This window comes from Heteronotia binoei, chromosome 3 (genome assembly GCF_032191835.1).
Source record: "Heteronotia binoei isolate CCM8104 ecotype False Entrance Well chromosome 3, APGP_CSIRO_Hbin_v1, whole genome shotgun sequence".
Classification (NCBI taxonomy): domain Eukaryota; kingdom Metazoa; phylum Chordata; class Lepidosauria; order Squamata; family Gekkonidae; genus Heteronotia; species Heteronotia binoei.
This window is the reverse complement of record NC_083225.1, coordinates 167,445,292-167,517,380: the sequence shown is the minus strand read 5'-3', so window position 1 is coordinate 167,517,380 and position 72,089 is coordinate 167,445,292. Positions and strand designations below refer to the sequence as shown.

The 72,089-nt window shown below is 45.3% G+C and overlaps 1 protein-coding gene across 1 annotated transcript; it reads right to left on the bottom strand.

Annotated features, from left to right (window-relative positions):
- Positions 1-33,977: 33,977 nt before the first annotated feature.
- SLC35F2 (solute carrier family 35 member F2) lies at positions 33,978-69,309 on the bottom strand. Its single transcript, XM_060235180.1, has 8 exons — positions 69,095-69,309; positions 57,284-57,459; positions 54,831-54,958; positions 50,245-50,404; positions 46,394-46,550; positions 43,827-43,879; positions 42,529-42,683; positions 33,978-34,587 (listed from the first exon to the last, which is right to left on the bottom strand). The coding sequence occupies exons 1-8, from the start codon at positions 69,217-69,219 to the stop codon at positions 34,342-34,344; spliced, it is 1,200 nt and encodes a 399-aa protein (XP_060091163.1). The 5' UTR covers positions 69,220-69,309; the 3' UTR covers positions 33,978-34,341.
- Between the last annotated feature and the right edge of the window lie 2,780 nt (positions 69,310-72,089).

Below are 72,089 nucleotides of genomic sequence, written 5' to 3'. Positions count from 1 at the left end.
AGGTGTTTTGGGGAGAGGCACTAGATGCTATACTGAAAATTTGGCACCTCTACCTCAAAAAACAGGCCCCCCAGAGCCCCCGATACCTGCGGATCAATTTCCCATCATTCCCTATGGGAATCGTTCATGGAGGTGCATAATGGCTGTGGGGGTGGATCCTGCGCTGGGACCTGGGGACTGGGAAGCCTACCTGGATGTCAGAAGTGCCAGAGATCTCCAGCTACCACATAGAGAATGGCAACCCTCCTGGACTTCTGCCAGGGCCAGAATCACTAAGATCACCCCAGTCTGTGAATGGGCAGAAATAAACCACACCCTTACAGAATTTTGGGATAACCTCAGAACACACCATACTGAGGGAAGTTGCGACATGGTCACATAGTAGGGTTGCCAGCCTCCAGGAGGGACTTGGAGATCTCCTGCTTTTACAACTAATCTCCAGCTGGCAGAGATCAGTTCCCCTGGAGAAAATGGCTGCTTTGAAGGTGGACTCTAAGGCATTGTACCATGCTGAGAGCCCTCCCCAAACCCCACGCTCTCCTGCAAAGTTTCCAGGTATTTTCCAACACAGACCTAGCAACCCTATCGCATAGTGAGAGAGACTGTCCTTCAAATGGGAGAACCGGGTTTGATTCCCCACTCCTCCACCTGCACCTGCTGGAACGGCCTTGGGTCAGCCATAGGTCTGGCAGAGGTTGTCCTTGAAAGGGCAGCTGCTGTGAGAGCTCTCTCCAGCCCCACCCACCTCACAGGGTGTCTGTTATGGGGGAGGAAGGTAAAGGAGATTGTGAGCCGCTCTGAGACTCTTCGTGGAGGGCGGGATATAAATCCAATATCTTCTTCTTCTTCAAATATGTAGGCCTCAGATTGTCTCAGATATAGACAGAATATGATTATCACTTAAGAGCTGGCCAAAGAAGCCAGTTCAATCATTTTTGATACATAGTTTCTTGAATGATGTTCTCAAGTGAAGTGTTATTATTTCGCATTGGGAAGTGTCATCTGGCCAGGAAGGATGCTGACTAGCAAACAGGGTTGCCAGTAGGCCTGAGGAAAAACTTCTTGTCCTTTTAATAGAGGCTTAATGTGTGGAAAGAGACAGCTGGAGCTTTTCAGGGCCTAGAGATAAATAACATTATCAGGTAAATTACATCCTGCTAAGCCTCTGTTAATGGGACAGGGCCCTTTTTTTCATCTAAGAGGTTGACAACTCTCCTGGCACGAGATTTTGGGGAGCACTGATTGCTTTTGGGGTTAGTAAGGCCGCTTTATAGAATAGCTGGGTGGTTGCCTGTTCCCTGGCTAGACTTATCAACAGAGTTACAGAAAAAATGTCCTGTCCCTTTAGTTTACCTCCAAGCCATGAAAAGCTTCAGCTGCCCATTTCTACACATTATACCTCTATTAAAGGCAGGACTATCAGTTTCCTGCCTGCCTTTGGCTGGTAATATTTACCTCAGCTGCATCCATCATGACGAGAGAGAATTATTTCCTTGCTGGAGAGAGAAAGGGTGCTTCAGCTCAGCCTGGAGTCACAGAACAGAGTCACAGCATAGATGGGTCTTAGCTGGACATTCACGCAGCACCTGCTGAGCAGGATTAAAGAAGTTCCAGGAGCTTAACTGAACTTCTTCATCTCAACAGATGATTGTCTCTGTCGATTTTAATGCAGCCGTGAACTCAGAGCCATAAACCTCAGGCATGTGCAATCAAAACACGTCTTTATGCTCGGATTACAGCCGCCTTTCTTTGGGGCGTCAGAAGGGAAGAGAGCCTGTAAACCCATTTTTAAACACAGATGAAGTTGATTGATGGCAATTTATACTGGTTTGCAGCACTCAGCTGTCTCAGAACTTGGGTGTTGTTTATAAATGTATTGCACTGGAACAAAAAATGGTGGTGGATTTGACAATGGAGGACTTTGGGGTCCCAGAACAATAGCACTATATTTGCTAACATTTAGTTTCTGGAAGTGTATGCTCTACTTTTGCAGTGGGGATCTCCCCACCGCTTTGACCTCCTATCTAAGCCTTCTTACAGTCCCTGGGCACAGCCTCACTTTGATGTTAGGCAAACTGAATGTCCTGCTGACTGCAGAGGTTGCTTCACCAAATCTCCATATTCTGACTGCTAATTCTACTGTAAGCCCTGACTTGCTCAGGCTAGCCCAATCTTGTTAGATCTCAGACGCTAAGCGGGGTTGACCCTGGATAGTATTTGAATTGGTGACCACCAAGGAATACCAGGGTCATAAAGCAGGGGAGGCAATGGCAAACCACCTCTAAATGTCTTGCCTTGAAAACCCCATGGAGTCACCATAAGTCAGCTGTGACTTCCACATTCCAATGCTGCTGTGGAGTAATAGAGGCCATAGATCACCTCAGTGGAAGCCACTCAGAGACCTCTGGACTTCACGTGTCCTGAGTAAATATCAGTTGACTGTTGAATCCTGCATTACCTCTTTTTTGCTGGCAAACACCAGTCCAGAAATAATTTGTTCTATTACCAAATTTCTAGCATTTGTGGTTTCTCTATGCTGTTACAGAGGTGCATTTGAATTTACCATGTTGTGTTTTAATGTTCACTGTTTTGTGTTTTAGCTTGTATTTGGTCAGAGGAATGTAACAATAAAAGGAACAGAACTTCATTTGCTAACATTGAGTTGGTAGCAGCACTCCTATGCCATTAAATACTATGTGACAGAAAAAGTTTTTGCAGACAAAGCTTCAGAATGTTTCCAGAAAGCACTCCAAAGAAGATTTATATTGGTAGTGGAAAATGCCCTCAAGTAGCAGCCAATTTATGGCAACCCCTTAGGCAAGAGATGAGCAGAGGAAGTTTGCCATTGTCTTCCTCAGAGGATCATTATCACTCACCTGCAAAGCCTGCTGGGCACGAGCTTGTTAAAAGTATGAGAGGCTTTCCACAAGAAAGCTGGCGATTTTACCTTGGGCAGACCACTGATGGAGGGATTATACATCAGAGTAGCCTCAGCAGCTGGATATTTTTTTTAAAAAGAAAACAGACCCTTCAAAGGTTCATAGTTCCTTAACCCTTTGAAGGGTCTGTTTTCTTTTAAAAATATATCCAGCTGCTGAGGCTACAGTTTGAACCCCCAAACCAGTGCTGGATGTGGAACACTTCTTAAACTTCCCCCTCAAGTACGTAATTTCTCCTCAAGTCATTATGCTGTTAAAAACCCAACAGCTTCAAGTTGAGATAAAAATAGGCAGGAAGCAGCAAATATAATCAGGAAAACAGCATGAGGGGAAAGGGTTAGGAAGCCCCACCCTCACACATTGGCTTTTGGCTTCAAATTGCATCCTCAGCTGCTGTTAAAAATGAGAGGGGGATAATGTATTGTACCATGGAACTACACAGAGCACTTAGTTCTTAATCTGTTGTATCTCACAGGATGGTTGTGTTGGAGATATTGCTGTATTGGGGATTTGTTGGGACAGATATTGAGATAAAGACTTGTTCTTTTCTGCTTCAACTTGCTTAAAGAATGTAGACATTTCCACTAAGAAGATACCTTACAGGAAGAATGGCAATTCATTTATGGCTTCATAACCTCATCACTGGATCAAAGGGCTCAGTTAGTTCTCAGATTTTTATCTCGAATCTTGTTAAGGCTGTTGGACTGTTTTTGATACAGTTCAAGAACCACAGAATTATTTTTACCTCACTGATTTCACATGGAGATTATTCCTTTGTGGATACACTCAACCATAGGGGCATGATGGCTGGCATGTCCCACAGCAGAGTTCTCAAGTCCTTTCATTGATGTATCAAATGTTACCACACCAGGGCACATTTCACAAGGCATAAGTCACCATGCAAGATTGACTTTATCACCAAAATGTCCCCATACTCCATTATTGCCAGTGAACATCTTCCTAAAGATGGCGCTGAAGTAAATAATGTCTATGGCACACTTCTCTCTCTTTCCCTTTCCTCACATCCTTCTCAAGCCCATCTTTTACACTTGATTTATCCCCTTAACCCCGCATTCCCAGTTTTAACCAAGTTTTGAGTATATATAAATGTGTTGTCCCTACAGTCTTCCTTGTGTCTCCCTCCCTCTGTCCCCCTCACACACACACTGTGTTTTAGATCGTAAACTCATTAGGGACAGAGTCACATCTATTTTTGCTCACATAATCTTGTGAAGTGTCATGTATACAGTACTGATTGTGATGTATGAAGAATAAAATGGAATGAAGAGAATTCTTAGTCCCTCATTAAACTATGGAGCTTTCGGGAAGAATTCTTAGCACCTCAACAAATTATAGATCTTTCAGAAAGCCATGACATATAATGTGTTATAAAAACAAATAGAAGTACAGAGTAAAACACAGCATCCATGGCTACTGTCCAAAAGTTACTGATATTAGTGATGGATGCACTAAATGTAATACTTAAATTCCTTTCACCTATCAGTTGTGCCAGGCACATTCAGCTATCTGCCATGAAAACAGCTGTCAATGCAAACAGTTCGGCCAGCCAGTGACATAATCCCCCCCTTAGCAACGGGGTGGGGGGCAGAGGAGGACTTAACAGGTAGTTGGGGGGGGGCACCACCAACACACTGATGCCACTTGCTGTGTACACCAGAAATTACATCAGCACATTGCTGGCAATACTAGGGACTGACTGACATTTGAGGAAAACCCTATGGTTTTGCACAAATGCCAGAATGTCCCCACCACCCCCTGGCAACACACAGTTTTCACTTCTGGGTGCGTGGGGAGTGACATAAGTACACCAGAATCCTGCTGATGTCCTCCTGGCTTTTACATCATTTCCCCTGCTGCCAACCAGTTGAGATGTGGCAGGGAATGACTGCTGGTAGCCAGGGATCCGCAACCCCAGCAGGGGCCAGGCATCCCTTAGGGCACCCAAATGGACCTCATCATCATCATCATCATTTTATTTATATCCTGCCCTCCCCGCTGGAGCAGGCTCAGGGAGGCTAACAACATAAATCAATACATTAAATTATACAATGATATTTAAAACAAAGACTAATTTAACAATTTAATTAAAATTCTAAAATTGATAAAATTAATATGCTGGTGCTATTACAATAGATGGTAAGTTTACTTAGCAGTCTCTCTCTTTAGTCGGTGAAGGCCATCCGAAAAAGGATGGTCTTGCAGGCCCTGCGGAACTGTTCAAAATCCCACAGGGCCCGCATATCTTCCGGAAGCTGGTTCCTAGGCTTCCCAACCCCCCCGCTTTGGCGGGAGACTTCTGGGTTCACAGCTTCATCCCCCGGTCTCCAGAAATCAGGAAGCGGGGGGGAGGGGGGGAGGGGGGGAGAACATACCTGTAGAGTTCATGTTAGTGAAGAGATCCTGAGCAGTTTGTAAATGTCTGCCCCTTTAAGGCTGGGCAGGAAGGAGGAAACAGGAAGGGCTTCGGAGAACGGCCCCTCCCTTTCTTTGCTTTCGTTTTCACAGCAGGCAGAGGGAAGAAGACCCAGTAAGTATTTGTGTGTGAGAGAGAGGGAGGGGGCAGGGAGAGGGGATTCCCTGGTATGGAGGCCCTCCCCCCCTTTAGAAAGCGTGTGTGGGGGAGGGAAATGTCTACTAGGCACTCTATTATTCCCTATGGAGAACAATTCCCATAGGGAATAATAGGGAATTGATCTGTGGGTATTGGGGGCTCTGGGGGGGCTATTTTTTGAGGTAGAGGCACCAAATTTTTAGTATAGCATCTAGTGCCTCTCCCCAAAATACCCGCCAAGTTTCAAAACGATTGGACCAGAGGTTCCAATTCTATGAGCCCCAAAAGATGGTGCCCCTATCCTTAATTATTTCCTATGGAAGAAAGGCATTTAAAAAGGTGAGCTGTCCCTTTAAATGTGATGGCCAGAACTCCCTTGGAGTTCAATTATGCTTGTCACATCCTTGTTCCTGGCTCCACCCCCAATGTCTCCTGGCTCCACCCCCAAAGTCTCCTGGCTCCGCCCCCAAAGTCCCCAGATTTTTCTTTAATTGGACTTGGCAACCCTACTGGTTCCATAGTTGTGGAGCCACAACAGAGAAGGCCCGGGCACGGGTACTCTGTAGTTTTACCTCTTTCAGCCCGGGGATAGTCAGCAGGTTCTTCCCTGCTGACCTCAGTACTCTCTGGGGTTCATATGGGGAGAGACGGTCCCTAAGGTAGACAGGTCCTCGGCCATATAGACCTGGGTGCATGACAAAGCAATTGTACAAATATATTCCTTCAGCCTATATGTGATCAGCTAAAAACGATGCTCACAAATCTGTTCTTTGTCTTTTTCAGAAATTACCCCATGTATGCTCTTTGCAGTACCTTGGATGAAGAATGGAAAACATGTTCATGTAGTATTTTTTTTTAAATCACTGATTGAACTGAGGGAGACTTAAACAAGTCTACTAAAGCAGTCCACTAAAGTTGCTGGTCTATGCAGCTGCATGTACTGCAGGGATTGCCAACAGTTTTTAAAACGCAAACTTTTCGTTTGTCCCCATCCCAGCATGTTATCCAGTTTTCTACTGCCACAAAAACAGAACACGGGCAGCATGTGATTGCAATAAAAAAGGCCAATGCTATGCTGGGAATTATTAGGAAGGGAACTGAAAACAAATCAGCCAGTATCATAATGCCCTAGTATGAATCGATGGCGTGGCCTCATTTGGGATACTGTGTACAGTTCTGATCACCACACCTCAGAAGACTAGCCGCCTTGCCGATGTGGGGATTCAGGGATCTGCCTTACAGTGGCTGACCTCTTTTCTCCAAGATCGGGGACAAAGGGTGGTGATCAGGGAGGAAGCATCCCAGAGGCACTCTCTTAGTTGTGGGGTGCCACAGGGAGCGGTCCATCCCCGATGCTATTTAATATCTATATGCGCCCCCTTGCCCAGATTGTCAGGAGGTACGGACTGGGTTGTCATCAATATGCGGATGACACCCAGCTCTATCTACTGATGGGCGGCCAGTCCAACTGTACCCCAGAAAATCTAGACCTGGCTCTACAAGCCATGGCATCTTGGCTCAGGCTGAGTCGGCTGAAACTGAATCCGACGAAGACGGAGGTTCTTTACCTGAGTCGGGGTGGTCCAAGGGGAGAGATCCATCTGCCGACTCTTGACGGGGTGCCACTAATACTGGTCCCTAAGGTCAAGAGCTTAGGCGTGCTCCTTGAGTCCTCCCTTACAATGGAGGCCCAGGTAGCAGCCACTGTTAGATCTGCCTTTTTTCATCTTCGGCGGGTGCGGCAGCTGGCTCCTTTCCTGGAGCACAACGATTTAGCGATGGTAATCCATGCCACGATCACCTCAAGAATAGATCACTGTAATGCTCTCTACATGGGGCTACCCTTGACGCTAACCCGGAGACTATAGCTAGTGCAGAATGCTGTGGCACAGCTGTTAATGAGGCTGCCACGATGGGAGCACATTCAGCCAGTGCTGAAAGAGCTGCACTGGCTACCTGTTGTGTTCTGAGTTCGCTTCAAGGTGTTGGTATTGATCTTTAAAGCCCTTTATGGTCAGGGACCTGCCTATCTATGGGACCACCTTTCTCCATACATTCCCCAGAGAGCACTGCGTTCAGGGGCAAAAAACTTACTGTCCGCCCCCGGACCAAAAGAAGCCAGGTTATGTGTGACAAGATCTAGGGCTTTTTCGGTGGCAGCTCCAGAACTTTGGAATACCCTTCCGGAAGCCATAAGGGCCCTGTGGGATCTGTCTGCATTCCGCAGGGCCTGTAAGAATTGTTCAAGCAGGCTTTTGATGCTTGACAGAAAGAGGGCTGCCACTGGACATCACATAGAATGCTGGTGATCACTGTTCAGAATTCAATGCCGCCTATATTGTACGGATGCAGCACTATAGAATGGTTTTAAAAATTGTAACATGTTTTTAAAAATTGAAATATGTAAATTATGGTTTTATATGTTTTATTGGTTTAACTGTATTGACATGATGTTGTGAGCCGCCCTGAGTCCGCTTGCGGAGAGGGCGGGATATAAGTCGAACGTAATAAATAAATAAATAGATAGATAGATATTATAGCATTGGAAAATGTCCAGAAAAGGGCAACTAGAATGATTAAAGTGTTCAAACACTTCCCCTATGAAGAAAGGTTAAAACGCTTAGGGCTCTTTAGCTTAAAGAAATGTCTACTGAGGGCTGACATGATAGAGGTTTACAAGATGCCAACATTTACATGATGCCAACATCATGGGGTAGAGAAAAAGGTACTTTTCACCCTTTCTCACAATACAAGAACTCATGGGCACTCAATGAAATTGCTGAGCAGTCAGGTTAGAACGGATAAAAGGAAGTACTTCTTCACCCAAAGGGTGATTAACTTGTGGAATTCACTGCCACAGAAGGTGGTGGTGGCTACAAGCCTAGACAGTTTCAAGAGGGGAATGGATAAGCATATGGAGCAGAGGTCCACAGCTTATTGTTGGGACGCTCTGTCTGGGGCAGTGATGCTCTATATTCTGGGTGCTTGCGGGGAGCAAACCTGGGAGGGCATCTAGTGTCCTGGCCCCACTGATGGACCTCCTGATGGCACCTGGTTTTTTTGGCCACTGTGTGACAAAGAATGTTGGACTGGGTGGGCCATTGACCTGATCCAACATGGCTTCTCTTATGTTCTTATGGACTAAGAAGAGCATAGGCTTCTCAGTCCCCAGGTCCCAGCGGGGGATCCTCCATTTTTACAGGGTTCCCCCCACCCCCAGCCAGCTGGCCAGCGGGGGAAGCCCCGCCCCCACAGTACCTTTAGAGCTCGGCAGGTTTAGAAACCTGCAACAGGTCCCTTTTTAAAATGTGTGCCTTTAAAGCTGAGCAGGAAGCAGGAAGCGCTTCATGGAAAAGGGTCAGTAACAGTTTCATCAGAGAACAGCCCCTTTGTTTTGCTTTCATTTTCAGAGCAAGTAAAGTTGTGCAGGAACTAGATCCAGTAAGTGTTTGTGTGTGAGAGAGAGCAGGGGATTCCCTAGTTTGGAGGCCCTCCCCCCACCCTAGAAAGCGGGGTGGGGGGAGGAAATGTCTACTGGGCACTCTATTATTCCCTATGGAGAATGATTCCCATAGGAAATAATGGGGAATTGATCTGCGGGTATTGGGGGCTCTGGGGGGCTCTGTTTTTTGAGGTAGAGGCACCAAATTTTTAATATAGCATCTAGTGCCTCTCCCCAAAATGGCCCCCAAGTTTTGAAACAATTGGACCAGGGAGTCCAATTTTATGAGTCCCAAAAGAAGGTGCCCCTATCCTTTATTATTTCCTATGGAAGGAAGGCATTGAAAAGGTGGGCTGTCCCTTTAAATGTGATGGCCAGAACTCCCTTGGAGTTTAATTATGCTTGTCACACCCTTGTTCTTGGCTCCACCTCCAATGTCTCCTGGCTCCACCCCCAAAGTCCCCAGATAATGAGGGGAAATCCTATTAAATTTTTGAAAAATGTTTTTAAAAACCCCAGAACATTAGAGTAGATATTTCCACAATCCTTTTCCTGGGTCTTCTTGGGGTTGCACAAACTACTCTGCAAACTACCAGCAATTCACAAACTACCTATTGGAGGCCTCTAGTCTATAGCTTCAGTAATTCCAGCAAACTATCAGGAATTCAGCCAGCAAACTACCAGTAATTCACAAGCTATCTATTGGAGGCCCCTAGTCTACAGCTTCAGTAGGAAACCTCATGGAACCCAACATAGTATGGAAGAGCACAAATGTTTCTATGCTTAATGAATATCTTCTTAATGCCCCCTGCTGGCTTCAGGGCTTCACACAGTTATGCTTAGCAATGCGGTATCGGACACAGCTCGAGCAAACTTCAAGCAAACACATACCGGATAAAGAAGATTTATTTACAGCTATTACTGGGGAAGCTTAAGTGCTGCAGACAATCTTTGATAAGTAAAAGGTCTCCACGGATACAAAACTGCATGAAAGAGACATCTTGGGATTTCTCTGGAAGTCTGAATACCCTGAAGAAGTGTCATAAATAATGGAACAAGTCGTGGTTAAATATTCATGTGGGTTGTTTATAGTTCCTGGTTTGTTTACTTGTATTTCAAAACTCTTGATTGTGGGTCAACACTGTTCTTGGTTCTGATGCTGGCTCTTTCAAAATGGGTGCAGTGGGATTTAGGGAAGGGGTGGAGCTAAAATGTATGTATGCCAGATATAGATGGGCCATAGGTCACAACACATGCTTCACTACCATCTTTTTTGCTAAGAAGGGAGAAGAGATGGAACTCCCCCCACTGTGTTACCAGTGGGCTTCCAACTCCAGGAAGAGAGAGACAGAAACATACATCTCTGGTGGCCTGATATATCCACTGAGGGTATGTGTTCACAGCTCCAGTCAAATAGTGAGTACAAGGGGCAGTAAAAAAGGGGAGCAGTGGGATAGATTAGGCTCTTCTCAACATACACACATACCCGGGGCTTTTTTTTGTAGCAGGGACTCCTTTGCATATTAGGTCACACACCCCTGATGTAGCCAATCCTCCTGGAGCTTACAGTAGACCCTGTACTAAGAGCCCTGTAAGCTCTTGGAGGGGTGTGTGGCCTAATAGGCAAAGGAGTTCCTGCTACCAAAAAAGCCCTGCACATGCCCTCTGTTTCCCTTCCCTTCCTAAACACTTGGCCAGCAGTACTGTAGCAGGGCTGAAGTGGTATGCAGATATATCAGGGCAAGTGAGTTTGAGAATCCCCCCTCTAAGCTCCTTGCCTGGTAAGATAAAGCCTCAGAAAGTGTTGCATTGACTGCACACAGGACCAGCATCAGTATGCCCTGAGGTGGAACAGCTGCCTGGGCCCATGGATTCTAGTGGGGCTCAATGCTGCTGACTCCCTATTCATGCACTCCTCTGATGCCTGCATTCACACTTTCCCAATGCCTGCTTTTGAGTACTTTGTCATCTGTGCTACCAGTTGCATATGCCACCTCGCATTGCTGGAGAAGGGCATGCATCGACATTCCTGGTGGCCATGACAGTGGTGCTCCTAGCTGTGCCCACTAACATGGGCAACTGTGACTGCAGGTGGTGGGAGAGCTTGCAGGGTGGCAGAGGAAGGATGCCCAGGCATGTGGGTGGGCACTTTCTGTCCAGGGCCCCCCAAAATCTATAACTGGCCCTTGGCTGTACATACCCAATAGAAGGGCAGGGATTCCTCTTTAGTAATTTGCTGGTTTTAGCAACTTTAGCAAAACAAAACAAAAAAGGACCCATGCATGAATTCCAATGGGTAAGGTTTGAATTAGGCTACTATTTTCAATATACTAAATACAGTTTAAAAACAAACAACCTAACCCCCTAAAATAATCTTCACTAACCTCTTTTTTTTCCCCCAATAGCCCAAATTCCACTCTTGGCCACCGGAGACAAAAATGGACAGCACCAGTTCCGAGATTTAATATTCACATCACATTTACCCTTGATAAAACTCTCGTTTGAGTCATTACCTCTTTCTGTTAGTTACACGTTACATATTTTGCAGCGCTGTTCATAAATCTCTTAAGATTCGTGCTCTTCCATTAGACTGTTCTGCTTCAGGATTAATGTTCACAGCCTACAGAAAGCTTCATATAGATAGAGAAAATTTAGTGGCATCTGGAGACACCCGATGCTGGAGGAGAATCACACTGTACCCAAGGTTGCTGTCAAGTCCTGCAGCAACACTTCACTTGAGAACGGCAGATGCTTCTGTTACTCACTGCAGTGGGCTTGTTTATGGACTAGTTTATTTAATAGGGCTGCAGCATCTAATAAATAGATGGTGCAGTCCTGTGCTTTTGGAGACACTGAACTGGTGGCTGCTGTTTTGTTTTTTTTCTTTTTCTGCCATCAAGTCACAGCTGACTTATGGTGACCTCTTAGGGTTTTCCAGCAAGAGATGTTCAGAGGTGATCTGCTGCAGCCTGCCTCTACAGAGTGACTCTGGACTTCCTTGGTGGTCTCTCATCCAAGTATGAACCAGGGCTGACCCTGCTTCGCTTCTGAGATCTGCTTACAGTGATGTAATTTCAGTGGCAGTGCATCTTCCGACATTCTACTACTGTGATTTGATTTATATCCCGCTCTCCCCGCCGAAGCAGGCTCAGGGCTTACAACATAAAATCCCACAAACAATTAAATTAATAAGTATTAAAATTACACATTCAGTAACAAAACAGATATTCAATGATTAAAACAGTTAATGCTATTCCGGTGGCGATGGCCTTCTTCCACTTCTCTTACATACCGGTGCCGAGTCAATTAAATGCCAGCCGGAAGAGGGCAGTCTTGCAGGCCCTGCGGAACTGCACAAGGTTCCGCAAGGTCCTCACTTCATCTGGCAGTTGGTTCCACCAGCAGGGGGCTATAATTGAGAAGACCCTGTATCTGGTTGATTTCAATCAGGCCTCCTTTGGCCCAGGGATTACTAATAGCCAGTTTGGTGTAGTGGTTAAGTGCTCAGACTCTTATCTGGGAGAACCGGGTTTGATTTCCCACTCCTCCACTTGCAGCTGCTGGAATGGCCTTGGGTCAGCCATAGCTCTGGCAGAGGTTGTCCTTGAAAGGGCAGCTGCTGTGAGAGCCCTCTCCAGCCCCACCCACCTCACAGGGTGTCTGTTGTGGGGGAGCAAGGTAAAAGAGATTGTGAGCCGCTCTGAGACTCTTCGGAGTGGAGGGCAGGATATAAATCCAATATCATCTTCTTCTAAATAGATTTTGTGATCCCACTCTGAGTACTCTCTGGGGAACATGTGGGGAGAGACGGTCCCTAAGGTAGGCAGGTCCTAGGCCACATAGGGCTTTAAAGGTAATAACCAGCACCTTGTAACGAATCCGGTATACTACTGGCAGCCAGTGCAGTTCCCGCAGTCCCGGCTGAATGTTCTCCCACCTGGGGAGCCCCAATAACAGCCGGGCGGCCACATTCTGCACTAGCTGCAGCTTCCAGGTTCAGCACAAGGGCAGCCCCATTACAGTTGTCCAGCCTCGAGGTGATCGTTGCATGAATCACTGTTGCCAGGTTGCCACGCTCCAGCAAGGGGACCAACTGCCTTGCCCGCCTAAAATGGAAAAACACGGATTCAGCAGTGGCTGCTATCTAGGCCTTCATTGTCAAGGCAGGCTCCAGTAGCACCCCAAGCTCTTGACCTTGTGTGCCATTGCCAGTGGCGCACCGTCAAATGCCGGTAGGGGAATTTCCCTTCCCAGACCGCCACAACTCAAGCAAAGGACCTCTGTCTTCACTGGATTGAGCTTCAATCTACTCAGCCTAAGCCATCCAGCCATTGCTTGTAGCGCCAGGTCCAAATTTTCTGGGACCCAGTCAGCCCGGCCATCCATCAGTAGATAGAGCTGGGTATCATCAGCGGTCTGGTGACTACCCAATCCCTACCTCCAGGCAATCTGGGCAAGGGGGTGCATGTAGATGTTGAACAACATTGGGGAGAGCCCCCTGAGGCACCCTGCAGTTTAAAATTGTATTCCCAATAGCAGGGCCTTTTTTGAGCCGGAACGCACCAGGATGCTGTTCTGGCTCAAAATTAAAAAAAAAAAAAAAAGCAGTTCTGGAACCCCTGAACAAGACTCCCAACTCAGGCACCAAGAAGGCAGCAGAGTGCCCACAAATCTGCCTACCTGGAGCTTCACAAAGCCATTCTTTGACCCGCTGAGGCCCAGCCACTTGCCCTTTGTTGGCTGTGGAGGGGCGGCGCAGCCTCCTATCAAGCAGGGAAGCACCTGGCACTGGCTTGGCTGGAGGCCCCGGCAGACCCACCTGCCCACCTGTCTGGGGCCAAGTCTGCCGCCACCGTGGCATGCCCACAGAATGCTAATCAGGTTGTGGGGTGACCAGGGACAAGGGGAGTCACTGAGCCTCTGCTGCTGCTCCCTCCCTCCCTTCTTGTCAGAACAATCAGCCAGGCAGGGAAGGGTGTATACACAGGCAGCAGCACTACAGTTTCAGCCAGCTGGCTGTTGCTGCTCCCCTGGCCAAAGCCACAGCCAGAATCAGACAGCCTCTCACCACATGCTGCCTCCTTCCCTCCTGGACTGGGCTCGGCCAGCAGGGCAGATGTCATTGTACCAAGACAAGAAGAACATCCCTCAGATCAGTGAGAGGAGGGCTCCTGGCCTGGTGCTCTCAGAGGCTTCCGGGCTGGCTGAGGGTGAAGGTGGGCTGCAGGGAAGAGCTGGAGGCACTGGATGCAACAGAGGTCAGGGTGGCCAGGCTGGGACTCCTCAAAGAGTTGCCAACTCCAGGTTGAGAAATTCCAGATTTGGAGGTGGAGCCTTGGGAGGGCAGGTTTTGGTGAGAAGGATCTTGGTGAAGTATAAGCCCTTGGGGTCCACCCTCCAAAGCAGACTCCCCCTCCCCCTGAGGAACTGATCTCTGTAATTTGAAGAGCAGCTGTAATTCTGAGAGATCTCCAGGTCCCACCTGAAGTTTGGTAACTATAACCGGGGATGGGTACTCAACAGAGGCTGTAGACCAGAGAAATTTTTCCTCTGAAGTTTTGTTTTTACCTGGATTTGCTTGTCTGAATGCCAACATGGGCTTCCCTGGCAGTTTTCCTGCAACCTCAGACCTCCAGGAATACAAAGATCTTAGACCTTCAACTGCCAAGAACCTTAGAAACTATCCTGGATGGCTTCCCTGTGCAGAATTATACAAGGATATTTAACACAATCCTCTGCTTTCCCTGGTACCTTCCTTCTCTTTTCCCCAAACTTCCCTATTGGATTAGATGTGGCATATAAAAGTGTGTGTGCTTTAAGGTGGGAAGGGAGGCTGGCTGAACTTGGGTATGTCAGTGGTTGGAAGCACAAGCCAGGGCCTGGTTCACATGTCCCTGTTCATCGGCACCACAGCAAATGCTTGCCTTACACGTGTGAACAGCGATCGCTGATCTGGAACCTGTGGGCCCCTCACCTTCCGCTGACTGGTCATCAAGTGTAGACAAATTAAGTGATAAAAATGCCCATGTGAAACAGCCCTGGAAGGAAAGTTTACTGAGATTGAATAACCAACTGATTGTCTCCAAGGAGGACCTCCACCAATTAGTCTGGCCAAATTGTTCTGTGGATCCAAAAGCCTATTTCACATATACAGAAACCACTCCCCTCACTCACTTTAAATAAGTGTCCCGCATGTCAGACTCAAGGTGGTCTATGCTCAGCCCTGAAGACATTTTGTTCATAAAGCCAAGATGAGAACATTTATTGTTATATTGTTTATACTTCCGGTGATGTCAAGGGGTGTGGCCTAATATGCTAATAGCAAAGAAACTCTGAACTCTGCAACAATGTGTATGTATGTGTGTATGTATGTGGAGCAGGGAAGATTGAGAAAACGTTGCTGAGGAGAATGGATGTGTTTGGCCTGAACGTTATACCATGCAGAACGAACGCTGTGATAGTATAAGTAAAGGTAAAAAAAAAAATTCTTAAAATAGCCCACAACTTTTTCACTTCTTCACATTCCAGTAGAGGTACAATGCACTGATAAATTCCTCCCCCCGCTTTCAGCCACATACAAAATTCAGAGTTTGCAGTTTGTTCATGCTTTGCCTATGCAGTTTTGCCTTAGAGCAAGACATGACACTATCCTTAACAAATTGGCCTTTTGCTTTGAAAACATACATCAGATGCTTCTGGAAATCATGCCAAGAAACTGCCATGCATCCTTCCCTTCAGGGCCTGTCAGGCTGAACAACATCCATAGGTCTTTCACAGAAGATGGAAAGCTAAGGGAGAATGCAGATATTTGGAAAACTATTATTCAATTTTGAAGTTATGCTGGACGCAAGGAAGATGGGGAGGAGAAGTACTCTCCCAGAGAGCATTATGCTCTATAGATCAACATCTACTGCTGTGATCCCCAGCCTGAAGGAAGTCTGTCTAGCCTCACTGGTGGTGGAACCGTCTCCTGAGTGAGATCCAGGCCCCGTAGGACTTGATGCAGTTCTGCCTAAGGTTGCCAGCCTCCAAGTAGAGCCTGGAGATCTCCCACTTTTACAACTGATCTCCAGCTGGCAGAGATAAGCTCCCCTGAAGAAAATGGCTGCTTTGAAATGTGGACTCTATGGCATTGTACCATGCTGAGGCCCCTCCCCTCCCCTACCCAAACCCCAACCTCTCCAAGTATTTTCCAACACAGACCTGGCAACCCTAGTTCCACCAGGCCTATTGTTGAGGCGGTGGGAATCCCAAATTGTATCAGCCTCCCCCTGCTCTGTGTGGTTTCATCTGATTTCCCTGGAAATACAAAAACATTTATTGTAACAATAATCATTTTCATTATGCTGTATTATTATAATGTTTTGTATATGGTCTCGTTCTTTGCCTTACTAAACTTTACAGTAACCCTATAAAATAGTCCACTTTTATTATTTCAAAATTTATTTTGAAACAACCTGGCTCAGTACATTTCATGATATAATAACAATAACAACAAACATTATAAAATTCATCAGCTTAACAAAATCAAAGCACATTTAGATGACATCTTGGAGATCTGTGATCAGATCTCCTATTTCTTTAAATTTCTATAAATATGATTGCTCTTTGACCATAAAAAATGTTGATAATGATTATAATGATTAAATTTCAATAAATAGCAACCATAGGCAGGGAGGGAGAATTGGATCATGATCATGATGTTGTGAGAGATGAAGTTAATTCCTCTCCCTTTCCCATGAATTTACTAGTGTATATTCCTACATTTGTTTTATGTTTATCATTATTTTACATTACTTTTATTTTACATGAGGAAAATGGAACTGTGTCCGTGTGTGTTAAATAATTATTAAGAACATAAAACTTAAGAGAAGCCATGTTGGATCAGGCCAGTGGCCCATCCAGTCCAACACTGTGTCACACAGTGGCAAAAAAAAACAGGTGCCATCAGAAGGTTCACCAGTGGGGCCAGGACACTAGAAGCCCTCCCACAGTTGCCCCCCAGCACCAAGAATACAGAGCATCACTGCCCCAGACATAAGAGAAGCCATGTTGGATCAGGCCATTTGCCCATCCAGTCCAACACTGTGTCACACACTGGCCAAAAAAACCAGGTGCCATCAGGAGGTCCATCAGTGGGGCCAGGGAACTAGAAGCCCTTCCATTGTTGCTCCCCCCAAACACCAAGAATACGAAGTATCACTGCCGCAGACAGAGAGTTCCAACAATAAGCTGTGGCTAATAGCCACTGATGGACCTCTGCTCCATATGTTCAGTAGCTTGCCATGGCTGTCCTTTATAGAAACTTAAGGAGAAAAAGGGTTCAGTTACAGATCTCTAGCATCTTACCTAGATAAACCAAACACACACACAAATCCCTAAACAGCATGAGCTGTATAAAAAAACCCAATGAATTGCAGACTTATCAACAGTGAAAACCTTTTTAAAAGCAAATAAGTATTAAGCACATAAATGAAAAATTACAGAAGTAGAGAAAAGAAAAACAATTATGAACAGCAATCTGCAAATTGGGAATAGTTTTCCAAAAGTGAATTGAGGCTCCTAATTGTAAGAGCCCTGTGGCGCAAAGTGGTAAAGATGCAGTACTGCAATCCAAACTCTCTGCTCACAACCTGAGTTCAATCCCGGCGGAAGCTGGGCTCAGGTAGCTGGCTCAAGGTTGGCTCAGCCTTCCATCCTTCTGAGGTTGGTAAAATTAGTACCCAGCTTGCTGGGGGTAAAGAGTAGATGACTGGGGAAGGCAATGGTAAACCACCCCGTAAAAAAGTCTGCCATGAAAATGTCGTGATGTGACGTCACCCCAGAGTCGGAAACTACTGGTGCTTGCACAGTGGACTACCTTTGCCTTTTTGAAATGTAAGTAGACATCCATTTAGACCATCTTCTGTCCTTCAGACCTCCACAGTCTGTTAATTTAGTCAATTTCATTCATCATTTGCCACACTTTTCTAACTCATTCCTTGGCAGCATGCCAGTTTTGAGCTATAATTATTTTTGCATCTATCAATGTGACAGCAATCATAGCATATCTTTGTTTACAAGATACATATGGTAAAAGTCCTAGTGATACGATTTTAGGGTTTTTTGGTACTAAAATAATGGTCATATTTCTGTACTGAAAATCTGCCACTACTCCTGACACGTTTGGTGCAATAAAAATATTTTAAAATCATTCCTTTTGCTATGATAACTTAGTAGAAATTCCTACGGAGGAGAATCTATAATGTGGGCACCACTACTAAGAAGGGCCAGCTCCTCTTCTCCATCTAACTTCACACATAGCCGCCCTGGGCCTGTTACAGGGAGGGTGGGGTATACATCTAAATAAATAAATAAATGTTCTTTTTTTCAGATGATGTGGCAACTGTCACCTCGTGATACAGTCTTATGCCACTTTGGAGCACATGTGACTACGTGGCTATTAATCCTTCGGATCATTCCCATCTGACAAGCATTTCCATGGAAGGAAGGACATCAAAATTACCCTCCTCCCACAACTGGCTCCATCTCTGAAGTTGCTTCAGAAGTGCAGGATCCCTCCATAGGGAGTGGTTACCTGCAGATATAAGGTTTTGCCCAAGTTCAATCAAGAGGCTCCTTAGGTTGGTTTTTTTTTTAATGATGAGGCTTGAAGCAAACATTAATGTCATGCATTTGCAAGACCAGGTCTTGCCAGACTGAAATGAATCAAAAGTTATCAGGCAATTATAGGTTACAAGCTAACAGCTCCCCTTTTCCCCATGCCTGCCAAAAAGTCTCTTGAATTAATATAAAGTCCATTCTCAGGCCTCAGTGTTACTTCCCGTCAAGGTCATATTCCAAGTACTCTTCCCTTTTCAGTTGGTCCATATCTGCATTGCTCAGGGAGACCAGATTAGAGCTGTCTCCCCACAGTCCCTTTCCACTTTCAAGCCTAGCACATCCCACTACATAGAAAATACCAAATGCTTCAAGAAAATCAATAGGCATTAATAATGATGATTAAACTTATAATATGTGGTTAGTAAATCATGAAGGCTAAAATACAGTGAAATAATAGTAAACCGTTGATGATCAAGGATAACAATACCAGCAGTGAAAACAGCAGTTAGACACCAAAGCCATAACTGTCGGGCTTGTTCCTGGCAGCAGATGCACGTGAAGGGGTCTTAATTGTGAGTGGCCTTCGGTCTCTAGGTATCAAGATGGTAGAAGATGCCATGTTTTGATTGTTTATACAGTTTACTTTGAACACCACATCTGAAGAGGAGTGCTGTGTAACCCAAAACTCACTCAAAACACATTTTTAACTTCTGCTGGTACAACAAAAGTTTGTATCTCATGATATGCTCATGACTGACTACTGCTAAGTAAACCAAAATTGTCGCCTGGTAGCATCACCATTCCACAATAGGATTAGATTAACACAAAGAACCTGCAAACTCCATTATTGCTTGACTCGAGTCCCAAGAGACCAACAAGATTTTGACTCTCTTCATGCTCCGAAAACCTTGTTGGTCTTGAAGATACTATTGGACTTAAATTTAGTTGTTCTGCTGCAGACCACCACGGCTACTCTCATAAGCTGTCTCCCTTATCACTTAAATCAAGATGGGTAGCCATGTCAGTCTGTCTGTAGCAGTAAGAAAGAGCAGATCCAGGTGGGCAGCCGCGTTGGTTTGCAGCAATAGTCGGAGTCCAGTGACACTTTTAAGACCAACAAAGTTTTATTCAGAATATTAAGCTTTCTATGCATGCATACTTCTTCAGACAATGGAATGGGGTACAGTGAGCAGTGCTACATATAGCTGGTGGGCAGTGGTTAAGAATGCAAAGTGGTACAAAGTCAGAATCAGTGAAATTAACAAATTGAAAGAACATTTGGTCTGGGTTGCATTAGAAAACAGCGAGAGTCCAGTAGCACCTTAAAGACTACAAAAATTGTGGTAGGGTATGAGCTTTCCTGAGTCACTGCCCACTTCTTCAGATACCATATCACGACCTATCATGACCCAGGAAAGCTCATACTCTACCACAAATGTTCTCAGTCTTTAAGGTGCTATTGGACTCTTACTCTTTTCTACTTCCAACATCACTTGCCGATTTTGAAATGTTTGAGGCAAAGGAACTCATAGGAAAGATGCTGACTGTCTGATTCTGAGCACATTAATGTCAAGTTCAGATAGTGCCTACTTTACACAAGTTGTGTTTTTTCCTCTCTTTACAATAAAAAGTAAAATTTTACGCTGTTCATCTCTTTTTTCTCCAGCCTTTTCATCTGCTCGGGATTTCTGCTTTTTCTGTAGTGTTTTTCCCCATAACACCATTGATTAGACCTAAGTAGGATTCTAAATAGGATTCAGTTTAGGATTGTTTTGTTTTTCCTGTTTTGCTGTATCCGCTCCCATGTTTTTAACTATAACCAACACAATAAGCAATCAAGTAAAGGGTTCCCCTCTATATATCTCCATACCAAAAAAAACCCTTTCCCAATTTAATGTGTCAAGTTACTGTTAAGTCCACAAGAAAGAAAGAGCAATACTAAAAAGAGGCAAACATCCCCCACCCCTTCCCCTACTGTCAGATTCCTGCTACCCCTGGCCATTTCATCCCACACAAGTACCTATCATCACTCACATTCACACACATCTCTAGTTCTACTACTCTAAATTTGGTCTTCTCAAGGTTAGATTGCTATAATGCTTTTGTGTGAGGAGGGTGGGGTAGGGGGACACACTATCTTTGAAGGTCACTTGGAAACTTCAGCTGGTCCAAAACGCTACCATAAGATTGTTAACGGGAACATGTCACAATGAGGGCATTAGGCTGTGTGAGCTTTAGGTTAGCGTTCCAGACTGTTGCTAAGCTCAATTCAATATACAGGTTTTCAGCTTTATGAAGCCCTAAATGGCTTAGGCCAGGGTATCTTCTCCGTGGCTGTTCACCTTCACTGGGAACCCCCAGTCTTCAGAGGAGAAGTGGGTGTTGATCAGAGATAGTGTTTTCTCTGCAATAGCACAACTTATTTTATTTATTTATTATGTTATAAGTGAACAACTTCTCTAGAATGCCTTCCCAGGGCTGGCTTACCGTACTTTTATGACCCAAATGGCTTCTTCCTGTGTCATCCTCATGGCTTCCAAGTCTTGTGAGGGGAAAGTGAAGGGAAACATCTCCTCCCAGGCAGCCCACAGTGGTTTGAGGCAGAGAAGTATGCAGAGGGTTTTCAAGGCAAGACACATTCAGAAGTGGTTTGCCACTGCCTGCCTCTATGTCAGACTCCTGGTATTCCTTGGAGGTGTACCATTCAAATACTGGCCAGGGCCCACCCTGCTTAGCTTCCAAGATCTGATGAGATCAGATTAGCCTGAGCTCTCCTTGTCAAGGATGCAGAGTTACTCCCCCATGTCACTGTCCCCCACTCCTGATTCCAAAGCATGGGTCTGGCAGGAGGTGACAAATGATGCTATAGTGGTTGTCTCTGTCCATGATGTGCCAGCACCCTTGTCAAAATTCTGGGCCTAGTCCAGAGAAGCCTGCCTAGGAGTTACTACAGAAAGCCTACATCTCCCAGGATCCCTTCTGTCCTTCTGATTGGGTGGCAATTTTTTTGAAGGAAAGTAGCCCAGAGGGGTGGGACCTGGGAGGAAAGCATAAAAGGGCTAAGCACAGATAGGGTGTGTTTTTTCCTGTAGAGGATGCAGGCAGGTGGGTTTTCTCTCCGGAATGCTGAGCTGGAGGCAGGCTGTAGTTTGGAGAGTTTGCAACTGGGAAGAGATCCCTCACCCAAAGGAGGTGGTGAGTTCTGGTATTAGTAGCAAGGAATGTCTAGTTAGTTGTGTAAGGGCTCCTATTTATTTGCACCAACCTTTACTGTTTTCCCATAGCAGTAAATATTTATCACTCACTTATTGTTTTAGAGTATTAATAATAAACTTCTTTTTGTTGTTATCCTGCCTGGGTCCTCTCATCAAGTTTGTCAAGGTTAAGAGGTATTTACTAATAAGGAAGACAAGGGTGGGTGGGTGCTCTGGGCCCTCCCATGTAGACCCTTACCAGGGTGGTGGCAGCCAGTACCAGGCCCTCCTAGGCCCTGCTGTGTGACAGCCCTCGTCAGGTTGGTGCCCTAAACAGCCACTTGAGTCACATGGGCATTTAATCAGCTCTGTGCCCTCCTGAGACATGTTCAGCTGGCTCCCTCCACATTCACATGTATGCCACAGATGAAGAAAGGGCTTGGATCCTATAGATGAAATCTGCGTACACTAGATAATCAAAGCCATGGAGCATTCGTCCTCATTGGCTAATACTTCCAGATGCTCAAGGGTGGATTGGAAACCTTTGCTCTTGTGCAAAAGGTAATGGAGGAGGAAGTGCACTCCATGGAACAGACTATCTAGTGCATATGGAACTTGTTCAGAGAATCCAAGTGAGTGTTATTTTGTTCTGCCTTTGGTTGTATTTTGCACAGGGGGTTGTTTCACTTTAAATTTCCTGTTATAACTTTTATTGATTTGCGCTGACAACAGGTCAGTTTTAATACTGTGATTTGTTCAAGGATTATTTTATTACAATTTCAGTTGTTTTTCTTTCAAAAAAACTGGGATATAAATATGGTAATAAATATTGCACCAGTTAAAACATCCCTGTAAGGGAGGTCAATAATACTTTTGCCCCCACGTTGCAGAGGCAAGACCAAGACAGAGTGGTTTCCTGGAGGTCACTTGCAAGTATGATAAGGTCTGCTCTGTTGACCTTCCAAGCAGAGATGGAAAAGTGACATCCCAGGGATGAATAGTGTTTACGTTGATGGCAGCCCATAGAGTAATAGCAAAGTGTTGGAAATCGACAGAATTTTTAACATATTACTGGAATTCCAAGCTATGGCAAAATGCTATGGCAGAAAAATTGACATATTTATTTATTTATTTTTCGCATTTATATCCCACCCTCCCCTCCGAAACAGGCTCAGGGCGGCTAACAACAACATTAAATCCACAATAAACAATAAAACCATACAATAAAAACAATTAAAGTAAGATCAATTAAAATTAACAATTGCACTTTAAATATTGAACAAATTTTTAAAACAGTTTTGGTGCTAAGTTCCATACCATGATGTTAAGCAGCTCTGTACTTTAGTTGAAGGCCAGACGAAAAAGTGTTGTTTTACAAGACTTGCGGAATTGGGCAAGGTCCGGCAAGGCTCTAACATCATCAGGGAGTTGGTTCCACCAGTGGGGGGCCGCAATAGAGAAGGCTCGTTCTCTGGTAGCCTTCAGTCTTGCCTCCCTCGGCCCAGGGATTTCTAATAGGTTTTGTGATCCGGATCTCAGTACCCTCTGGGGAATATATGGGGAGAGATGGTCCCTAAGGTAGAAAGGACCTCGGCCATATAGGGCTTTAAAGGTAATAACCAGCACCTTGTAGCGAATCTGGAATACTATTGGCAGCCAATGCAGTCTCCACAGCCCCGGCTGCACATGATCCCGAATAGAGAGACCCAGTAACAGCCTGTCTGGGGCATTCTGCACTAGCTGCAGCTTCCAGATTCAAGACACGGGCAGCCCCATGTAGAGGGCATTACAGTAGCCTGGTCTCGAGGTGACCGTAGCATGATTCACTGTTGCTAAGTCGCTATGCTCTAGGAAGGGTGCCAGCTGTTGTGCCCACCTAAGATGGAAAAAGGCGGATCTCGCAGTGGCTGCTATCTAGGCCTCCATAGCCATTGTGGGTTCCAGTAGCACCCCCAAGCTCTTGACTTTAGGCGCTGATATCAGTGGCACCCCATCAAAGGCTGGTAAAGGGATTTCCCTTCCCAGGCCACTACAGCTCAGACAAAGGACTTCTGTCTTGTTGAGTTCAGCTTCAGACAACTCAGCCTGAGCCACCCCGCCATGGCTTGTAACGCCGGGGCCAGTTTTTCTGGGGCGGAAGCAGGCCGGCCATCCATCAGCAGATAAAGCTGAGTGTCATCTGCATACTGATGGCAACCCAGCCCGAATCTCCTGACAATCTGGGCAAGGGGGCGCATGTAGATATTAAACAACATTGGGGAAAGCACCGCCCCCTGAGGCAACCCACAATTAAGCGGATGCCTCTGGGACGATTGTCCCCCGATCGCCACCCTTTGTCCCCGATCACAGAGAAAGGAGGAAAGCCATTGTAAGGCTAACCTCTGAATCCCCGCATCGGCGAGGCGGTGGACCAGCAACTGATGGTCGACCATGTTGAACGCCGCCAACTGGTCCAACAACAACAGCACTGCTGACCCGCCTCGATCCAGTTGTCGCTGGAGATCATCTACTAAGGCGACCAGCACCATCTCCGTCCCATGGCCTGGGCAAACTGAGAGTAGTCAAAAGTAAATTCAAAATGTCAGATTATTATGAAACATGGTATGATTTTACTTCATATATGGATCAGAAAGTCACTCAACATCTATCCAAGCCCTTCCTTAAGCTATGGAAAAGGAATTAAGTGTAAGATATGCAACCCCGTGCCAATAAAGAGTTCCTCTCTTAGCTAAATCTTATAAGGTCAACTGAAAAATTAAATATTAACCCTCTGTCAGTAACATGATTCAACATGGTTTATTTTTGTATTTTATGTGTTTTGGGTTTTTTCTTTCTTTGTTTTTTGTAACCTGTGACCTGTTTCGAAATTTGTAATGTAGAAGTGTTCATTTCTTTCTTTGTTTTTCTTTATTGTTTGAAAATTTAATAAAAATTATTTTTAAAACACATATTTATTTCTGAACATTTCTGCTCCTCCAGAAACAGCTTGGAGTGGCCAATTGCACTGTACTGTACTATTTGAATACCCAGAAAGTAACTTAACGAACAGGGTTGCACTGCTTAAAAACAATTACATGATAGATGAAAAATCAACTCACTTGTTCATGGTAGGTGAATGTGTCACAGATCAAACAGCCTTTGTGCTACAATATTTTCACACATATGTGTTATTTTTTTACAACATTATAAAAGTGGCTTAAAGTAAAGTTCTGGGGGTGGAATCCTGGCATCCCAAGAAACATCAGAAAGAGTCATTTTTCTTGAATTTGTTGCTCTAAAACAGGGGTTGGGAACCTCCAGCCCGCGGGCCATTTACAGCCCGCAAGACCCCTCGGACTGGCCCATGCCGGCCTCCCCGGGCCCAGCTGGCTGGTGGGGATCATTGGGCCAGGCCGTGCTACATAGGGGCTTCCTTGGGGCTGGTTGGCTGGCGGGGGTTGCTGGACTGGGTCGCACTGCATAGCGGCCTCCCTGGGGCCGGCTGACTGGTGGGGATCACTGGGCTAGGCCGTGCTGCGTAACTGCCTCCCCTCATTGCTGCAGGGCCTAGAAGAGTCACTGTTTAAGTTCCAGTAAGTTTTCCCCTCATTTCCTTATTTCCCTTTCTTTCTGTTTCTTCCCCCCTTTTTTGTTTCCCTTTCTCTCCCCCTTACTTTATTTCCCTTTCTTCCCCCCTTACTTTATTTCCCTTTATTCCCATTTCTTCCTGTTTCTTTCTTTTCCTTTTTCCCATTTCTTCCCCACATTTCATTATTTTGTTTTCTTCCCTCTCATTTCTTTATTTCCCTTTATTTCTCTCTCTCTGGAGTCTGAGTGGTGGGTGTTGTGAAGGATGGCTGGTGGGGTATGTGGGTACCTTGGGTCTGGTGGGAGCAGCTGTAGTTTCTGCATGAAGGGAGGGAGAGAGGGGTGGCAGGGGTGGGGGGGTGGGAGCCAGCTACCACCAGTTCAACTTGCATTTGATTATCCCAGATGGTGTGGCCTAATATGCTAATATTTGGGGTGTGGCCTAATATGCTAATGAGTTCCTGCTGGCCCATGAATTATGTTATAAATTTCTAAATGGCCCTTGGCAGAAAAAAGGTTCCCCACCCCTGCTCTAAAACACGCCCCCCCCCCCCGTCTCCTGATCTCAACAAAATATTACAGTGAAGAAGCACACAAATGGTGATTCAAAACCCTTCTGTGAAGATCTGATGGTGTACACATCACTAATTGTTCAAGAGCAGGCACTTGCAAAAGTAGTAGTATGAAAGCAAAGATTTAGAAGACCAGTGATAACAGCAAATGTTGACTTTGCAAGATGAAGGATGAAGCAGTCAACTGCATGGTCAGTGCCTGCAGTAAAACTGCTCAAACTGACTATAAAGAACGTCACAATAGAGTTGCAGCTATGTTGCATTGGAATCTGCAAGAAGAATGGCTTGCCATCAGCCAGAAATTCATGAGAGCACAAACCAGGCAAAATCATAAGAAATGATGAAACAAAGATTGTTGGGGACTTTCAGTTACAAATAGATAAACACCTGAAGTATAACTCCCCTGAAATCAGAGTTGTAGACAAAATGAGAAATAGGGTTTGGATCATTAACACTGCATTCCCAGGAGACAGCCGAATAGAAAAGAAAGAACAGGAGAAGATCACAATATCAAGACCTACAAACGGAGTTAGAGCATCTCTGGGAGAAGGAGGTTACCATTGTGCCAGTTGTTGTTGGTGTCCTTGGAGCAGTTCCGAGATGTCTCAAGAAACCCCAGACATTCTGGACATGGAACAAATAACACCAGCTCAGCTCCAGAAGACAGTGTTTTTTGGAACAGAAAGAATCCTGTGAAGATACATTTCCCAAGAACTTTGCTATATCTTGGATTGCAGAACGTCATCTACCAGTCAAATATTTGACTGACAATAATAACAATAACAACAATAACAATACTAACAGCAACAAAAATTCCTTTTATTAGAAATAACCCAAGAGCTTTACCAAAGCTCTGTTTTAATGAGAAGAGGCCATTTCAACAGAGCAGGTCAGACATTCAATTAAATCTAGTGCAGCTGTAATTCTTTTACTTAAGATAGCACTAATCTTCCTAATGGCTTCAAATGTGTGCAGCGCTTAGCAGAACCATGGCCTCTGAAAATTGCACAGTAAAATAAAGTTCTTTTTATAAATTGAATCATAAATTACTAGAGCTCATTTAAAAAACAGAATCAGTCAGTTTTGTTGCAAAATCCCATGGGATCAGTCAGTGGCTTTGCTTCTACGCTTTCTTAGAACAAAGAGCAGAGAAAGAGGTTTAGAAGTCATGAACTTCCGTAAGATAGTTATATGAACTCTCTCTGTGTGGCTGGAAATGGACAAAGCTTTCTGTTAATAGATTTTTTTCCTGCTTTAGTCTGTGGTCTTGTTAAGCACATCTCTGTGTACACAGAATTCACGTGCATTTAGGATTCCCCCAGTGCCTACAACAAATCTTTCAGTCGGGCCACCAGTCTTCACTCAGTAATGCTGTGAGCAGCCCCTATCCTAAGACCCCCACTTTGACATGGCACAGGCATGATGCCAGTGGGGCTTAGGGTTGCTTACTTCCTGGTGGTGGATGAAGACAACCAAAATCAGTTCCCCTGGCTGTTTTGAAGGGCTGATTCTATGGCATTATACCAGGGGTGGTCAAACAGTGGCTTGGGAGCCACATGTTGCTCTTTCACACATATTGTGTGGCTTTTGAAGCCCCCACTGCCCTGTTGGCCAGCTTGGAGAAGGCATTTCTCTCTTTAAATCACTTCTCTAAGCTAAGCCAGCTGGCAGTTTGGAGAATGCATTTAAAATTGCTTTCTTTCTACCCCTCCTCCCTACCCCATCTATTTGCTTGTCTTCCTTCATTCCTTGTGGCTTTCAAACATCTGACTTTCATGTCTTTTGGCTCTCAGACATCTGTCGTTTATTCTGTGTGGCTCTTATGCTAAGCAAGTTTGGCTGCTCCTGCAATATATCCTGTTGAGGTGTCTCCCTTCCCCAGGCTCCACCCACAACATCTCCCATCCAGAGCTGGAAACCCAAGACTGTCATCGGCATATCTCCAAACATGTGGGCACATCTTCAGAATATGCCATCTTGGCTCAGGGATGCACTTACATAACTCGTAGTCCTCATCATAGGGTTTGAGATAGAGCTGTTATCCTTTGGTTCAAGTTCCTCATAGATATTTGCCTATTTCCCTTGGATTAAGGAGAGACGAACAGGTCTCATGGTCTTGTCTAAGAACTAAAAAAAGGTAAAAGTAGTCCCCTGTGCAAGCACCAGTCGTTTTCGACTCAGGGGTGACATTGCTTTCACAACGTTTTCACGGCAGACTTTTTACGGGGTAGTTTGCCATTGCCTTCCCCAGTCATCTACATCTAAGAACTAAGCGATACCACCAATAGAAATATGTGATGCTGGTCAGGACCACTTCAGCAAGCAAGGTGGCAGCAGTGACACATTTGTAAGTTCCCTCAAATAAATAACAAGCATGTCAAGGGTAAGTATTCCAGTGTAGCCTTCTCCATGATATGATTCTTTGTGTGGGTGGGTGTATATGTACATATGAGGTAATACTCAGTAATGTCATTCCCTTACTTGCAAGTGTGAATGGGAAAGTCTGGCTAGAAAAAGCTGCTTTCGTTCAATAAAGAGAGCCAGTTTGGTGTAGTGGTTGAGTGCGTGGACTCTTACTTGGGAGAACCAGGTTTGATTCCCTACTCCTCCACTTGCACCTGCTGGAATGGCCTTGGGTCAGCCATAGTTCTTGCAGAGCTGTCCTTGAAAGGGCAGCTTCTGTAAGAGCTTTCTCAGCCTCACCCAGCTCACAGGGTGTCTGTTGTGGGGGAGGAAGATAAAGGAGATTGTGAGCTGCTCTGAGATTCAGGGTGGAAGGTGGAATATAAATCCAATGTCGTCGTCTTCTTAAAGTGGCTTGATTTATACATACCTTTCTGGCTTGGTTGTTGCTTCCACATGGTTTGGTTCCCCCACTGCACTAGTAACATCTGTACTGAGAACCATGTGGCTAAATTAGAACACACATTTCTCGTCTCTGCTGTTTTCTGGTAGGTCTACAAAACACAAATTCGCCTACTTGAGATCTTAACCATGATATCCTCCTGGCCATTTTGGAGGAGAAACGGTACCACAAATGACCCCATAAACTAGGTCCATTAATTGCATGGAAATGTCTTCCCGCATCAATGGCTGAGCCACCTTCTCATATTTTAATATTTTACCTAAATTGCACAATTCTTTTTATGTGTCGTGTGTCCTTTGTTCAATAACTTGTCTGTGTGTGTGAGAAAGAGAACCTGCATCCCCTTCCACACAGAATTGCAAACAGCAGCAAGATTATTTGTTCCTGGTCGCGAAGGACACTGTTAAGAGCAGACAGCTCTACGAGTGCCATCTAGTGACCACAAGATGCCCCTACACAATGTGTAAAGCCTCTTTACAATTAGTCCCCGCCTCCCAGTATAAAGGAACCAAAGCCAGTTTTCAGACAACCAGGAGAAGGGTTTCCATGGCAGAGATCAGAGCACAGATTAATGTGTTATCAGGATTTCTCCCAGATCCTTCCTGATATTGGCAGAAGTACTGGAAATCATGAGAAGAACTGAAGATCTCAGAGCATTTGCAGAGTGCCTTTATTTCAGTTAACTTTTATCTGATCTTGGAGGGAAGCAGGCAGGTGCCTGGTCTTTGTAAAATTATGATCTTGAATTGCAGAAAGCTGGAAATCTGAGGCAAGATTGAACAAGGCAATTAATTTTAATTTGATTTAATTTTTAGGTTTATATCCCGCCCTTTCCCACAAGCTGGCTCAGTTAGGGTGGGAGGGGAGAAATGAGCCAAGTCTCAGCATCAGCTTGCCAACTGGATATCCCCTCCCCTCCCAGGCAAGAGCCCTAAGGCGCAGAGTGGTAAAGCTGCAGTACTGCAGTCGGAGCCCTCTGCTCACCACCTGAGTTTGATCCCAGCGGAAGCTGGTTCAGGTAACCAGCTCCAGGTTGACTCAGCCTTCCATCCTTCCGATGTCGGTAAAATGAGTACCCAGCTTGCTGGGGGGGGGGGGGGAAGTGTAGATGACTGGCGAAGGCAATGGCAAACCACCCTGTAAAAAGTCTGCCGTGAAAACGTTGTGAAAGCAACGTCACCTGAGAGTCGAAAATGACTGGTGCTTGCACAGGAGACTACCTTTACCTTTTACCCCTTCAAGGTGCAGTCAGGCACATATATTTGAAGGGGGGGACAAGGTCCAAGTGCTTCCTTATTTTCTTCAGTTGATAGATAACAGGGATTTAACTCTCCTTGTACACACCATCTCTGGGGATTAGAAGAAGGGATTATTGTTATTGGTTCCACAGCTGATGTTTTAGAGAAAGGAATTAGGCAGCTTTGTACCTCCTGGTCCACTGGAGGAAAAAGTATCTTTTTTCTCTCTCTCTAGATCAGCAAATCCTTTCTGGCAATGAGAAAAGAGAATGAAAAAGTGAAGGAGGGGGAGTTGCTATTTGGGAATCCTACCAACACAGGGGAAAAAGGCGGGGAGAGCGGGAGAGACTTCTTCCAGATTGCACAGAACAAGACTCTGCCAGGGAAAAAATGGGCTGAATAAATTGAAATCCTGTGCACAGTCCCCACAGAATAAATCCCACTGAGTGCAGCAGGGCTCATTTCTGTGCACAAGATCACTCTCCACAAACCACAAATGCTTTGACTCACACTCTCAGGAATTTCACATACGGTAAGAACAGCCCTCGCTAGGCCTGATCCAACAGAGCTTGCTTGGAAACTAAGCAAGGTTGGCCCTGTTTCGTATTTGGACTGGAGACCTCTGAGGAAGTCCAGGGTTGCCATGCAGAGGCAGGCAAACCACCTCTGCTCCTCGGTTGCCTTGAAAACCCCATGAGGGGTTGATGTAAATTGGCTGCAGCTTGACAACACTTAAGAATACAATGAGGCCACAAAGGGGACCCCCACCCATTGATCGGTGGACACAAAACCCTTCTGTGCTCTCTCTCTACCCCCTCTTCAGCCACCAGAGTGGAACCACAGACTTTGATAGGTTGCTTCTCCATACCTTCGTTTGGAAACTTCATATCATTCCCAATGAGGCAGCCAAGACTGCTGAATTAATTAAGAATATTTCCTGCCAATTTTAAAATAACACCCTTGTTTGTCAATTTGTTTCTGGCCTCAAGATACAGTGAGGTGACTGGATCCTACAGTGAAAGAGTTCATGGCTTGAAACCATTATACCTATGAATTTTATTAAAATATCAAATGTAATGGAATGCAAATTCACTTGCCTGTCTGCCTAAAAGAAAACGTACAGTAACAGATACTTGGACCTAAAGAACTATGGCCCTAGATCTTTATAAATTCAACAGGTAAAGTCCACCGAATATGCACTTATTTAATGGCTTTTCAAGAAAATTGCTTCATAAAGCCTACGTTATTTCCTTGTTTGAACATTTTGAATTTTGAATATTCAAGCAACTCCTTTTTACATTTATGGGGGGAGAAAAAGCGTAACCAAGTGAAACTTCTTGCCCAAAAGAAAACTCAAAGTGGGAAGAAAAAGCTGTTGTAATGTGGTCCTAAGCATATTTGGAAGTTAAACCCCTTTCAGTTCAAAAGCCGCTTAATACATAGCAAAGGACCATAAGACTGAAGCTCTGAAAAGCCAGAAAAGTGGCTGGCATCAGCCTGACTTAATGGAGGATAGACTGTCAGACAGCAGCCTCAGTATTTAGGTGGAACAGTTGACATTCTCTGATTTTATGCTAATTGTTTGTTTTCAGCAGCTAAGGATATGGTCTAAGGACAACTGCAATGCTGTGCTAGAGGATAGCCCATTCTTAGTGACCACTTTTAATCACTGCTAAAAAACAGTAATGATAACAATTTTTAAAAGTATAGCACAGAGAACAGGGCATATAAAAAGGCCTAATGTAATCGCTGCAACTGACAGCCTAACAGAGGGAGAGCCAGTTTGGTGCAGTGGTTAAGTGTGCGGACTCTTATCTGGGAGAACCGGGTTTGATTCCCCATTCCTCCACTTGGAGCTGCTGGAATGGCCTTGGGTCAGCCATAGCTCTCGCAGAGGTTGTCCTTGAAAGGCAGCTTCTCTGAGAGCTCTCTCAGCCCCACATACCTCACAGGGTGTCTGTTGGGGGGGGGGCGGGGAGAGATGTAAAGAAGACTTACTGTTCTGAGATTCAGAGTGGATGGCAGGATATAAATCCAATGTCATCATCTTCTTCTCATTCTGTGGGTCACAATGCAAAAATTGCCCAGATCTAGATGACCACATGCCCTATTAAGCAGGGGTCTATTTATGGATCTACACATGCAAACAGCGGTTGGGGTGTAGGCTATATAAGGATACATGGGCAGGACTTTGGGAATGCACATTGTACTTCTATCCCAGCTGTCAGCTCTGCTAATGAGAAATGGGAGGGGCAAACTCAACCTAGGCACCCCTTCCTCTTTTCCCTCCTATATTCAAAACAGATAAGCAATGTCTGAATCGGTGATGGAAGGGAGGGGGGTTAACACACAGCCTTCTGCTCAGTCTTAAATATCGCTTGAACTCAAAGATCATTGGAATGTGAGAAAGCCACCAATACTAAGGCTCAATCTCCTTTAAACCTCCCCCTACCCAACAGACACCCTGTGAGGTAGGTGTGGCTGAGAGAGCGCTCAGAGAAGGGCAGCTCTGCGAGAGCTATGGCTGACCCAAGGCCATTCCAGTAGATGCAAGTGGAGGAATGGACAATCTGTAAACTCACAGCATTTGGGGCACAAAACCACAACCCCCTTTAGGTCCAGTTAATTTTTTTTTTTTTTTTGTGGGACGGAAAAGCAGAACGGGCTGTTCTACGCTCTGATCAGAAGAATATCTTCCTGGCGCTGCAGCTTAGTGGCAACTGGGAATTAGGCAAACAGCAACACATGCATGCAATTCTCCATCTAGCTTGGGATCCTGGCATAGATGCTTGCTTGGGCATGTTTACTGTCCTCAGCTGGATTGGAGATACCAATGTTTATTATACCCTTTTGCAGGGGTGGCCAACGGTAGCTCTCCAGATGTTTTTTTGCCTACAACTCCCATCAGCCCCAGCCATTGGCCATGCTGGCTGGGGCTGATGGGAGTTGTAGGGAAAAACATCTGGAGAGCTACCATTGGGCACCCCTGCCCTATTAATGTTCTGGACTACAACAGGCATTTGGAGTGCATAGCCAGGTTTTTAAGGACTTTTCCTGTATTAGCAAGTCTGATCTTCAAGACAACAGATTTAAATAAATCCAAGAATTGTTATTATTGTCACTTTATTTATAGTCCATTTTTCTTTCTGAGACTCAAAACAGATTACAGGATACTTGTATTACATGCTGTGGTTGCAGACTTCCCTTTGGCATCTGACTGGCCACTGCTGGAAACAGGATGCTGGACAGGATGGGCCACTGGTCTCATCCAGCATGGCTACTCTCATGTCCATCTGTTCTCTATCAGTGCAGTACACAACTTCAAAAAAAAAATCCACATTGTACATCAGTGGAACTCTCTACCACTAGAAGCTGCATGGTCCAACTTCACAGAATCACAGAGTCGGAAGGGACTTCCAGAGTTATCTAGTCCAACCCCCTGGCACAATGCTGGAAACTCACAAATATCTGAAGGAGACAATTTAAGGAAGACAAGATCTATCAAGAGCTCAAAACATCCTTTAATTCAGTAGCAGCATGAAGTCGCTTTTCATAGCATCACTGCTTTCTGAGATGCCTGACATCATCGTAACTGAATGCTGAGTATACTGGCCTGCCCAGTGTTGCGCACTTATACTTATTGCATTTTATGTATAATCCACTTAACCTGCAAAGGCAGGATACGCTGATCAATTTCAAATTAAAATATAATTTCTAGTCCTCATGAGGGCAATGCCTAGAGGAATGCAGAAAACCAGAGGCAGTTATGTAGGGCTTACTGTGGTCTAGAATTGAGGACTCGGCACAGCAGCTCACACACTCTCGCTTTGCACTGCTCAGACTCTCGCCCTACTGACCATCAAATTTCATCCACGGTATTTTATTTGCCTGTATTTCTCCTCTCTCCCCTTCTTCTCCAGCCATTTGTCAACCAGATTCCCCCCCACCCCCCCTCCTACAGTCCTTAAAAATGGGAGAACTTCCTCAAAATAAGCCATTAATTTATTTGGAATCAATTTGTTGGTTTAAAAAAAAAGTCAGCTGTGTTCCTACTAAAAAGATTTATTAGACTGTTTTCCCCCTCTCAGCTGCCGTGTCTATTAGTCATTCCTCGGATGGCTCAAAGTCCAGATTTTCCGGCTTTTGGCTTTTTCTGGGAATGTAACTTAATGCAGATTATTCAACTGAAGGATCTCAACCTGACTCTTCTGCAGTGAAATCCCAAATCTTGACATGAGCACAGAATCCCCAACAGGTCTCTCTCCAGTTCTAGCACAGTCCGATGTCCATTCTCTCTCGTTTGCTGATATTTTCAAGGACAGTCTCACACCTCCAAGGGCTCTCTGCTTCACAAGACTGACAGTTCAGTAGCCAGCATCTCCCCTGACCCACTTTCTTCGTTACGCCGTGCAGGTGGGACGGCTGCTGCATCCAGATGGTTCTCCTCAATTTTCAAGGCAAGGTTGTCAAACCCAGTACTGGCTGTGAGTGGCAAGCTGGTCGAGGCAGCCTCTGCGGTGCGCGTTGGTGTTGAGCAATAAAGGACGAATCCGACCATGATGACCGCAAAGGAGAGCAGATACAGCACTGAAAACTGACAGATGCAAAAACAGAGTTTAAGAACACGAAAAATAATTAAGTGCTGTCAAGTTGCAACAGACTCACAGCAACCCCTTGAAGCTCCTACTTTGAGGCTCCTAGCTATTTCACCCTGTGTAGCTACTACCTGCTTTGAGAAAGGCGGAGGGGGGAAGAGCTTCTATCATACAAATGTCATGGGGAAAACGACTTAAAATAAACTTTGTCTGACTCCACAGTCCCCGTCCAATAATCCCCATCACCACCCACGGCTGCTTTTAAGACTTATAAAAAAACAACAGAGGCTTCACCATAACGTAAAGTTCAATCTTAAACCATAGCCTGGATCCTTTTCCAATAAATGCACTGTTTAAATTGTCTGGTGGAGACAGGGAGGTTTTCTCCAGTGACGCCACAATCTGACATCTTTATTTAAGGAACATGCAGGCCTCTTTTGAACTGGTGCTCCCACAACAGTGTACAATATAAATTACAAAACTCTCAGGATCCTTAAGTTAAAAAAAAAAAGGGGGAGCAAATTCTTAAGAATACACACACCACTGCCAAGCACAATGCCTCAAGTCTCCACACCACTCCTGTTTCCACAAACTCATCAGAAAGAGGCGGTGCATCATAACAAAATTATTCGCTTTAGAGTGCTTGAAACCACTAACAGCCCAATAATTCAGTCTCATCAGACTCTGGAAGCTAAGCAGGGTCAGCCCTGGTTAGTCTTTAGATTGGGAGACCAACAAGGAAATCCAGGGTTGCTATCCAGAGGCAGGCAATGGCAAACCACCGCTGAACACTTCTTCCCTTGAAAACTCATAGGTATGAGATCGCTGGGAGTTGGTTGTGACTTGACACCACACATAGCACCATGGACACATGAAGCTGCTTTACCCTGAGCCAAGGAGATGATGATATTGGATTTATATCCCGTCCTCCGCTTCAAATTTCAGAGTCTCAGAGCAGTCACAATCTCTTTTACCTCCCCCCCCCCCCAAACACACAAGACACCCTGTGAGGTAGATGGGGCTGAGAGAGCTCTTACAGCAGCTGCCCTTTCAAGGACAACTCCTATGAGACTTATGGATGACCCAAGGCCATTCCAGCAGCTGCAAGTGGAGGAGTGGGGAATCAAACCCGGTTCTCCCAGATAAGAGTCCGTGCACTTAATCACTACACCAAAATACACCAAACCACTACACCAAGGTTAGTACTTGCAACTGAGACTAGCAGTGGCTCTCCCAGGTCCCTAGTGGAGGTCCTTCATATCAGCTACTAATTGATCCTCAACTTGAAATGGCAGGGATTGAACCTGGGACCTTCCGCATACCAATCAGATGCTCTGCCACCGAGTCAAATCTCCTTCCGAGTGCAGGATACAAATTAAGACAAGTGTGTGTAGTCCCTGAAATCAGAAGGCATTACCCTGTCTGCTAGGCCTCTTACAAACCCTCCATTTCCGCTCTTATCATTCTGACCTCTCTAGCACATTTTTAACTTGTCCTTCCTCCAAGGAGTTCAGTGTGCCATGCACAGTTCTCCTTTCTCCATTTCATCTCTACAACGTGCCTGTGAGATAGGTTGAGAGAAAATGATCCAAAGTCACTTTGCAAGCTTCCATGGCAAGGTGAGGATCTGAACCCAGCTCTTTGGGGCCCTAGTTCAGTCTCACCAGTATACCACACTGGTTCTCACCTTTTACTCTAGCTAATGTTTTGCTGTAGTTACTCGTACAGAATTCCTATTTATGATTAACATGCTTGTGTTACTTATTTCTGAATGAGTTAAATTTAATGGACAGAGGGATGAAGGGTTCCAGGCATTTCCCAAATGCCAAATCCCATTTATCTCCTCTGCTGCCCTAATTAGCCAGTCTTGCTCCCCCATCTGCCTGTCCACAGGAACAGCAGGCTGCAGCTCAGTGCGGAGCATCTGCTAGGCAGGCAGAAAGTCCCAAGTCTCACCCTTTGCATCTTCTGTTCCAAGGCTCTCGGGGAGCTGCATTCCTACGTGGCACCTTGGAAAGCAGCTGCCAGTCAGAGTAAACAGACACCCTGGCATGAATCAACATTTTTAAAAAGGCAAATGCAATATTGGGCGGTAGTAACAGAAATATAGTGATGGTATCGCTTTACTCTGCTCTGGTAAGACCTCACCTGGAGTATTGTGTTGTTTTGGGCACCACATTTTAAGAAGGATATAGACAAGCTGGAACGGGTCCAGAGGAGGGCAACAAAGATGGTGAGGGGTCTGGAGACAAAGTCCTATGAGGAAAGGTTGAAGGAGCTGGGCATGTTTAGCTTGGAAAGGAGGTGGCTGAGAGGTGATATGAGATCACCATCTTCAATTACTTGAAGGGCTGTCATTTAGAGGATGGTGCAGAATTCTTTTCTGTGGCCCCAGAAGGTAGGACCAGAAGCAAAGGGTTGAAATGAAATCAAAAGAGTTTCTGACTCAATATTAGGAAGAACTTCCTGATTGTTAGAGCAGTTCCTTAGTGGAACAGGCTTCCTCGGAAGGTGGTGGGCCCTCCCTCTTTGAAGGTTTTTAAACAAAGGCTGGATGGCCATCTAATAGCAATGTGGATCCTGTGAATTTACAGGGGGGACAGTATTTGTGAGTTTCCTGCATTGTGCAGGGGGTTGGACTAGATGACCCTGGAGGTCCCTTCCAACTCTATGATTCTATTAGGCAGCTTTATACATTTATATATGCCAGCAGTGATGCAACTGCCAGAGATATGGGGACAGGGTTGATCTTAAGAACATAAGAGAAGCCATGTTGGATCAGGCCAATGGCCCATCCAGTCCAACACTCTGTGTCACACAGTGGCAAAAAAATTTATATACACACACACACTGTGGCTAATAGCCACTGATGGATCTGTGCTCCATATTTTTATCTAAACCCCTCTTGAAGGTGGCTATACTTGTGGCTGCCACCACCTCCTGTGGCAGTGAATTCCACATGTTAATCACCCTTTGGGTGAAGAAGTACTTCCTTTTATCCGTTTTAACCTGTCTGCTCAGCAATTTCATCGAATGCCCACGAGTTCTTGTATTGTGAGAAAGGGAGAAAAGTACTTCTTTCTCTACTTTCTCTATCCCATGCATTATCTTGTAAACCTCTATCATGTCACCCCGCAGTCGACGTTCTCCAAGCTAAAGAGTCCCAATCTTCCCCCACAACCCCCATTTTCCCAAACTGAACATAAGATCCAACTTTGAAAAGGAATTGGTATTGTCTGCTCCGACTGGCAGCAGCTCTCTAGTGTCTAGTTACCAGGAGACCGAACCTGGAACCTTCTGTGTGCGAAGCAGATGCTCTGCCACTGAGCCACAGTCCCTCTCGGTGGCCAGTCAGCCCCGCTTGCTTTGATGAGTCACAAGTTGTACAGGCCTGGGTGAATGCACGCAAGGGCTTCCCTCTTACTTCCATTCTGCTTGCACAGGAAGAGTATTCTGTCTCTGTCCACCCCCTCCACTTCAGCCTAGAGACTTTGCTGGAACCTTCCCAGAACCCAAGGTGGAAGCTATTATTGGAAATGGATGAAAGACGGCAGTTCTTTTGCCTCCCACAGGAAACCCTGTCCAGATACACCCTGCAGGCCTCGCTTTGAAATCTAATGCCTGGCTGACAAGGTCCCTTGGCTGGCTGATCTGCCAGTGATCAAAAGCACAGTGGAACAGATTAATAAGGTCCCAGGGGGTGCGAAGAGTGCAGAAGGGGGAAAGGAAACCTAATTTGTCCTATGGTTCCCCTTCCCAGTGTAGAAATGCAGCAAACAGTACACACAAGCCGTTCACCTTGGGCACAGGTGAAGCTGAAATGTGCTCCTCCGAGTAAGTTGGTTGCTGTTTTGATGCTCTCAGAAAGTAGCAGTGCAATCCTATGCAGAGTTAAACCCACTGAATTCGGCTAGAGTTAACTCTGCATAGGATTGCACAGTAAGACAAACCAAGTTGGGATGACTGGAAAATATTGTGCAGGTTTAAAAGAATATAAGCTTTCATGTTACACAAGATTCCTTTTCCTCAGACAGAAGCCAAGTAGGCAATTCTGAGAAATGCAGAGGCTGGGGGTGGCCAAACTGCGGCTTGGGAGCTGCACGTGGCTCTTGAAGCCCCCATTGCCCCATCAGCCAGCGTGGAGAAGGCATTTAAATCACTTCTCCAAGCCAAGTTAGCTGGCAGGTTGGAGAATGCAATTAAAGTTAAAGTTGCTTTCTTTACACCCCTCCCCATCTTCCTCCCTCCCTCATCTGATGTTCATGACTTGTGGCTCTCAAACGTTTGAAGTTTATTCTATGCGGCGCTTGCATTAAGCAAGTTTGGCCGCCCCTGCCAGAGGCTTTCACACTCTCATACTATCAGAAGCTACTGCAGTAAAAATTATATACAATCACATATAGCAGACATAAATCTATTTTGTATCAGATTCAAAACATGTGACATCAAAAACTATTATTTCTCTGCTGGCTGCTAACAGCCTCTTGAAAGGAGTGGATCCAGGCAGAAACGCGATGAGATGCTTCGATCCATTTGCGTCAGAGCCAAAGAAAGAAAACAAATCAAGTCTTTCGGACCTGGAACCAGATCTGGCATGCGGGCTTATCGACTGCGGTTCTGCTGGGAAAACTGATGTTTTTGAATAATGAAGCTAAGCTTCTTGAGGTGAAAACTCCCTCTACATCTCCTTAAGGCCATTCCAGCAAGTCAGTTATGCAAACGCAGTGTGGAAAATGGGTCTTCCCCTAATAAAGAACTACACGCCTTCAAGAGATCTCCAGAAAGCAAATTTCACTTAAAGGTCCTACACAAGATGCCCATGATGTGAGTGTGTGGTATATTTACAAACACTGCAAGTGAATAATACCCCTTCTCATGCAAACATAAGGGCCTGCCTGAAGATGTTGTTGTAAGACAGTTAATACGATGGAGAAAGTAATTATCAGTATGATCTGAGTCCAGTAATACCTTAAGGAACATCAAGATTTCCATGCTATAAACCTCCACAAGTCACAGCCCCCTTCATTAGAGCTTTGGCTCTCAACAGCTTACACCCTGGAAACCTTGTCGATCTCTGAAGCACTACTGGACTTGAAACTTTTTCTTCTATCACAGACCCAGGTTCAAATCCCCACTTTGATGGATGATTGCAGGTTCGTTTTCTCTCTCCCTCCCCACACCTACCTCAAAGGTTTGTTGTAGTGAGGATAAAATGAAGGAGGGAAGAAGGATGTATGCTGCCATGAATCCCCTGGAGGAAGAAAAACAGCTAAAGGATTGGGGGGGGGGACCTACTTAAAAAACAACACCACCCCTACATTCTCTAAAAAGGAAACTGCCCTGTCACAAGGAGGAGGGGGGGAGGGAGGACAACAACTTGATATACTGAACTGCCCCATTCCGGCTAGTGCCGGGCTCTGGGCAATTTACAACAATGAAAAGTTTGTGTTGGTGGAGTTTTCTGAGAAGAGTTTTAGGTGGGGGAAAACAGTGAACCAGGAAAGGCTGTACACCTCATCCTGACTAGAGCCCTGGGCAGTGGGCTGCATTTGGCTGGGGGGGGAGGGGACAAGATGAAACAGCCTTATTTGTCAGTATCCCCTGGCAGGCAAAAGACACCACCTGACTGCACAGTATGCCCAAATCCTCCAGAGACTGCACAAACACTATGCCCAAAGAGTCTCTCAATGCTGTGGCCCAATGTCTGCGAGCTGACATAGGCCTGAATGTTCTGCCACTCATTAAGTGTCCTGAAGTTCCAGCAGATACCTCCACCCCCAGGGAAGTTTTGCAATCCTATCAAAGAACTCCCTTCATGCAATGGAAATGAAATAGACATTTTATCCATTCCTGGCCTAAAAAGGAGCAATTAACTACTTAGCCATCGGACCCAGCTGAGTTAACTGCTTTCCTCTGTCTGAGATAATCAGGTGATGGTCTTTGTTATGTAGGGAATAAAATCATTAGGTGCAATTAAAATTGTGGCTGTATATATAAAACGCAGTATTGCAGCAGGACAGGAAAAGCACAGTATGGGATCACGAGAATAGAATTCAGCATCTTGAGACTCTTCGGTTACATTTTTTTAAGAACCAACATTCTAGTCCTTATGCCTATTATTTTATTATTTATTGAATTTATGAAATTTATTTTTTCCCCCACTTATATCCCACCCTCCCCACTGAGGCGGACTCAGGGCGGCTTACATAGACATGCATATGGATGATTAAACATAGTAGTGCGACATTAAAACTATAAAATAATATAAAACATAAATACATAAAAATATTTCAGTGCTATGATCTTACATTTTTCAGATTTATAATTCTCTATACAGCAGATCTTCTCTATCCTCTCTGCAGCTGCTGTACAGCAGATTGTTGTTGGTGGTGGTTCGTATGTTGCTTAGAGCTGTAGTGGCCAGAGGCCTTGACACAAATGCCTGGTGGAAGAGTGCCGTCTTACAGGCCCTGCGGAACTGTATGAGCTCTCACAGGGCCCTGACCTCTTCCAGCAACTCATTCCACCAGCGCGGGGCCACTACAGAGAAGGCTCTGGCTCTAGTTGTCATGAGCCTGGCCTCCTTAGGGCCAGGGATTGTAAGTAGATTTTGTGACCCACACCAAAGTGCTCTCCGGGAAACGTGGGGAAAGGCGGTCCCTAAGGTATGCAGGCCCCTGGCCATATAGGTCCTTAAAGGTGAGAACCAACACCTTGAAATGAACCCAGTATGCGATAGGCAACCAGTGCAACGCTTTCAGCACAGGTTGTATGTGTTCCCGTAAAGGAAGGCCCATTAACAACCTGGATGCTGCGTTCTGCACTAACTGAAGCTTCCGGGTTTGAGACAAGGGTAGCCCCATGTAGAGGGCATTGCAGTAATCCAATCTTGAGGTGACCGTGGCACGACTTAGGTACAGGACCTTCGCTGGATTCAACTTCAGTCGACTCAGCCTGAGCCACCCTGCCACAGGGTTCAGTACGGAAGAGTCATTCAGAAAGCTCTGTAACTGCACCATGACCACCCTCTCAATATTCTTGCCCAAAAAAAGCAAGTTTGACACCGGTCGATAATTTGCCAATATGGCCAGGTCCAAAGATGGTTTCTTTAGGAGGGGGCAGACAACTGCTTCTTTAAGAGGCTGAGGGAAGGTCCCTTCAGATAAGGACCAGTTTACAATTTTCCTCAGGGGAACTTGAAGTTCATCCCGGCTAGAAGTTGAACGTCGGGGACAGAACTGCCCCTTGTGGCACACCACACACAAGTGGGTGCCATCAAGACAGTTCTGGACTATGACCACTTTGTGGGTAGGGGAAGGAGTAGTAAATCAATCGGAGGAGGTTGAGAGTAGGGGAGGGTACCAGCCAGAATGGAGACCATCGCTGTCCTCAACCAAAAGCCTGGTGGAACATCTCTGTCTTACAGGCCCTGTGGAATTGTATAAGATCCTGCAGGCCCTGATGGTATCTGCCAGAGAGTTCTACCAGGTTGGGGCCAGAACCAAAAAGGCCCTGGCCCTGGTCAAGGACAGTTGATATCTTTAGGGCCAGGGATCACCAGCGGATTGCCATGAAAGGAGCATAAAGCTCTCCTGGGGATGTACCCCACAGATATGTCTATAAAGAGATATATTGATGAGTAGGCCAGATGACAACAAGGACACTGCCAGGGGGGTTGGTGTTCAGTGCCCCAGACAAATATCCTTTTGCCTTCCCATAACTAGCAAAAACTGGAATCAATTACACAAAAGAGTACCAATAAAAGAGTAAAAGATGCTACACAATTGAGATAATACAAGAGGAACAGATTTTCCTGGCACAGACTTTGGATTGTCAAGCTGCAGAATTTTAATTACTTGAGCACAGATGATACATGTTCCGTTATTTACATGTTCCGTTAACTCTTGAATGAAGCCTAGCTGCAAACAGAGGCTGCTTACCTTGTATCCAAACAGGAAGAGTCCAAAGAAAAGGCTGTAGAGGTCAGCTGTCAGAATGCCCAAGTTGACAGATGTAGCACTGGTAACTCTGATCACTATCGGCATGAAGCTGTACAACCCAAACATGCAGAGGGCAAAAGCCAGAAAGAGCAAGACTGCAAAACAAGACAGCATCTTAACATGAAAAGACATGGAACTCCAGTAGTAAGGAAAAGGGCAACCGCCCCCCTCCCCATTGCTTCCAGAGACTGGCCTGCTGTCCCTTTTACTACTAAGGTGATCTGCTTGAGCAATTTCCAGAAGAACCAGAGAAACTCTCCTCCCTGGACTGGCTTTTGAGTGCCACAGTTAAAGGGGCAGAAAGCTGGGATTTCAATATCCCTTTTGTTTTCAGTTTTTAAATTGGTGTTCCAATGTTATTTTAGAAATATGCTTCAAACGCTGAAAGGCAGGTTATAAATACTGTAAATAAATAGATATGTTTGTATAAAATGCTTATGACTTCTGACAACTGACTTCTGGCGACCCTACAGGATTTTCAACCAAGAAATGCCTGTCTCTGCACAGCAACCCCGGACTTCTTTGGCAGTCCCCCATCCAAGTACTAACCAGTGCTGACCCTGCTTAGCTTCTGAGATCTGATGCGACTGAGCCAGCGTGGGTCATCCACATCAGGGCAATCCGCCCCCCACCCCCATCAAGTTGCGACTGACTTATTTCAAACAGAGGCTTTGCCATTGCCTGCCTCTGTATAGCAACACTGGGCTTCCTTGGTGATCTCCCATCCAAGTACTAACCAGGGCCAGCCCTGCTTAGCTTCTGAGAACTGATGAGACTGGGCTAGCCTGGGCCATCCAGGTCAAATACATGCCGGGTGAAATAAATACAATTCAAATGAACTGAGTGCTGCCTAGAGTAAGCCATGTGCACCAGTTTTAATCCAATAGGCAAAATTATCTAATATGTGAAGGGCTGAATCCAATTATTCCCATCCATCAAATGCCACCCTTCAGCAAAAAGAGACCTTCTCCATTGGCGAAAGTCATTCTCCACAGATGGAAATTTTTTCTCAATTGGAAGGAAATGTAATGATCAAGGGATTTGGGGGGAAGTATATGTGGATTCAGAGCCCTGCCTGGTAAACAGGTGGTCAGCTCTGCCAAAATCAGCTTCCATGTTCTCTACTCCCATCCACTTTTATTGCCAAGTCATAAAACTGAACTGACACAAAATACAAAAGGACCACCCCAAAGTTAAGTGTAAAGCAATAAGCTTAAGCATTTTGGTGTAACACATACCAATTTTCCAGTTCCACTGAATATTAGCTATGTCTTTATGTTCCACAATGCCTCTAAAGAGGAGAGGAAAGGGGAAGAAAGAAAAGAACAATGCCAATATTAGTATTCTGAAATGCGATTTTCATAGTGTAACATATAATTATTAACATTCATAATAACAGATGATTAACCTAACCCACTAAAACAACCCATCTTTCTACCTATATAAGAAAAGCCTTGATTACTGGAGATTGGGTCACCTCTTCATGTTCCTCACTGGATGACTGTACCATCAAAGGGCTTACAGGAGTGGTTTCCTATAACAGGAGGAATGGAAATACAGATCCCAGCTCTCATCTCAGATGCTTTCAGTGTGCACCTACTATGCACCCACTTACCAGAGAGTGAGCACCATTAAAATAGTATGATCTAGTTCCAAGTAGATTAAGTATAGGATTACACTGTAAATCCTCCCACCTATTCTCTCATTGGTCCAGACATCCACTTTTCCTCCCCTCATTGGAGTGTGGCAAACCTGGAGACGTCTTTGTCCCAGTGGGTGACAGAGGGAAGTGGACTGCTGGCTTATGCCTCATCTGGGAAGTTACACATTCACCTTCTGTCTAAATATTCAAGAGGCTGCAGTGCTTCGTAAGATTTATGCCCTTGCAGTCACATTGTCAACAATTTGCCTGAGTCTAGAGGGGGCAGGGGAGGAAAGGAAAGGAAACAACATTCAAAGTGATATCTTAGAGCCCAAACTTTAAAACTGTGGGGTCAATTCAGTTTTGGTCTCTGGGGGTGCAACTAGACATTATGCCCCATGTCCTGTGGCTGTTTCAAAACCGAATAAAAGGGGGGAGGGACAAGAGAGTCTGCGCCCTCCATGCTGATTTCTGCCATCTGGAGACCAACTACAATTCTGAGTGAACTTCAGCCCTCATCTGGAGACTGGCAACAATGATTCCCCAGGAGGAAATGTCAGGTTTGGAGGGGGAAGTCTATGGCATTGTATCTGTCTGAGGTCCCAACCCTCCTCAAAACCACCCTCTCTAGACTCCACCCCACAAATCTACAGGAACTTCCCAACCTGGAGTTGGCAACCCTATCTCCTTCCCAGCCAACCATTAACCTATCTTTATCTGTCTTTCTGATTTCAGCTTTCCATCTCCTCCCCCCTCCCTGAAGCCTCTACCTAGGAAAAGCACAGTCTTTCTCCACAGTGGGGATCAAAGCAGCTTGCATCATTCTCCTCTCCCACTTTTGATCTGCACAACCCTGTGAGGCAGGTTAAGCTGAAAGTCTGTGACTGGTCCAAAATCACCCAGTCAGCTTCCACAGCAAAAACCTGGATCTGGCAGACCCTGCTCTGAAGCGCTAACTGCTACGCCACACTGGCTGTCATGAGGCACTTTAAAGGTTTTTTGTTTGATTGCAGCCTAAAGCTTTAAGTAATTCTTAAGTCACCATTAATAAACTCCTCCTCCTTCTAAATCTAATCTTTATTTTGGCACAGTACTCTAAGAAACAGAATTAAATTCAGGAATTAACTCCATAGCTTCAATGTCACTGGGAAACTGCCTTTCAAAAATCTTTCTAGAGCAAGATTTCCATGGCTTTAGCAGCTGAATAATGGGACAAAATTCAGTAGAAGAAAATGTTCCCATTATGAAGAAAGAGCATCACTTTGTTGAGTTTCTCCCAACATGCTGATAGTTATCTGCCCATCTGTCCAAGACTCAGCTCCCCCCATCCAATAAAAAGGTGGCACCATTAACTAGAAAAGAAAGGTCCCGAGATGTAAATGATTAATCCCACAAATAGTGTTTAACCATGTGGTTCCTTCTATGAAGGTTTAGGCTATTATTTGCATAAGTGACCATTTACAAGACTTAGAATTTCAGTGGATAGAACAGTCAGCCTCTAAGCTACAAAAAAGAAAAAAAAACTTTAAACAGCAGTGCTCACTCAATGGCTTTACAGCCATATGTGGCTCTTTTGCATGCCACCTGTGGCTTTTCTGTTCCCCAATATGGCACCTGCCCCATGTTTCAAAAAAGTGGGCAGGGTCCTTGCCTGGTGAGGCTTGTGTTTGACAGCTGGTCCCCACCTTACAACAGCCATTGGCAGAAGGACAGGCTAGCTGTGAGGCTCCCTGAGGTGCAGGTCTCATCCCAAGGATGGAAGTAAACGTGGCTCTCTATAAGCCACAAAATGAGTGCCTCTGAGCTATAAAAAGAAAGTACTAGGCGAGGTCAGGTAATACAAATGCACAAAAGGCTGCCATATTGCAAGGGATAATTTGATGTCCTCCTTACTACAGAAAGTAGAAGACAGAGGTGGACAGAACAACCAAGAAAGGACATGAGGAGGAGAAACCATGGCTGCCATGTCTCCCAATTCAATATTGAATGCAAAAGCAATCTCCAGGTAGAAGCCTGGCAACCATACTGTGCTCCCCAATAGGCTAGCTGCATGCTAATGATGGATTAACAACATGCCCACCAATTCAAGGAAGAGAGGAAATCATTCTGTGATAGGGGATGGTTTTCTTAATTAGAATGAAAGTACATATAACTGATCCTTACAGCTGCAGAGCGCTGATAATAGTCCCAAACAAGCCCACCATTCCTAGAAACTCCACTCTGCTCAGATTTTTCACAATGTATTCCTCACTCACATTCGAAATGGCATACAACGAGGCGCCAAGAAGGACTAAGACGTCTCCAATCACCACGTTGCTTCCTGCGCAAAAAATATCAATCAATGAAAGGAGACTGTTAAAAATGTAAAATGAGTATTTTTTTTAAAAAAATGGTAAAATTAAATACAAAGATTTCCAACTGGCATTTTTCATGGTAAATAATGGCTGGGATCAGTGCCAAGTCACTCCCCCCTCTTTCAGAACAGGATCCTGAAATGGCCAATTCCACTGGCCATTATATTATTGTGGAAGTTATCTATTTTTATTCTCACCACACTGGCATTTGACAAGGAACAAGGATGACAGAATGCTGCAGTGATGAGTAGCATCACAGAGGAATGCAAGAGACCAGCATCTTTACAGCAACAGGATGAGTGCTGCTTTCACCCATATTCTGGCAAGGCAAAGAAACTCATCCTGGCCAAGTAGGAACTCGCAGTTTCTTAGTTACATTGGCCAGTTACCCATGCAGAAATGCTGCACTCACTTAATAAGCATCCCCAAGACTGGGCGGGTGCTGACCTGGCATACTAATTAAGCACGGATGGCAGTCCAGTTTAAATGAAGCAACAAGCCCCAGCAAAACTGAACAGGGAAGCCGTTTCAGCCCACAATTAAATCAAGGCTAGGAGTGAAGAAACAGCAGCCACAAAATGTCACTGAACCAGTCAAGGTTGCTCAGAATGCAGCACTTCAGCTCTCTGAATTTCCCCCGTTGACAAGCTGGTTATATTCACCCCATTATCTCCTGCTGACCTCTACACATCAGGCTAGCTTTACAGTTACGGCTACAGGGCTGGTTGAGAAACTGGTACTTACCAGTGCCTTTGAAGCAGATGAAGAGACTGTAATAGTAACAGGAAGACTCAAGTCCAAATCCCCACTTACTCATTAAGTCATCTCAGGCCAATTACTACCTCACAACCTACCTCACAGGACTGTTGTGAGAAAAGTGTGGGAGGGGCTGGTATGATTTCCAGAGCTCCTTTGAGAAAAGGCAGGATAATACTGTGATAAGACAGAAATTCCTGTACTGAGAGCCAATGTAGTGTTGTGGTTAGAATGCTGGACTGGAAGACCCAGATTCAGACCTCCATTTTCCCATGGAAGCTCTCTGGGCAACCAGGGGCCAGTCACTCTTTCTCAGCTGAACCTATCTTGCAAGACAGTTGTGAGGATGGAATACAGGTGGGGGAAATAATGCTATAAACTGCCCTGGGTCTGCACTGAAGAGAACAGTGGGATATAAATATCTAGGTACAGAAATGTAAGAAAGATGGGTACCAAGTCTGAGTTCAGGAAAAGTACAATGCAGGCAACAAACATTTCAAAAACACTGGTCTAGATTTGGGTTGAAATCTATATAACATCCTACAAAAATGCTTATTTCTGTGAGGCACCATAAAAAACCCAGCAAAACTACAATTCTGCATTTTTAGACCCTCCAGTGTTTTCTTTTGTATCTTTCCTTCCTTCCATCTCTTTTGCCATTAATAGCCTAATTCAGCTGTCTGTGAAAATCAATAGATTGATCTCAATAAGAGCTGGACCAAGTTCTGCCATCTCTGAAAAGTTCCTAAATGGATGCTAAGAGAGTCTTGCTAGCATCAGAAAAATAAAAAGGCTCTGGGACACAGCATGTGCCCCCTGGGGGTTGCTGCAAGAGGGAGCGTCATCCAGCAGTGAAGCATGGTTAGACTTCATTGAATCACTGTTCTTATTAGAGTTGCTGACATTTTCTTCAGCAGGGCTCCACAAAGAGATGTTCAGCAAGTGAAGCATTTCCTGTTATTACACTGGCATTGCTGGGGAAAACATGGATCCAGCAATGTGCAAGGAGAAACATAAAAGGGGTTAATAGAGTTCTGCTTGTGCACAATCTTCTGTAACACCTGCCATTTTTGTTCCTACATCTTACAATGCCTGGGAACTGCTTGCATTATAATTTCCACAAGTGGAAAACTGGCTTGGGATATGCTACATTTAACTTAATGCAAGGGACCAGATTGAGGTTTATTTTATTCTTCCACTTGCACATGGACCCTGGTGCATAGGGAAATCTTCCTGAAGATCCAAGCCACGGTTTGCTAAATCTCTGTTTGTCATACAGCTGTTAAAAACACAGAAAACTCTGACTGGGAAAAACAAACTGTACGCCTTACTGAGGAGGGGAGGAAGGAAACGCACAATCCAGATCTCTTTTGTATCAGGGATGGGAGGCACTGTGGTACTGGACACAGGAAAGTGGCCTTTGTAGCATCACAGGAGATTCTGGGACCCACACCATATGGAACTGATATGACACCCCTGATGAGGACAGGCCCTCTCCTGAGTGACAGCCAGGACAGTGGTGCTAACTCTTAAGAAGTAGACTCCCTAACTGTGCTGGGCCCTAAGATGGGGCTTAACTTTCAGCTATGATGCCGCTGAGCTCCTTGAAGGAAAAAAAAGGGATACAAAAATAATCACCAATCTCTCTTCCTCTAAAGAGACCAAGGCAGTATACAGGATGTCCTATTATTTTAACAACGACCCTTCACAGTCAGGTGGGCTGAGCCTGAGAGACAGTAACCAAGTCCAGGGTCACTCAATATGCTTCATGGCTTGAATGGAATTTGAATCCAAGCCTTTCAGTCCAACACTCTAACTGCAACACCACCCTGGCCTTCATCATCATCATCATCACACTAATAACCAATGGTAATCCTCTTGCACGAGCCAGTGGTGCAACTTAGTCAATCTCTTACTTTCAGCTGGTGGCAAAACAACCCTTGCAGATAAAAGAACTGATGCAGGAATTCTGACACATTTATGAAAGAATGCAAGAGAACTGGCCACTCCTCCACCAACCCTGATCCTAGATCCAGACAGCTTTATATGTTATATCCTAGCAGCTGAAAGCGGAAAGGACAAATAGTTTTGCAAGCATCATAAATGTGCTACTAATAAAAATGAAGAACTGAAGCTGCAGCCAAGCTGCATGCTAGCCCTTCTTGCCAGCAGGAGCTCTCTAAGCCTTTGGAAGCCCTTCCCCACCTTGATAACATAAGATCTTTTTATTCGAAGATGACAACGACTGAATCACAGACCTTCTAAATGCAAACTGTCCTACTACTGAGTTCCGTCCCTTCCCTCACCTCCAAGGGACAGCAAACAAGGGTTAGCACATCTCACTAAGAAATTCTGGAAACCTTACCATGTCATCCTAAGCAGAGTTACACTTTTCTGTCCACTGCAAACTCTGCTTAGGACAGCAGTGTTAGTTCCAGAATGTGCACAGAAGCATGTACTTAGCTTCACCGAACACACAAAAACTGCCTTTTGCTGAGTCAGTCAATTGGTCCATCTCAAGGTCAAGACTGCCTCTCTGACTGGCAGGGGTCTCCTTTTACATCACATACTACTAATCCTTTTAACTAGGGATGCTGGGGATTGAATCAGGGACTTTCTGCATTCCAAACTGAGTCGAACCCTTCCCTAATGCAATACAATTTTCTATTTTTCAATCTGTGGCATAAATCTAGCTCCTAACGTTTCAGTGTTCAAACCTTAGCATACAGCTGCAAAGTACTTAACTCAGTGCCAACGTAAGCCAAGAGCTGAAGCACACCAAAGAATGATACTCAAATGAAAAGGAGAGCACCAAATCAGCCCCTTGTCAGTGCAACTAGAATCATTTGCGCACATTCTGCCCAGATCTTGGAAGCATTTGTATGCATTTTGCCCAGACCTTACCTTCACTTTCTTGCCTCCCAGCTAATATATCCGCCCCAACCATGGTCCCAACACCCAGCAGGCAGACAGCAACAGCAATGAAATGGATCAGTTTGTATCTTGCACGGAGGATGAACCAGGATAAAGCCATCAGCACCGGAATCCCAAAGCAATCAAGGAGCTGGCAAAGCAAAGAAAGAAAACACATCCAAGCCTTACAAAGGGTCACAGTTACTGATTTCTCTAACCAGATAAACAAATGTGCAAGACATGCTATAGGATCAGTGCAAATCCAGATTCAGGGCCTGCAGGTACAGTCAGCCAAAAGTTCATTAAGATTAAACAGGTTAGAATTCCAGATAAACCCCACACCACTGGGTTCCCTCCCACAGACACACAAAGGGATTTAGTTGTAACTCTGACTCAACTTCGACGTTCAATTTTAGTCACACAAAACATTCCTTCTGAGGTTTTGCTCAGATCAGTAGTCCTATTAGTGCAGTGTTGTCAACCCAATTTTAAAAAATCGACCAAATTTACTTTGTTGCTATAATCCTCCCTTTTATGTACTTAAAATGAACCACAGTAACCCCGTTAAAATATTTCCAAAATGCAATTTTAAAAAACACAGCCACTTATTATCTTTTATAAAACCATACTTCTGAATCCCAGTTCTCCTTTGCCTTTTGCCAGTGCATGTATTTCTGAAATCAGAGCTAGTTTTGTACAGGTTAGTGGCTCCTATTTGCTTATGAACTATGATGTCAAGCAAAGTCTCAAGACAGCCAAATTCCAAATTAGAGGGCAGGGGCCACAGCATAGAGATTCTGAGACAAATACGCACTTTTGTCCAATTATACTAAGTCATCAATGCCTGGACACCAGGTATTTCTGAGTGAGCCTTCTTGCCTTGGATCAGCTGAGTAGTTCAGCATGTTTTGATGAAAAGGAACTCTGTGTGTGTGTGTCTGAGTGTAGAGAGAGAGGGGCAGGAGGAGAGATTGATTTCTGAAGCCTGTTGCAATTACAGTACTATGCTGGATGCAGCTAGCCAGTATGTCATCCTGTACTTTTTTCCGTGTGTTTTGAATTATGTATACTCCCCTCTAGATCACCAGTCATCTAGTATTAACTGTTCACAGTGTTCAAGGTGACACAGGAGTAGGATCTGAAACTGCTGTTTTTAGCATCAGAAATGAGCCTGGTGTCATTCAACTCTGCCTTAAAACAGTCAATTGACATTAGTTGGTTGCATCAAGGCATCTGCTTCTAAACAGGTCTTTATGGTACAGAGAAGTTGCAGGCCAAGTACATTCTCTTCACAGCCTCCATGGCAGGTTAATAGTTTAGAATGGCCCCACCAAATGGGAGATGGGTACAAAAGCGGGAATCAGCAAAGCCACCTAATGTAAGTTCCTTGTGGTTTCTTCCCACACTTCTACAGGTACCATATGGGAGGGGCTAGTGATGTGGTTCCTGTGTTCAAGGGTTAGTGGAGTGGCAGGGGAACAAACCAGAGCAACAGAGCTCCTACAATATTGGAGCAGCATACAAACCAGCATTCTGTAACATGCCAACTCTTGGGTTCATTGAGTTCTGCCCTGTCTATTTGGATTGGCAGCAACACTCCAAGGTCCTTCTCAGCTCTGTTAGCAAGACCTGTTTTAGACCAGTGGTACCAGACGTCAAAGCTGAAGACAAAGCATGAATTCCTCTGCAGAATTATATGTCTACCTTTTGGGAAGGAACAACTCCCAAATTTCCCACCCAAAATTAATATATGGAAGAAGGGGAAAGGCCATGCGCAGACAAACCTTGATAATTGTAGTTCTGCTGCATAAAAGGTTCCGTTCCTGTATATTATGTCTTCAGCAATGTTCCCTCTAGGCTGCAATGTCCTGGGAGCAAAAATTCTACTTTGTGAGCTATTAGCATTGAAGTTGTGAGCTATTGGCATGAAAGTTGTGAGCTACTGGCATTAAAATTGTGAGCTACTGCATAAATTAGTCTGCTATGGGGCCATTTTTCCTGAACTAAGACAAAAATGTGTGAGCTGGAGGCTAAAAAACTGTGAGTTAGCTCACACTAACTCAGTTCAGAGGGAATATTGGTTTTCAGTTAAGAGCGCCTCTGTAGTTCTCTCCAGTTAAGAGCTCCCTTCTAGCTAACAAATAAATTTCAAATCTTAATCTTTCATATCAGAAGAAGAAAGGAAAATATCATCAACAAAAGCCCTTTCCAGGAGGCACAGTTGCCGGAAATAAGAACTCTCTTTGAAAGGATGTGGCTATCTGGACTACTCCTTAAATTCCCTGCAAAAGGGACAACCATTCCTGACTGAACTTTTGTTCCTACATTTAAAAGACTGGGTTCCAAAAGGACATCATTTTAAAAAGGTTTATTTAGAAAAATGTGAGTACCTGGCTATAAATAAAAATCTCTGCAGTAAATCTCTTCTCTTCTCCTGCTCCTTTCTTAGGTTTCCTTCCTAATAATCCCTGCTTCTCTCTCTCCCCCACTTAAGAAGGTGATCTAATGTTTTTCAGCAGTATCTCATAACTCTCAGACTCTTCCAGCCTTGGCTCTCAACAGTGAATTCCTAGTCAAAATTAAAAAGGCTTCTTGGTTTCACCAGGAACCGGGGTGGGGTGTGAGGAAAGGATATCAAAAGTCACTGTGTTCTCCACAAAGCAATAATTACCCGAGCCAAAAGTCACAATTAAAAAGGTTGTTGGCAAAACAACCTCTCTTCCCCACATTAGTGATTTCTTGGAAAAACGGAGAACCCTATTGGTTGTAAGACTGACTTGCTTGTAAGATCTTATACAGGACAAGCACATTTTACTTGTGTATTTAAAATATTTATAAGCCCACCTTTCTCCTGAGAATCTCTGGACCCAAGGCAGGAAACAACAGCAGAAGAATCATGTTAAAAAAGCAAACATTTAAAGCAGCAGACATTAAAACCAGTCTAAAAATACCTTCTGCTTCCCCACCACCACCTGCAGGAGTTTCCCCTCTGCCCTAGCTCAGACTGCATCAAAAACAGCACACTAAAATGGACTGGAGTTTGTTGAAATTGAACATGAGCTGTTTCCATGCAGATGATTTGCTCCACCCCAGCTCTTAAAAAGCCATGGAGGGAACAGAGGAGATGCAGCGTCTATACGATGCCATCCTCTTCCGTGTGGGTGCAAAAATGCATTTGCCTACAGTGTAGGCAGGAAGGTGTGGGCTGACAGACACAAGGGGATATGGAAGGACAGTTTCTCCCAGAGGCTCCAGCAAAGGAACAGTGGGTCTGCTGCTGTTGCTCAGGTAGGCAGAGAAAGAGGTCAGGGCTACAAAGGTTTCCTTTGAGCTCCCAAGGGAGCCTCTGAATGCAGTGGTTTTCACTCATGTGTGCCTCGCAATCTTTTTCCCTACATATGTTTGTTCAGGGTTTGCCTGAAATGTTTTGAGTGGTTGTAGGGATCCCAGCTTCCTTTTGCAAGGTGACAAACAGCCAGTATGGACCCTTCATTGCCACTACATTTGCACTGTCGACAAGTCTGCAACAAGGGAATCGCCTACCCAGCCACCCCTTGTGGAAGCAGTCTCACTGCCACATTTTCAGTAACATTTTCAAAGCATCAGGACTCAAAAAGAGAAGCATCCAATCTACCTTCTGATCAAGTCCAAAAAGCTGTACTTCTTCCCTGCCACATTGACAAATATGATTCACTGCGGCATACTGAATACACTCAGCTTCCATTATAGCTCTGGCTGTCAATACAAGGGATATTGTTTTTTGACAATGTCAAAAAATCCTGACTAAAAACTTCTTTAGAAAAAAAATCTCCCATCCCCAGACCACAGATATCCACCCACCATATGTACTGCCTACTTCATCTTAACACCTTGCCTACAAAACATTCATGGAGGAGAGATCTATCAGTGGCTACTAGCCACAGTGACTAAAGGAAACCTCCACGTTCAGAGGAACAAATCCCAGTGGCAGTAGGCAACATCAGGCGAAGGCCTTGGCCTCTATGCCCTGTTTGTTCGCCCTCCAGAGGAACTGGTTGGCTGCTCCATGAGCCAGAATGCTGGACTAGATGAATTATGGGCTCTTCTTATATTCATGCCGTAACATGTTCAGCCTTTAAAGGTGATCTTTTCCTTCCCTTCCATCCGCCCAGAGGGGGGGGGGGGGGACGGAGAAGACGAAAGATAGAGAAAGACTTTTTTTTTTTTAACAATACCAGTTGAAGAATGAAGAGGAGACGAAAACGTGAAGAGACGAGGAAGGAGTAGGAGATGAGAAATCCGAAGGATTGCAGTGAAAGCAGGAGATCAGCGAGGTAGGTGTTTTCCGGACGGCGGTAAAGAAGAAACTGAGTGGGTTAGGCGCCTCCCCCTCGTCTAGGCATGCCCAGACGATGCCTCCTCCTCGGGACGAGGGGAAAGGCGCGCTAAAATTAACGCTTAAGGATTGCTTTGAATTCTCCGAGGTTGGGCCCGATCCTGGCGGATAAACCCATATGTGGGACTGCACAGAGACCACGAAGAAGATCATGTTCAGCCTTTAATGTTCTACAAGATCCTTTGGCTGTTTGTTTTTTTACCTGAACACTTGTTAAGGTGGTGTACTGGTAGGCTTTGACGATAGTGTAGTTTGCTTCAACATCAACCAGCCCTAGCAGAATGTACTTCCACCATTTCCCCTTCAAAATCTTCTGGAGGCTGTCGCCATCTGGAGGGGAAGAAACGCACAAGACAGATATGTGGGAAGCAGGACGAGCTCTTGTGCTTTCACAACAGTGAGAAAAAACAGTTCAATGCCTAATGGTCTAAATGACCAGTTTTCAAACAACATTCAGGAAACTCTTGTCTGCATTGCAACGTTTGCCATGAAGCCCTCTAAATGTTGCAGAGGATACTGTGCACGTGGGCACACACACACATACAGAGTGAACCCAAGTAGATGATCTATTTTTCCCAGCTCAGTGCTCAGGTCCTGTCAACTAGCCATGTGCTAGGAGCTCCCAGCTGAAATTTTAGTTCTCAGGCATGAGGGTTGATTTGGATTGGGACTGAAAAACAAGTAGAGAAGACTCCTAAGCCTACTGCTCATCTTATTTTCCCAACCTGAAATGGCCCTGGTAAGTTGCTGTTTGCCCTACTGGGGAAATCTATGTGTACTGATAAGCTATGTGCGTTACCTGTCTATATCACGTTACCTGTCTCTCCAGCAGGGCAGACAGGAATTCCCTGGGGCTGATTCAGGTTGGAAAAGGAGCAGAGGGAAAGTTTAAGCCCCTGCTCCCATAATGCCACAGTCCAAATCAGGGCTGCCACTTCTCCCAGTATAGCAGGAGGCATCCCAGTGGCAACCCCCAACCGCTCAGTAAACTGGCAAAGGAAAAATGCCTGGGAAATCACCCAACGCTCCAACAGTGTGACATCACTTCCAGTGCAACCCTGACACTCTTGGGCCAGCACTCTATGATTACACGGAAACATTATGGTTTTACCCTAGAATGTTGGTAGAATTCTAGAGCATCATCCAATGACATTGTGTCAGAAGTGACATCACACTTTTGGAGCAACAGCAATTTGATTTGCACACACCTCACCAGTTGCCAACACTTGGCAGCCAACCCCAGTCCTAGTCCAAATTGGCCCCCAATTCAAGGGGGACTGAGTGGACTAAGACTGAATCCTGCGAAGACAGAGGTCCTTTGTTTGGGCCGTCGTGGTCCAGGGGGGGAAATCCCCCTACCAGCTTTTGACGGTGCGCCGCTGATGGCGGCGGACATGGTCAAAAGCCTGGGGGTGCTACTGGAGCCGTCCCTAAAGATGGAGGCTCAGATAGCAACCACTGCCAAGTCCGCGTTTTTTCATCTTAGGCGGGCAAGGCAGTTGGCCCCCTTCCTGGATCGCGACGACCTAGCAACAGTGATCCATGCTACGGTCACCTCGAGGTTGGATTACTGCAATGCCCTCTACATGGGGCTGCCCCTGTGCCGGACCTGGAAATTGCAGCTGGACCATCCCCGGGCCCAAAGAAGTCCGTCTCAAGACAACCAGAGACAGGGCCTTTTCTACAATGGCCCCCACATGGTGGAACCAGCTGCCGGAAGAGGTGAGGGCCCTGCGGGATCTTACTCAGTTCCGCAGGGCCTGTAAGACAAGCCTCTTCCGGCTAGCCTACGCCTGACTAGATTAAGGTAGCTTATCAGACTTTAGTGAAATATATGGTATAGTTTTAATGTTAAGATTTTAAGGTTTTTAAATGCTTTGACTTTTTAATTGTAATAATTTTGCACTTTGTTTATTGTTTTATCGTTTGTTGTGAGCCGCCCTGAGCCATTTTATGGGAAGGGCGCGATATAAGTCATAGAATAAATAAAATAAATAAATAAGTGTCAATCAGCAATTCAAGTGTCAGTCAGCATGCGTCTCCTTGAAAGGGCTTGTGGCACTGGCAAACCTTGGAAGAGTGTTATCTTGTGGCTGAGCTCACAGCTTGTGGGGGGGGGGGGTTGTAAGACCCACTGGGACTCTCTCATTCTCCACATGAAGTGCGAATGAACCCAAGAAAATGCCCGTTTCCCTGGAAGAGAATGCTACAGGAGAAAATCAAAAGGTCATATTCAAGGCGTGTAGATTGTCGCTACTGATCTTTCTACCCACAAACTCCTGCCACACAGTTACTTCTCGGAAAGTATTACTTATGAAGACCTGGTCCCTCAAAAGCTGGGGACAATTTGCTGTGAAAGCTTATAATTTACTGGATCACCTGAAATACAATGGAATTAGTCTGGATGTCATCGTTTTATTGTAGGGCGGTAGTTTTAAATGTATTAAACGTGAATTTTATTGTTTATGGTTGCTGCAATCCATCCTGAGCCCATTCAGGGGAAAGGCAGGCTAGAAATCTAATTAAATAAATAAAAATAAACTCCCTCCCAAGGCCCACCACAGCATATTCCTAAATACAGTTTGAAAAGTACGGCATTTGCCTGAAAATCTTCAAGGGAAACATTGTTCTCAGTTCCATATTGGGTCTTCATACCTTTTCTACAGGCCAGAGTCGTCGTATATACTAGAAGCAACAAGCAATAGTTGATGAAACTCTGCAGCATTGGAGTGTTCACATGAAAGCGTTCAGCTAAGTACTGGCTTGTAACTGCCGTCCCGCATATGAACAAGGAGAGCATCTGGCCCAGGGCAAGTGTTTTCACAATGTGCCTATAAATGCAAAACAAGACAGAACTTAGATCATCTTTATATATTACTTTAGGGAAATGGGTCTCTTCACTCCAAGGCTGCTGAAGAGTCCCTCAGCATCTGCACACCGCTATAGTGCTGAAGCCACAAGCTCTTTGCCTCTGTGGCTGCCTCCTGGCCCTGCGTACCCCTCCCTTATTCAACCATGTTCATCAGCAGAAGCTTGCAGTCCACCAGCAAACTATCACAAGCCTCTGGCAGTCTCACAACGAAGGCCCACGACATCTTGCTTTTGGAAATCTGCAAGAAAGCAAGTACTTGGGACTCTAGCTTGGAGAAACGTCGACTGCGGGGTGACATGATAGAGGTTTACAAGATAATGCATGGGATGGAGAAAGTAGAGAAAGAAGTACTTTTCTCCCTTTCTCACAATACAAGAACTCGTGGGCATTCGATGAAATTGCTGAGCAGACAGGTTAAAACGGATAAAAGGAAGTACTTCTTCACCCAAAGGGTGATTAACATGTGGAATTCACTGCCACAGGAGGTGGTGGCGGCCACAAGTATAGCCACCTTCAAGAGGGGTTTAGATAAAAATATGGAGCACGGGTCCATCAGTAGCTATTAGCCACAGTGTGTGTGTATATAAAATTTTTTGCCACTGTGTGACACAGAGTGTTAGACTGGATGGGCCGTTGGCCTGATCCAACATGGCTTCTCTTATGTTCTTATGTACTTCTTTACACAGTGCACAGTTAAATTGTGGAACTCCCTGCCACAGGACATGGTGTGGGCTGCCTACTTGGAAGGCTTTAAAAGGGAAGTGCACAAATTCATGGGAAGATGGAGCTATCAACGGCTGCAAGTCACAATGCATATCTACTTCCTCCAGTACCATAGGCAGCATGCCTCTTTATATAAGTTGTTGGAGGGTGTGCAGGCAGGAAGATATTGTCACAGTCATCCTGCTTGTGGGCTTCCTAGAAGCAGCTGGTCAGCCACTCAGGGTCAGCGTTAGGCTTCCCAACCCCCCCCTCTGGCCGGGGACCCCCCGATTTGCAGCCCCCTCCCCCGCTCTCCAAACATTTGGAAGCGGGGGTGGGGGGAACTGCTTCCCGCGCCGCCGCCAAGTCAGCTGACCAGAGGGGGAAGCCCCTGCTCCGTTGCTGCTGGCCGTGCTCGCCGCCTTGGTGCCCGCAGCCACTCCGCAGGCGTCGACGGCTCCAGCTGCATCACCACCCCCTGCGCCCTCGCTTCCTACCAGGGGCTGCAGCAGAGCCACTTCAGGAAACCCCCGGCAGAGCGGGCGCTGAGCGGCGACAGGGAAGGGGGGATCGCGTGATGAGGTGGGGAAGGAGGGAGCGAGGGCCTGGCTGAGGAAGAGGAGAAGGAGCCCCCGGCGGCGCCCAAAGGGAGGCCGAGAGGACCCAACTTTTCTTCCTGCCCCGTTCCCTCTCGTGCCGGCGGGCGCTCCAGAAGGCCGGATCGGCTCGAGGGCTCTTTGCTCGGCTCTCCCGCTGGCGCCTCCCTCCTCGCTTCTGCCGCTCACACGCGCCCGCCTGCTTTCGCCCGGCCGGAATCGCCGGCAGCTTCTCCTCAGCTTCCCTCCCACTCCCAGGCCTGGCTCCCTTCAACGTGCCGGCCTTTTCTGCTCGCCCGCCGCTTAGCAATGCCTGCTCCTGGGGAAACATAAGCCTTTTTCTAGGGCGCCAGTCGCTGGGCTTTGGCTTCCCCAGTTTAGCGTCCGTAAATTGCAGGCTCCCCCCCCACCACCTTTGGGTAAAGAGCTGCCAATAGGAAAGGGTTGGTCATCAAAGCCTTTGGGATTTCAGCCAGATGCAGGACCATGGCGGAGTGCAGATTTGCATTGGGGGTGGATCCACATGTCACTTGAGGACTTATCACCAGCTTTAAGAGGGGATTGGATAAAAATACGGAGCAGAGGTCCATCAGCAGCATAATTGTCCATCTTGGAGTTCAATTATGCTTGTCATACCCTTGTTCCTGGCTCCGCCCCAATGTCTCCTGGCTCCACCCCCAAAGTCCCCAGATATTTCTTGAATTGGACTTGGCAACCCTAGTCAGCGTGTCCATGTTTTCGGTGTGTTTTCGGCTCCCCCCTGCCCTTGGCAAGGGAAATTTCCCAGCTTGGCAGCAGTGGCACAGTTCACACAGCATGCCCTGCTGCCAGCTGCCATAGCCCCAGTTTTGGCTCCCTCTGCCTCCGCCCTCACCCCCAGCGAGGGAAATTTCCCAGTTTGGCAGTGGTGGTGCTGTTTGCACAGCATGCCCCACCGCCGACTGCCATAGCTCCACCTCCTGCACTCTGTCTATCCTTCTGGAAGGGGCGGGGCACCATGCCTGTGGCGCCGGCCATGTGCTGGCACCCTAGCGATGGCGCTGCAGCCACTGTCTGAGGCGGAATGCTGGACCTAATGGACTTTTGGTCTAATCCAGCATGGCTCTTATGTTCTTAGAACCATTGTGGGGGGTTTTCCCTTTCCCCCAAGACAGAAAAGGCACATGTGACACAAGGCAGCAAAGGAACTTTCAATAGGTGTGATCACACGTGCCCATCTGCCCCCCCCCCCGAGTCCCACCCATTCTTACCTTGTCTTAGGACAGTGAGACCAGATTAAATCTCTAAAGCACATGCAGGGTGTGTTTCCCAGCTATCTGAATGGCCAGGGTGCACAATGCACCCATCCCGCACGCACAGCCTGAATGCTTCTCTTGTGAGTGCGTAACCTGTGCCTCTCCTGGCAGCAGCGCTGGGGCTGTGTGTTTGCCATGGCACACAGCAAAGAGCACCGGCTTTTTCATCCCACCTAATATGTTTCTCCACACTAGAAATGGTCTCTGCATGGTTGCAGGCAGCAACATTCACACACTACAGTGATAACACCATAAATGCAGTTATGCAAAAGAAGAAATGGAGGCTGATCGAGCTCCTTCCTGTGCTAAACAGAATGAACACGCCTTATCTTTGCTCTATGGTTATCAAAACAGCCTTCCATCTCTATGACTCTACAGCAACACAATCTGAAAAGGATAAATGGGTATCATGGGAAACAGAGGACACTTCCCCAATTACAGTACCTCTATCAAGAAAAATCACATGTTTAAGAAGCCAGTTTCAAGCTTCTGTTTCTTTGTCATGCTTTAGAATGATCAGACAAAGAACCAGACAAACAAGGGGGGAACTGGGCCAATGAAAGAACAGGACTATGCATAATGGGGCTGCCTCCCACGAAGGTCTATGAGACAAAGTAAATAGGCAGCAGTCTGGGACATAGCTGAGGGATGAACTGAAAGGGTTGCCCTGGGCAGAGAAGAACCAATGCGTTATTGTACATGAAGATGCATGCCTGTTTATATTTGCAGATTCTCTTTAGAGACATGGGCTGTGGCTCAGTGGTGGAATGTCTTCATTTCATGCAGAATATCCAAGGTTCAATCTTCTGGCATCTCCAGTTTTAGGTATCAAGCACTTGGGAAAACCTCTTCCCATCTGAGACTCTGGAGAGTTGCTGCCAATCAGATTACACAATACTCAGCTAAAAGGGACCAATGATCTGACTCAATATAAAGCAGCTTCACACAAACACACTTGTTTACATGTATATAGTAAATATGAGTGCCTTTTACCAGCTTTGATTGGTTAGCCAGCCATGGCCTTTCCCAGGCAGAAAAAATCTGGCCACTGTCATGTGTGCTCCAGCTACATCTAGGTTAGATTACTGTAATGCAGTCTATGTGGGGCTTCTCCTACAAAAGTGTCCAGAAACAAGAGCCAGTTTGGTGTAGCAGTTAAGTGTGCAGATTCTTATCTGGGAGAACCAGGTTTGATTCCCCACTCCTCCACTTGCACCTGCTGGAATGGTCTTGGGTCAGCCATAGCTTTCACAGGAGTTGTCTTTGAAAGAGCAGCTGCTATAAAAAGCTCTCTCAGCCCCACCTACCTCAAAGGGTGTCTATTGTGGGGGGGGAAGGCAGAGGATATTGTAACCGCTCTGAGATTCAGAGTACAGGGCGGGATATAAATCCAATATCTTCTTCAATTGACGCAGAATGTTGAAGCCAGGGTATTGACTGGAGTGGGTCGTACGGACCATATCACTCCAGCTTTGGATCACTTACAATGGCTCCCAGTTTTTTTCCAGGCACAGCTCAAGGTGCTGGTTTTGACCTTTAAAGCCCAATATGGCTTAGAACCAGCATATCTGAAGGATTGCTTCCTCTCTTGCAAAGCTACCCCAGTCATCTTCTGATGCCTTTTCATGTGCCTCCACCTTATGAGATTAGGTGGGTGGCAATCCAGGAGAGGGCCTTTTCTGTTGTAGCACCCAAACTCTGGAATTCTCTCCCTAGACACTGACTTGTCTTCCCTTCTACTGCTATCTTCTGCCAGCAGACAAAGGCCTCTGTGTTTCCCTGGTGTGATCCCTTCTTCCTGTCCCGTTTTAATTATGCGGTTTTGTTTGCTTTTAATGATTTTAAGGTGTGTTTTTATTATGTAGGTTTTGAATTTGTCAGCTGCTTTGATGGCTCCGATGAGGGCAGAAAGGAGGGATATAAATGTTGTAAATAAACAAATATTTATTTCACTGAAATATTATTTCATTGGAAAGTATATTCTTCTAGTGCCATCCAAAGCAGAGTTAATGGCCTTAGAAGGGCACAGCTCTGCTCAGGATATCACTCATTGTTCTTGGTTAAAACAATTTTTATTTAGTAACATATAGTAACAATATCTTATTCCTGCATCACTAATAACTTCTTTTTATCTATCCCATATATTACTTTCTAACCACCCCTCCCCCCTTTCTAACCACCCTTGACTCCCGCCGGTGTTATTTATACATAATACTAATATTAAAAGATACCCTTAACTAATAAAAACAAAAAATTACATTCTTCTTCCAAGACTTAATCATTATCAAAAATTGTCCAATGTCCTTTTATTTTCCACTCTTTTTCTACATATCTTCTGAATTTTTTCCACTCCATCTTAAAAACGTCTAAATCATAGTCTCTTAAAATTCTTGTTAATTTGTCCATTTCACTCCATGTCATAACTTTTACAATCCAATCCCATTTCTCTGGTATTTTTTCTTGCTTCCACAACTGCGCATATAATGTCCTAGCAGCTGAAAGCAAGAACCAAATTATAGTTCTATCTTCTTTTGGAAATTTTTCCATTTGTAATCCCAACAGAAAAGTCTCTGCAATTTTCTTAAATTCATATCCCAACTAGAAATTTCTTGTTGCATCATCTGCCAATACTTTTTTGCTCTTTCACAAGTCCACCACATATGGTAGAAAGAACCTTCATGTTTTTTACATTTCCAACATCTGTCTGGCATCTTATTGTTCATCTTTGCCAACTTTTTAGGAGTCATATACCATCTATACATCATTTTAAAACAGTTCTCTTTAATACTATGATATCACTCATTGTTAATCACCATAACTGGCCGCCTCTACATATTCACAGCTCTCTTCCAGTTTCTCTCACAACCAAGCATGTCAGGTACTAACTTTACTGTGAAGTTGCGGAAACAGTTTTCCTCATGTGTCATAATGAATATTTCTCACTTGAGGGGAGGAGGGGAAGAGCAATATCAAGACGAAACACTTTGCATAATAGATGCACTGGCAAAATTATTAACAACAACATGATTGCCTGTGGTGAAGAAGAAAATATGTGATTCTAGAGGGTGGTGCTAAAAGATCATAGGGGGGAAAACCTGGCCTAAAAGGTTATAGAAAAAACGTCCTTTATAGGATTTAAGAATTGTGTTACAGAATCTGTCTTATATTGACAGAGAGAAGTTGTTTTCCATAAAGAACAACAACCATAGTTGCATAACAAGCATCTCCCTCATCACTAATTTCTCTAATTGTGCCACTGGGACAGCCATTGATTACTCCGGTTCTTATCTATTATTTATTAGCCTGTAAATAGAAGAACAATTGCCCATCCCTTCCAAGCACTTGACCGCATCTCTCCGGCCTGCTCTGCCACAGCAGCAGAGATTAATTGCACTTGCTTCTCCGATGAGGTAATCTACTTGACCTCAGACAGACTTTTAGTTATACCAGGAGCAATTTGATTTATTTTTCACAGCCCGCAAAACTGTCAGATCTTAGTTCCTGGTTCACTCAAGCAGGAAAAAGGGGTGGTAATGCAGCAGCAGCACCCCAAGGTCACAGACATGCACTGTGTCACTTCAGGCTGCAGGCAGTGAGTTCCAGCTTTGCATGCTCCTCTTTTCACAAACAACTCCACACATTTAGCAAATGACAACAGGTGGGAGAAAGGTTCAGAACCCCATCCCTTTGTCTGCTGTGCTGGTTTCTGTTTACGGGGGGGGTGTAAAACACAAGAGATCGTTCCAAAATGGGATCCTTCCCCTGTAGGTTGCAGTCGGACAATCCAACCTATCAACCTCAGGTATCTGCCACCTCATTCTCCTGCCTGTGTAACTCAGGTCTCAGTATCTAACCTAAGAGATTGTTGTTTTCCACAAATTGGTTGAATTTGGCCTACAGGAAAGTTACTTATTACATTTGTATACACATGTGGGAATTCAGGGCACTATGTATCATCCTCCCTCCATTTTGTCCTCACAACCACCATCTTGTGAGGTAGGCAGGACCAACTTATCCATTAGGCACAGGCACAGTTCCTAGAAAATGCCCCCCCCCTCACAGAAAAAAAGGGAGATGGCTGCACCATGGGAGATCTGATTGGCTGTGCCATTTTAAAAAAATGTTGCTTGGGCACCAGATGCCGCCACAATACAAGGATCTTCTAGTGTAAACTGTGGCAGCCATTTTGTTGCTGTCTCCAACTCTTGCAACAACCATTTTGAGGCAGCCATTTCGCAGCTGTGCCCACCATGCTGTGTCAGGCTTCTAGCTTTGGGGAAGTCTTCTCTAAGCATCCCAAACTGGGCCCAACTTGTTGGAAAACAAGATATCAGTCCTTCTTTTCTGTTTAAAGAACACTGGTAGAGAAAATGCCTGTTTTAAAAGAAGTCATAAGGAAGCCTCAGCTTTTCACAAATACCCAGAGGCAGCAAATTCACACAAGTGAAGTACATTTCTTAACTAGCTAAGTTAAAGATAACATTGTGATTGGAGGTAAATGTTTAACAGCTAGGTTACTGGTCATCCAGAAAGATGTTTAAATTTAAGGTGTTCAGCAGCTGTGACAGTAGGATGATTAAACTCAAAGCTGATTTTACCTCAGAAGTATATCAGGTAGAAGTTACCCTTCTGATCTGTTCACCAGGACTGGAAGAGAAGCTAGACAGTTGTTCAACAATGTCACTATGGCTTTTTCTTTTAGGAGGACCTTAAACAGTTTGCTTCTGGCAAAAGCCATGTTTAGGGAGAGCAAGGGGGGGGGAAGTGTTTTGTGGGGGTTGCAATAGTAGATAACTGCTGTTAATTACTAAGACAAGATATTTGGGTAAAGACTAATTATTGCATTAGTTTACATAACAGGATATTTTCTCACACATACACACCCTGAGACCTGGACAGCCCAAATTAGCCTTCTCTTATCAGCTCTCAGAATCTAAGCAGGGTTAGCCCTGGTTAGTACGCAGATGGGAAACCACCAAGGAAGTCCTGGGTTGCAATGCAGAGACAGGCAAGGGCAAACCACCTCTGAACATCTCTTGCCTTGAAAACTCTGTGGGGTCACCGTAAGTCAGCTGTGACTTGATGGGAAAAAATATTTTTAGAGTGTTTGGTGGATGAGCCATGGTTACCACTGCCATGATCCAGGCTGTGGTATGTCCTTGAAGACAATCCGCAAATTGCAGAGAATGCTGCAGCCTGATTATTATCAGAGGTTAGATAATGGGACCCTTACCCTTGATGGCCCAGGCTAAACTCATCTCGTCAGATCCTGGAATCTAAGCAGGGTCAGCCCTGGTCAGTACTTAGGTGGGAGGCCACCAAGTCAGTCCAGAGTCACTATGCAGAAGCAGGCAACAGCAAACCACCTCTGAACATCTCTTGTCTTGAAAACCGCATGAGGGATTGTTATTAGTCAGCTGCAACTTGACAGCATATATAGGGGCCTCCATGTGAACCTGTGTGCCAGTTCCACTCCTCTCAGACACTTCTGCTTACAGAACTCTGGAATTCATAGAGCAAAGGACAGAATCCAATTCATAGCATTCAGTGTTGTGGTTCTGCAACTTGCAAGCACCTCTTGAGATACATTCCCCTGCCTCAAGAGTTCAAGACTAATTCCAACAGGGCTGTCAATGTCCTCTTCCTCTGGCAACCACAGCGATGAAAAGTTGAATCATTTTGATGCAAGATCTGACAGGTTGCCAAAATATTGTCCAACTTCTGGATCAGGTTGCAAAGCAAGCTGGGGGTGGGTTTCTCCCCAAGCTGAATACTTCTAGAAAGGAACTTGTCTGTTGGTTGAGAGGAAGAACCACCTTCGCAATCAATTTTGTACCCAGCATTTAACGGTCACCCTGTAATAGCTCTGCTGACATTTTTCATCCAGAGATCTCAGTAAGGAGGTTTTTTAGATATCCTCTGTCACTTATCTCTGACAAAGACAGATGTGCTATCACCATCTTAAGAGTAATTCAGTTACTTAATAGCTTTTGATCTCATATAAGCTACTACTTCAGCCCTCCGCCCCCCCTTAGCTCCTCTCCCCATTACAAATTACAAAAGAAAGGGGTGTCTGATTCCAGGATAGCATAATCTCTCAGACTAGTTTCCCTTCACAGGAAGAAGATAAGCATTTTTTTAAAAAAATCTCCAAACTGAGCACAGAAAGGCCTTGCTGAGATATAATGAAACACACAAAACAAATGCAGATTATACTGGGCCAACTTCTCATTTTATTGCTATGCAGCAATCTACTGAATTGTTTGGTGTAACTCCTGTCTTATCAATAGAAATTATTCCCATAAAATATAATTACCATGTTTCTGAGGTCAACAATATATCAAGAGACCAGCAACACACCAAGCTACAAATAAATATCAGGGGAGAAAACCTATTCTAGTAGGCAATACCAGGAGAAGGCCTCAGCCTCTAAATCCTCTTGCTTGCCCTCCAGGGTAACTGGCTGGCCACTATGTGAAACCGGTTGCCAGATTTGATGGACCACTGGTCTGATCGCACAGGGCTCTCCTTAAAAGTCTTACATTTGGTAAAAGAAGAAAAAAAAAGTCTTACATTTGGTTCATCTGATAAGCAGTAAATCTATTGACAGACACAAGTGATTCACCTTCTCTTTTGAGCCATGTATACATAGTCTAAGCAAGTGGTACCCAACATTACTATAATAATTACTGCAAGAGTTATGCATGACCTTTTGCTTCCCAATATTCTATGGTTGGCTTCACCACCTGCAACAGATTTTTTTTGTGCCCACCATCCTGGGTCAGAATTCCAAAGGTGCCCACAGACTCAAAAAGGTCAGGGATTCTTGGTTTAAGCCACAAGTTCATAGGTTTAAATTATGGCACCTTTCTCGGTTCTCAAAACTTTAGGGGGTTCTCCAAAGTTCAGGGTTGGGACCAAGGCTTTTTTTGTAGCAGGAACTCCTTTGCATGTTAGGCCACACCCCCTGATGTAGCCAATCCTCCAAGAGCTTACAGGGCTCTTCTTACAGGACCTATTGTAAGCTCTTGGAGGATTGGCCACATCAGGGGTGTGTGGCCTAATATGCAAAGGAGTTCCTGCTACAAAAAAAGCCCTGGTTGGGACAGTCGACTGCTGTACATGCCTAGCTTACACTGTACTGCAAACACTATACAGAAGAAGGATGGACAGTAAAGCTAGCAGGTACAAGACAATTTACTAACAAATGGCTTATCAGGCTTCCAAAAAAGTTCCAAATACCATGATGCTTTAAACCAGCACTACAATTCCTTTGTTTAGTCTTTAAAACATGATAGTAAAACCTGGAGATAGTAGATTTTTATTACTAATTTATTTGTTGAACAAAGCAATCTATCTGGTACCATCTTTGCTGGAGAGTGAATTAGACTGACCAGATTTCAACTGTTTTAATGCCAAGGGGATGTTAAATATTTTCATTTTGAAAGAACACTTAAGTTCAAAACATACCTTCTATACATTTTGGTTCAAAATCTCACAAAATGCTTGTAGTTTAGCAGCCCAACTAACATTGTTCAGCCTGGGTTTATTAAGGCTTGGCAGCCTGTAATGTAATTTGGAATGATAAATGGAAATTTATTTCTCTGGTCTGATAGAACAGACATAACACTGCACAACCAATCACCTCACCTTAAAGAAAAGGATGCTGTTAGTTACCTCCGTGCCTGAGAGGAGACAGATGGAGTGGAACAACTGGATCTCAATTAATCACTCTAAGCATTCCACAATCAAGAAGAGTGCATTCACAAATCAATTTCCAATGTTATATATTTATTTGCTTTACAGTTCTCACTACATTAATAATGCATTTTGCAACTGAATTTTTTCCTACTCTTACACAGTAAAAATCCAGTTGCAAAATGCATTATTATGTTTCTCCCCCCAGAATTAAATCCAAACAAATGGTGACAATATAAACTAAGCTTCTTATTCCTGTTCAGTCATTGCATCTGTTAAACACCTTCATTATGCTCTACGCTCAGGGCCGGCTCTGCCACCAGGTAGGTGATTGCCTAGGGCACCAGCTTTCTGGGTTTGCCAAACTAGGCACCCTCCCATGTGACTCAATGATGTTATGGGGGGAGGGGGGACCAGACGTTAGCCTTGCCTTGGGTGTTAGACCGTCTAGGGCTGGCCCTGTGCACGTGAATTTATTGCTATAGTCTGGCAACTTCCATTTCATTGTATCTGAAGAAATGTGCATGCACAGGAATAAAACTTTGTTGGTCTTAAAGATGCCACTAAACTCGAATTTTGTTCTGTTTCTCCCATTCAGTCATGAGCCACCAGGGCCTTTCAGGCACAAACGACCTCATTTCCTGTGCCAGAACTCCAGGTGGCGTCTATGAGGGGTTTCTGAAGACATCTGTAACGAAGTCGGGGAGGGGGTTGTAGGCTTATGGTCGCAGAAAGCTTAAGTGCATACCGTTTGTTATGCTAAATGTGCAACGGAGGCACAGCCGGTGCACATGGATCCTACTCTCCCTATCCAGGTTGGGCATTCTGGGCTAGCGGGGTGAAATACTAGGAAAGTGCTCTGACCACGTGCAAAGCGGTTTCTGCCGGCCCCACTGAATCACCGCGAACAACCCCTGGCACTACACACTCCGCAACAAAGCTGGTATTAAACGGCTTTCAAATCCCACCGAGGAGGTCTGGTTTCCAGCGCTCCTCTTTCCAGGGAAAAGCCTTCCCCGAGCCGCGCTTCCATCAAGCACGTGGGAGATGGCTTTTCTTTGCGCTCTCTGCTCCCGGCGCGCACGGCTTAAAAAAAAAAAAAGGAAAACCCCGGGAAGAACCAGGGTCGACTGCCGCGTGTTGCTCTGCCACCCGACTCACTCCCGTAACCAGCCAAGCCGTCTTCCCTCCACGTGCACCTAAAGCCGGCGGGCAGAAGAGCAGTTCCTCTCGGGGCAAAGGACAGCAACTTGCCGCCGCCTGCCTGCCTGCCTGCCTCCCGCCGCCTGCTCTTTGCACTCACCAGGTGCAGAGTTTTTCGCGGACGCGGTTCAAAAGGCTGGCGAAGCAGGTCTGCCGCGGCTCAGCAGCGGTCGTCGCCCCCGGAGGCCTCGGGTTCTCGGAGGCGGCAGAGGACGGTCCTTCCATTGCGAACAATGAGAGCCACTCTGGAGGGAGACAGGAGCGAGAGGCTGCGGAGCGAAGCTGCTGGAGGGCGAGGGAGGGGACAGCGAGGCGCGGGAAGGCGAGGAGGAGGAGCCGCTGCCTTTGGCTTCTGGGCCCGCGCCGTGGGGTGGCGCTGCTGGGCTTCTGCACGGAGCCTTTTCCAGGAGACCGAGTTGCATGCAACCCACCACGATCCGCTGCAGGGAGGAAGGGGGGCGACCGGTTGGATACCTGTGATGGTGGGGCAACTGCTGCAGGACTGGATACGCGCGCTTCTCACTGCAGAGCCCCGGAAGTATTTTTAAAGGGTGGCTCAAGAGACGGGCATGGATTTTATCTTCCTTTGCAGGTGCTTTTTGACATCTGCTCTTTGTCAATGGGCTAAATCAATCTTGTAAGTCAACAGTGTTATATGAAGTCCCCCCCCCACAGACAGGTGATGAATAAAAGCAGGAACTCATTTGCATATTAGGTCACACCCCCTGGTGTCACCATTGTTTCACAAAGGGCTTTTTTGTAGAAAAAGCCCAGCAAGAATTCATTTACATATTAGGCCACACACCCCGACACCAAGCCAGCTGGAATTGAGTTTCTGTGCGTTCCTGCTCAAAAAAAGCCCTGAATAAAAGAAACAATACAGAGGGCAGCCGGGTCTAGGTTGGGAAATAAATATCTGGATAAGTGGGGGAGTGGAACTTGGGGATGGCTGGGTTTGGGGAGGGAAAGGACTTTAGCAGGTTATGATGCCATAGAGTCCACACACCCCTCAGGCAGCCATTTTCTCCAGGGGAACTGATTTAGGTGGTCTGGAGATCAGTTGTTAATAGCGGGATACCTCTAGGTGCTACCTGGATTATGGCAATCCTAAAGGCATCTGATGAAGTGGGCTCTGAGTCCATCAGAGGCTCACACTGGAATGAATTTTGCTAGCCATTTAAGGTGCTGCTGGACTCCAGTTTTATTTTGCTGACATAAGAACATAAGAGAAGCCATGTTGGATCAGGCCAATGGCCCATCGAGTCCAACACTCTGTGTCACACAGTGGCCAAAAAAACCCAGGTGCCATCAGGAGGTCCAACAATGGGTCCAGGACACTAGAAGCTCTCCCACTGTGCCCCTCACCACCCCCAAGAACCAAGAATACAGAGCATCGCTGCCCCAGACAGAGAGCTCTATCAATACGCTGTGGCTAATAGCCACTGAATGACCTCTGCTCCATATATTTATCCAATCCCCTCTTGAAACTGTCTGTGCTTGTAGCTGCCACCACTTCCTGTGACAGTGAATTCAATGTGTTAATCACCCTTTGGGTGAAGAAGTACTTCCTTTTATCCGTTCTAACCCAACTGCTCAGCGATTTCATTGAGTGCCCATGAGTTCTTGTATTGTGAGAAAAGGAGAAAAGTACTTCTTTCTCTACCTTCTCTGTCCCATGCATAATCTTGTAAACCTCTCTCATGTCACCCCTCAGTCAATGTTTCTCCAAGCTAATGACCTATCCCTCCGGCTGCATCCACATGGTACTGGATACTGCACTGTCATCAACAACAGTTTGGTGTAGTGGTTAAGTGCATGGACTCTTATCTGGGAGAACCGGGTTTGATTCCCCACTCCGCCACTTGCAGCTGCTTGAATGACCTTGGGTCAGCCATAGCTCTCACAGGAGTTGTCCTTGAAAGGGCAGCTGCTGTAAGAGCTCTCTTAGCCCCATCTGCCTCACAGGGTGTTGTGGGGGGGTGGGCAGGTAAAGGAGATTGTGACTGCTCTGAGACTCTGAGATTCAGAGTATAGGACGGGATATAAATCCAGTATCTTCTAACAACGAGATTTTCCCGTGTGGACAGGACTATGCAGGAGGTGATTGCTACAGTGACATGATGGTTCAATATCCAAGGATGTGTGGATGCAGCTGAATATCTGTCCTTTGTTCTGTGTCATTCCTTCATGCCATGGAACATAATCCAACAGCCTCTGTGGAGCAGAATCTTTAATTACAATTGTTTGGTAACACTTGGGTTGCTTGTGTAGTTGGTTAGTCCTTCTGATCTACCATTCTGTCCATCCATCCTTTTGTCTGCTATTCTACATTGTGATTAATATAGATTTGGCTCCTGTTCATTACATGACCTGTGTAGCTCTTTTTATTCTGGGCTATGAGAAATACCTAGAGGGTGTCAATAAGGAGATGGTTTTTAATTTCCTTGCCTGCAGGGTGTATTTCATATCCTCAGTCTGCCCATAGAAGCTTGCTGGGTGAGCTTGTCGAGTCATACACATTCAGCCTAACCTACCTCACAGGGTTGTTGTGATGCTAAAATAGAGGTGTGGACAATAAAGTAAGCCACTTGGGTTCCCCCATTGGGGGAAAAAGCAGGGTATAATGTAAGTAAGTAAATAAATGTCATTTTAAAAATTATGCCTTGCTTCTTTCCCAAATAGTCCAAAACAATTTATGAAAGCCTGGATTAAAAAAAAAAAAAGACAACAGAAGTATCTAAAACAAACTGGTTGTTTGTTTTTAAAACAAGTCTAATGTGCGTAAGTGTTGGAAAGTGCAATTTGCTTACATTTCAGTCACTACGTGGTTAACTCATATTGTTAGTTGTTAGTAAACAGGACATGAGGATATATAATTTTGTATCCAATCAATATCATTCTGTAGTCTGCTCAGGAAAACCAAGAAGGAAGCATGTTGACCTGTAACCCCACTATGGATCAATTAGCACCTTGTTTGTAAGATTGCTTTGATATTCTATGCAAGCTTTATTGCTGATGTTCCCATCATTGTCTCTCTGATCAAGAAAAAGCAACAAGAATCACAATTACAGATCCGGCCATATAAGAGTTAGAAT

Coding starts and splice junctions, on each gene's coding strand:
- SLC35F2 (XM_060235180.1), bottom strand. CDS start 69,219: ATGGAAGGACCGTCCTCTGCCGCCTCCGAGAACCCGAGGCCTCCGGGG. Junction 43,880..46,393: donor ATTATCAGCGCTCTGCAGCT/GTAAGGATCAGT, acceptor TCTCCTCTTTAG/AGGCATTGTGGAACATAAAG. Junction 42,684..43,826: donor TCAGTGGAACTGGAAAATTG/GTATGTGTTACA, acceptor CTTGTTTTGCAG/TCTTGCTCTTTCTGGCTTTT.